Source organism: Python bivittatus, unplaced genomic scaffold, assembly GCF_059951505.1.
Source record: "Python bivittatus isolate LINGU-HERP-01145 unplaced genomic scaffold, Pbiv_v1 ctg000080_np1212, whole genome shotgun sequence".
Classification (NCBI taxonomy): Eukaryota; Metazoa; Chordata; class Lepidosauria; order Squamata; family Pythonidae; genus Python; species Python bivittatus.
In genome coordinates this window covers 9,070,111-9,130,229 of record NW_028277035.1, presented here as the reverse complement: position 1 = coordinate 9,130,229, position 60,119 = coordinate 9,070,111, and the positions used below count along the sequence as shown (strand labels likewise).

The following is a 60,119-nucleotide window of genomic DNA, read 5'->3' as shown; positions in this document are numbered from 1 at the left end:
CCTTGAACTGATTAGTAGTTGTTATTTGAATGGGTAAAGGCAGTGGCTAATGGAAACAGATATGCGTCTGTGTGATTGCATTATATGGCAAACATTGTATAAATATGTGCAAATAATATCATAGGAGGAGTCATGGTCTAGCAGTCCAAAGCTTCATTTGTCCTTGAGTGGACAACCTTTTTGGCTCGGGCTGCACTTAACAATTTGGGGAGTTCTGAGAACACCATATGGACAGCATTAGAATTTACTGATTTCTGAGTTTTAAAAAAGCAGGTGAAGTCTATTTTAGAATGCATCTTGTGTTTTTCCTATCTCAAAAAACCTTGTCACTGATTTTTGGCCAAAGGCAGCTGGAAGAGCCAGAAAAACAGATTTTGGAAAGACATATGGCCCCGAGGCCTCAGGATGCCCGGTTCTGCAATAGATGATCAACGATTCTCAGCCAGAGAATAGCTGGGGCCTCCAAAGCAGAAGCTCAAAGCAGCCTAGATATTTGTTCTCAGTATCTGCCATTTAGAGATATACTGAGTAATTGTAGATAATGGGTAATAGTGGTTGTAGAATCATTTGTCCCTGAATTCCTCCATGGGTTTTTAATTCTATTAGTGTCAATTGGTACTTTGTATGTTTCTTGTGGCAGTAAATGACAGCACAATATGTGAAAAAGCTATAGGCGTTTTAGTTTTACTGAATGTATTGATAATCAACTATGCTGGATAACCCATACTGATTGAGGTATGAAAGTGCAAGAAACACAACAGCTAAAAAACCTGCTCTGTCTCTTCGACACTCAGTACCTAAACTATGCAAAAGATCTCTAAACTTTCCTTCTTTTTTGTAATACTATTTTATTAAGATTTTAAAGATACATATTTAAAAGTTAGAAATGAAAAAGAAAATTTGAAATACAAAATATGAAAAAAAGGAAAAGAAAAAGTGAGATAAAGTAAAAGAAAAAAGATATGAAAAATAGATAACTTCCAATCTATCTCTGGTCTTAGAAATAATAAGGCTATCATAAATGCTAGTTTTTAATACATTAAATAGGAATAATTATTTGTCTAAACATATCCCATTACATTTATAATCTAATCTTCAAATCCCCATGTAAACTTCACCCCACCTGCATTTTGCAAATAGTCCATCAACGGTTTCCATTCTTTAAGGCAGTAGTTGTTTGAGTTTTCTTTTAATAAGCAAGTCAATTTATCATTTTCTGCCATATCCATCAGTTTTAACAACCATTCTTGTACTGTTGGTAGTGTCTGGGTTTTCCAAAATTGTGCATAAAGAAGTCTTTTGTGGTAATCATGTATTAAGTAATTCTAATAAGATGTTTTCCTATTTGAAAGTCCATTATCCCCAACAGGAATAGTTCTGGTTTAAATGGGATCTGTATTTGTAGTATGCTCTGCATCAACATATGTATTTGAGTCCAAAATTTCTTTGCAATTTTACATGTCCACCACATATGGTAAAACGACCCCTCTAAACTTTTCTTCTGATTTTCTCTTTATAAGCTGAGAAGCCCAAACCCCTGTGTAATATGAAGTTGTCTACTTTGTGATAGCACTTCTAAAGTGAAGGAATAATTTTCCTGCCTATAACCCTGAATACACTTAGAAAAATTATGTTCTTATCCAAAGTTATAGTTGAATGTGCATAGAATGTTGGAAGGCTAACACTTTCCTACAGAAAAAGTGGCAAAAAAATTCTGCAATTGTATCTTCTGAATGCTTTTCATTACAGCAAAAGTACAAAAGGAGGTTGACAAAGTAGTAGGTACCAACCTCACCCCAGCCGTGGAAGACTGAGTGAGGATGCCTTTCACCAATGCAGTTATCCATGAGATCAAAGATAACTGAAAGAAAGTTTTGAAAACTTTCCCTGGGCAACAACTTGTCATACAAAATTCCCATGATATCCCTAAGGTATGGTGCGAGCGTATTTTAGCAGAATATTCTGTGGAGGACAAGGACAATTTTGTAACTGTCATCCTACATATGGCCTAGATATTCCCCAATCTAAAGCAGTGTACAGAACTGTACACTGATAGACTGAAAATATTAAAATGTTCCATATTGTTAGCCAATGACTTGTTTCCCTTTAAGACAACTCATCTATCTATATACTACTAAAACTCTCATTGTGTTTGTTTGTCTGTTTGTGCCTTCAGGTTAGCCCAAATGGTGCATTATACTGCAATAATTTTTGAAGCAAGATACTGTACCTAAAATCCGCTAACTTAAGAATGTGTAAAAAATCTGGAACCTGTTACTCCTGTGGAATTGAAATCTCCACAATATTCAGGCCAGTTTTATTCACAAAGTTGTAGCTATTGTGTGGTCACGTGATCGTGATTTCCGACCCTCCCTGCCAGCTGCCCACAAACAAAGTCAAGGAGGAAGCTGGCAGGAAGTCGGAAGTTACTCCCACTCCCACTTCTTTTTTGCCTGCCTGAGGTCATTCTGTTTATCTGTTTAGGTAAGTAAATATTGACTCATTTTATTGACGTTTGTTTGCCACTACAATTATTTTTCTATTTACGATACATGCTCTTCTTAGATGATCATGGGATCATCCAGCATTGGGGTAAAAAAAATCTGGTCAACCAAAAATTTAGTGTTCATTCTGGTCACATCAGACTGCACTACCTTTCTCCCAAAGGATAACCCAGCAGGTCACAGGGTTGTCTAGTAGCCTTTAACAAAAGAAGATTGTTTCTCTAGTGTTGAGGATGTAATCAGTAATGCAACGTCTTCTTCTTCCCCTGCAACATACTACAGTCATTCCATTGCTCGCATCTGTGCCCAGGGGAAGCACTGGCACAGATGGAGCTCTTCCTTTTCTTCAGTACTCCGCTCCAGGATTTCACCTTCCAGCTGCCTGAGGAGGTTAAGGATATGGATGTAATTTCTTCATGTACTGAGTACAGATTCAGGAATCAGTGCCCACTGATACAAGGTATTAAATATTCAGTGTAAACTTGCAAACTCTAATGAACCAAAGGTGTGATGCTATGGCTCCAAATCCATTTTTAATTGATAAAGAGAGAGATTTATTCATTCAGCTGCTCTTAACTTCAGATAGGGTGTGAAAATGAGCAATCAGATTTTAAAATGACAAGGAAATGATCTTGTGAGTATATTAGTTTTTCTGTCAGTAGCTTTTAACTTTTCACGTCTGTATTACTAGATGTACAGTATCTAAGCAGGTCAACATATTTAAATTACAGGTTAATAAATTAAATTACATTTTGTTTATAACACATAATTTTGTTAAGTCATTGGTAGAATAGTCAGCTAGTACATTTGTTAAGGTTGCAAAAGAAATCCACAGTGGACTAAATCTGCACAGTTTAATCTCAACATGCCTTGCAGTAGCACTGTTGCTACTGTCTATCTTTTTCTGATGAAAAGTTTGTGAAATAATCCCTAGGAAAAAATATAATATTTTGAGGGCTATATATCAATAACAGAAGTACATTTTAAAATAACAGTGACAGTCAGCAGGAAAACTATGTTACAGAAACCTGCATCAAGAAATGAAGGTGACAAAGAACTGCTGCTGCTGCTGGAAGGTGGTACTGGGAGATTTATTTTTGACACCTAGTTGTTGACCTCTAGAGTCCCATAGGGCTCTATCTTGCCTTTGCTGTATATGAAGTGATTGGGAGAGGTTATCTGACCCCTTAGAATGCAATGCTGTTACCCTCATGATGACATCCAGCACTATTACTCCTTACCTTTTAATTCTAAGAAAGTAATCTGCACCCTTGAATGTCGATTAAAATTGGTAATGGATAAGGGAGATCAACTTGAAATTAAATCCAGATATTCAACTGGTAGGAAGAAAGTTGGACTGGGGACTGAGGTAAAGCCAGTTTAAGATGAAGCAACCCTCCCCCAGAACAGCAGGTTCACAATCTGGGAGTGATCCTTGACCCCCAACTGTCACTAAATTTTAAGTAGCACCTGTAGTATGGAGCATGTTTATGTAACCATGACTAAATACATTGTGTCCTATCCTGAGCTGGTTGGATTTATTGATCGTTATCAATTGTTTTACATCTTGCCTTGATACTGCAACAAACTTTATATGGGGCTGCCTTTGCAAAGTCTCTGGAAATTGCAATTCATGCAAAATGTACCATTGTGATCAATCTGAGGCAGAGGGATCATATAATGCCTGTATTGAAAGATTTGCACTGATTTCCAGTTACCTGCTGAGCACATTTTAAGGTGGTGATGTTGATCTTCAAATTCCTAAATGGTTTATGACCTCCTGATATGAACCTGCTCAGCCACTCAGATACTAAGTGGGGAATGTTAAATCCAAGAAAGGGTTAGTACCTCCTCCCAGCCTATCAATAGTGCTATTGCTTTTCACAGCAAATTCCTCTACATGGTATTGAAGTTCACCATTATCATCACATTTTAGGTCAATTAATGAGGAACCATGGAGAAAAATAAAAGGGAAAAGCCCTTCCTAATTGTCCCAGTGAGAAGAGCAAAAGAACTGATATGGGAATGGCTGAGACTTGGAAGAAGCATCTAGAGATAATTTTTTCCTTCTTGAGTGCTCCTTGCATGGGACCATGGAAAGGAAGAGAGATGGAGAGGAATGGTGGAAACCTCTTTCTATTTTTTCTTGAATTCCTCAAGTTAAGAGAAGAGAAAATATATTTGGGGAAAAGGGCCAAGAGTGTTTTGTGAGGACTTGAGAGGGTGAGAGGGCAGCACAGACAGGCAGGGAGGATGCAGACTTTCCTGTCCAAATGTTTATATCTTGAACCAAGCAAGGAGACTCTCTTTTTTGGGGGAAACAGGTTTTTCAAGCCCCTTCTTCAGGCTTGGGCAAAACCCCAGAGAATCCTACTTGTAACTTCCTCCAAGCACAGGAAGAAGTAGTTCCTCTCCCTCTTTCCCTTTTCCAAAGGGAAGCTTTTAAGATGTGGACAATCTGAGGATGAAAAACCTCAGAATAGAAAGGAAGAATTAACTTCTCATCTGCCTAGTCTCTGTTTTGGTTTAGACGCTCCAAAGACTGCTGCCCTTTTAAAAATTAAATATGGAAGGAAATAAAATAACATGGAAGTCTATATAACCTCTTGAATGACTTTCAGAATCTTCATCATACTATAAAAGTGACAGGGTTTTTAATAACGGTGGGTTAAATTATAACCCTGACAGCAAATGAGAGGGAGGCAGCTATGCTCTGGAAAAAGAGGAAATTTTCATACAAAATGTTAAAATACAGCATCACAATGCTTTGTTACTGATTAATATAACAATGTTGAACTTAATTTTCTGAATTAATTCACCTTTGCTCCTAAGTTGCCCCCTAAGTTGTCAGGAATCTCAACTCCTCAGCTGAGGTCACTGAATAACAGGAAGGATTGTTTCTTACTATCCCAAGACCAAAATGTGGGAAAAGCTACTCTATTATTGCTTGTGTTAAAAAGAACTTGGAAATCAGTGAATACAAATATGGTAAATAAAGTAAATTTGGATATATAATTGATAAAAAATAATTCCAGCTGATAAATACATTTGATAAAGTTTGCCAAAGAAATTGGTCTATGTGTTTATTTCACTGCAGCTAAGTCCATGTGCACAAACGGCCCCAGGACTGTATCTCTAATGAGCTCAGAATGAATATAGATTAAACATTTAAGAATTAGAAGGGGAACCATCTCCTAAAAAACTATTGTGGCCTTTCTTTCCAGCCATTTAAATGCTTGCAGGAAGAAGCAGATACAACATTTGAGAAGAGGAATCATCAGCAAATAAAAAGCAGATTATGTTGAAGAGCAGGTCATGCAGCTAAGAGTTATTCATGTTAATGATCTAACCTTAACTTATTTATCTGACTATAAATCCTATCATGATTAAATCAGCCTCCTCCATTCTGGTATCTGGTATAAATTGTGGCCACAATTAGAAATTGCGGTCCCCATGGATTGTGAGGATGTCAGGCTGGAGAAACCTGAACTAAATTGAAAGCACTCACATTTTGCTTTCTCTCTCAATATGTAAAGATATATAACATGTTCAGAAGAGCAAAGTATTCTTAGTAACTTTTGAAAATAGGTAGGTGCTTGAGGAAAGTGTTGTCCACAAAACCGTGGTTTCAGCCCAGTCCTTTAACCCAATGAAAAACTGGACTTGAGAAACTCATTTACTCATTTATTAAGGCGCTTTAGTAACTGAGGACTCCTTCCCAAGAAGAGAGCCCCAAAGATAGAAAGCTTAGGTTATTTATACTCTCCAAAAAAACAGCATCATTATCAAAGTTTACACGATTGGTTACATAGTTATCAAAGATTACATGATTGGTTAGGAGCGTCTTTATGACCTTGTGTGTCACATACAGTAGGTTATAATGATGGATGGCTGCCGGTTGACCTCTTGTTTATACAATGCTAGGAAGTCTGGTGTGGTTGACATCTTGTTATCATAAAGAGACAATATCCAGGGAAGGGTCACTAAGTTAGTTTACATTCATGTATCCCTACCATCCGGAAGGGGTATCTTCAATTCCCCTGTGTCTGGGAGGCTTCAGATATGGGTTACTATTTCCTTACCCTAAAGAAATGTCACTAAGGTTAAAAGACCCTTTATCAGTTATGGATTCTTGCTTTCCCACAGGAATTGCACATACAGTATTTATCCATTTTGTGTCCTTTAGTGGTACAGTCCAGATTACCTGATGATCCAGGATACTAAATGAAGTGAATAGAATTTTAATTCCAGTTTGCTGATATCAAAAGAAAACTCAAAGCCAGGAGAAGGACTTCAGAAATGATCATCAGGTTATCCTTCACTTTGCCCATAGGGGTGAGTAATGGATATTGATTCATTCCAAAGAGTTGTGAAGACATGGAAGATTTGCTGACCCACTGGGGTAGTGCACTCCTGGTGGAGTCTTTTTAGAAAGTTCATGTTTTTAACTAGTTGGTTTAGTGGTTTGTAAGCTGCTCAGAGCCTACAGGAACTGAGCAGCATAAAAGTCTAAGTAAGCAAATAAATACTAAAAAGCAAAAACAAAAGCAGATTCAGCAAATAAATAAATAAATAAATAAATAAATAAATAAATAAATAAATAAATAAATAAAAATATAAGAGATAGACCTAATCCTGACTCACTCTGGCATTATCTGTTTGTTTTTAAAGTTCATTGTCTGATACAAAGTGGTGATGATACCTAAACACCAGTCCTTAGCAAAGATCTTTCAATTTAGAATAGCTTTAGCAATTTGGAACAACATTTGGATTCACACTAGGAATATTTCCTCACACTTCAGGAAATGATTGTCCATTTTTATAATTGAGTAACAGAGAGGGACAGTAATTTTCATAGATAATGCAAAACCAGGTGGGATACTTAATGCTCTAGAAAAAAGAAAGAAAATTTAAAACTATTTGGTATGTTTGAGAAATGGACTAAAAATAACAGAATGAAATTTAACAGAGGAAAATGCAAGGTTCTTCACTTAGGAAAGAGAAATCAGATGCGCAAATAGAGGATGGGGGGTACCTGGCTTGGCAACAGTATTTATAAAAAGGATCCTGGAATTGTAGTTGACTGCATATGAAATATGAGATAGCAATGTGGTGTACCTACATAAATGGCAAATACAATTTTAGGTTGCATGAACAGTATAATTTTCATTTCATAGGAAGTAATTGTTAGTAATGTTAGAAAAGACTTCCTAAAAGTGCAAGCAGTTCAACTGTTGAACTAATTACACAGTTCAATGGTGGAACCAATTTTCCAGGTGATTACTCATCATTGCTGGATATATTCAAGTAGATTGGGCAACCATCTGCTAAGGTTGCTTCTGTTTTCTGCCCTGCACGGGGAGTTAGATCCCGTGGAGTAAATGGCCTCCTCTAACTATATGCTTCTACTATGGCTCCTTCCTTGATTGGTGACTTTCCTGGATACAGATTTTTTTTTTTTCCCTGTGCAAGCTGGTAGAGATAGTGCTGTCTCCGTTGTGGGGAATGTATAGTAATAAAGCTTCCACTTCAAAAAATGTCTTGAAAGAACACACTTTGCTGGGAGTTTGGTTTTTTTTATCATGTCTGGAAACTTTATTTCCTCCCTCTAACATACACATATACTGTGCACATTACAATGCATTAATCCCACAATTCTTTGCCAGAGGTTTGAGCAGCCTTTGGCTTTTGGGTTTTAATATTTTTTATGTCCAAAATGGATGTACATCCCCAGTAAATAAACCTATTGAGTCCGGTATTGGTGATGCGGAGGGACGAGTACAGTTTCAGTGGACAAAATGGTGTAGTAATAAACTGTAAGGGTGCAAGTAAATCCTCTCCCCTTCTTTGCCTCATTCACAAGTTGCACTATAGGAACATTTTTCATGCTTCTCATGTGTCTATATGAAATGATTGTGCAACAGAGGTTTACTGTCTTCTGTGACTCAAAGAATAATTTTCATAGAGGTAAGTGATCACAATTTTTTCCACTAGGATTCAACTATGAAACATGTGCAATAATAGAAATCTAGCATATGCTCTTGTTGTCAATCGTTAATTAAATGCAAACCTAACAGTCTCCTGAAGACATATTTAGTATACAGTTCATATTTGAACTGTGGGACATGAACAACATTTCCACTAGTAAGGAAACTGAGAGATGAGGATGTTGCTTTTCCCCTCCTTTTCTTCCTAGAAAACATACTATAGCTTAAACCACTTAGATACATATTTTATGGAGCCTATAAAATGGTATATAAACTAATAAACTTGTCTCCTAGAGGACTAAAAAAATTTGACAACTATGCATTATCATTTGATAACTTCCTTGTTCTGTTTAAGAATGTCATCAACATTTAAGCAGAGACATTCTTAGAAACGACAAACTTTTCCTGAAGGAAAGGTGATCATAGCCTTCCTCAAAGCTTGTCTTGCCACTTTCCCTTCCCTTACTCCATGGTTCAAAAAACAAGAAATTATATTTTAAATGATTCCTCCTTTTGAAAGCAAAAGCTATTGTGGCAATGTATTGCAAATTGAGGACTGATCAATTAATCACAGAATTAATCTGGAATTCTGGAACAAAAAAAAAAAAATCAAACCTAGAGCTTTGCAGAGATTTTAATACCAAAGCAGAATGGATTAGAAACATATAGCTCACAAAATTGGGCTGATAAGCAAAAGCTCAGTTCCATAGGGGATCATCTTATTTACACACACAGACACCCCTCAAAGTGCAAGGTCTTTTGCCCTCATGAAGCGGTTTCCCAGGAACAATGTAGCAAAAAGATTTAAAAATACCAACAACTAAAAACTAGAAACCAAAAAGCAATAACCTTAAAACTCAGAGAAAAATTGTTTGCATTTTATAAGCTTCAGGCATGGATGAATTTCTGAGAAGCCATGTCACATGTTGCTTCCAAAAATCTTGGATACAGATCCCAAATATGTTACAAAAGTTGGTCTAGAACTATACATTTTTAATGTGGCAGAAGAGAAAAAAAAACTTTAATGCTTGGGAATGATCATACTAAATATCTTTAATTTAATTCAGATATATTCTGTGGTCCCAATTTGGAGTGTACTATCTGATATATCATTCAAAAGATAAGCACATCCTCAGACTGAAAAAGACCATACTCTACTTGGCCAGAAGAACTGGAATAGTTTCACCTCATCCTTGCTCCCTGCATGGACGTAATGATATGATCTTATTATTCACCCCCCATTTACCTGAAAAGTATACAGAAAATCATTTTGGTGTTATCACCAGCCCCTACACTGGTCAACTTTGGATAAAGAAGGACTCAGAGGCCAAGAGTACTCTCCCCTTCTAATTACCAATTCTCCAAGTCTCTTCTGAGGCAGAAGTAAAAAAAAAAAAGTTAATTTGGATATCCTTTCCTTACTTGGATGAGTCAAAAGGGGCTGAAATTCTGGTACAATAGTTTTTCTTAAGTATGTTATTTGAAAAAAAAAAAAAAGTCTAATTTGGGAAAAGAGCATAAACTAGAAATTAGCATACTTCAGAAATGGCGTGTGTTCTGCAACTCAGTCAGCTTCAGTTTTGTCTGATGGAGAACAGGGATTCTCAAGACTTTATGAGACCATTCTTGCTTTCACAACTGCATCTCTCTTTCCCAAACTTGTAATTAAACTGACATGGCTCCTATTATGGTTTCATGATGAATCGAGGCATTTTCTCCCTAAGAAAGCAAGCATCTCCAAACTTTTTCAGATTTTGTTCTAATCTAAAGTTAATGGTTTTTGATTCTGCTTTTTGGGATTAGGGCTGTACTGCACTCTGGTTTGATCTTCAAAAAAGTGCTTTGGAGCACATGGGAACATAAATGTCTGCAGTACCTTAAAGCAGCTGGACCTTTCCCTTAAGAGATATCATGAGACTCCCTTCCTTCCTTCCTTCCTTCCTTCCTTCCTTCCTTCCTTCCTTCCTTCCTTCCTTCCTTCCTTCCTTCCTTCCTTCCTTCCTTCCTTCCTTCCTTCCCACATTAGGGAGGGAACTTAGTTAAAGTGACAAACAAAACTCTCAGCAAACATTGAATGGAAGTATTTAGAATTCATTTAAATATTTCTAAAAGCAAGGAAACTGAAACTATTTCTCATGCTTTATTTCTGAGACCCAGCTTATCCCAGAAAGATATAATTATCTCCTGTTATCTTGCAGTAGAGCAATCTTTTAGCAAAATGGTTGGTTAGCTGTTTCCAGCCAGACACAAATTCCTTAGTCAGGGACTAAGTTGCAAAGTTTGCTGTTGGCTGCAGAAAGGTTACATGTGCATTATTTGTACAATATATCAGAAGACTGAAAATGAGTTAGGGAAAGCCTGCGGGGCATCATTTCTGGAATTCTTTCCAACCTCTTAATGCTAGCTTGGCTCTGGATCATGTGGTTAGGTGCAAGGAAGGAGGGGTCTTAGAATGGAGCAGTAGCAAACATTCCCAGCCGCTGCACAATTGCCTTGGGGACACTTTTTTTGGGGTGGGGGGGATGCTATTTTCTCCACAGCTCCCAACCTGAACTGGTCCATTTTCAAATTCAGTCTCTTTTGCCAGCTGCTCCTCATATAACAAGTTTGATCCAGTTGTATTCTTTTCATGGAGCATTATCCTGTTGATATAATTTTTTTCTCCATCATCTTATTTGGTTGGAAAGAATAAAAAGAACTAGAGTGGGCTTGTATTAGTTAATTGCTTTATGATATTTTACATCTATAACATGGCCATTTCATATTTTAACTATTTATGATATGATTTATTGTCTACTCTGTGCTTGTTTATTTTATGAAGGGGTGACCAATCTTTTAATAATCAGGAGCCAAAAAGGGCATGGGAATGACATATTAATAACATTGGAGGGGATGGGGCAAAGTACTGTCCTTTCTTCTATGGTACTTCAGGAGGGAATAATTATCCCATACTATGAAATATATTTTTCTGGACATAGAAATATCTAATCAATGAACAATATATCTCAAACCAAGAAAAAATATTAATACTGCATTAAGACAGGATTCATTCTGGTGTGTTCCTGAAGCTGTCAAAATATTCTGAGCCATTAAGTCCTCTCAGACATAATTAAGATCAGAAGTAAGATGAAATAAAAGGAGTATCACAAGTTCATACACTTCACAGGAATTCTGGGACAGCAAACAGAAAGTGCCTGAAATAATGCCACAGAAGACTGCACCTATAGAGGGCATGACTTGACTCATTGTTATTACAAGGAAAAATAATGCTTAAAAACCTAAAGGCAAGATGGCACCTTGACCCATGATCCCAAAGCCCACATTTTGTTCCCATAATGCAACAGGGGGAGAACCTCTGCTCTGTAAGGTTCGAATAGGTTGGTCTTGTCCAGATACTGATGTGAAACTGGTTGGATAAAGGCAGACTGGAGAAAGTTCATTGCAATGCTGCAGTTGCTTTCAATCACTCAAGATCCCTCAGCTGATTTGCTCCAATCTCTCTGGCCCAAAGCTAAAAAGGGGGAAAGGGTACCACGTCAGTTGTGACTGCCTACGATAACCAGAGTGACAGGGGACCAGGCTGTTCTTTGGTTCCTATCTTCCTCTGTAGGTCCATGGAAACTTTGTACCAAGTACTGATAATTAAACTTCATAACAATGTTCATAGGTGGCATCTTAAAGATGTTTTTAAAGGGGGGAGGGGGAGGGCGAAGAGGAGGGGGGAGAAATGTTGCAGTACTGTGGCCAGTGGGGGGTAGGATGGGGGAAGCAAGGGGGCCATGCTTCATCCAGCCTGGTAGAAACTGGAAAGGTGTCCCCTGAGAGATGTAAGGAGATGTAGCAATTCAGTCTAAAAAGTTAACTCTGAAAGGATTGGCTGAATTTTTCTCGAGCATGAAGAAAACTATCGATTTTCAAGAAACCAGTCTATTCACCAGTGTCTAATGAAGAGAAAAACTTCATTGAGCTATTGGAAACATTGAAGGCATTCTTAAATTTCTTTGTGAGTGTTCCTGGAGTGGTACGTCAACTTTATGTGCTTCTTCAACCAGGGTTTTCTCTTTATTTAAGAGTAAGAGGGTTCCTCTTTGTTTAAGAGTAAGAGGGTTCAATTATGCTGAATGTTCCCTTCAACATACAAACATGGGAGACTTTTTAAAGTGGCCTTCTAAAAGAGGCGTTTGAGAGAATAACACTGCATCTCGGGTTTAAGTGACTGTTCCTGTTGCTCCTGGTTAGTTCATATGTTGCTACTAATCAGCGACTCTTTCCAGAGTTATGGAAGATACATAAAGCTTCAGTCCTGCTTCTTCTGAACTAACTACTCTAAGCTCTAACTAGTGCCCATTTCCCAGTGGTATTCATAAGTAATTGCTTTTTAAGTCTTCCATAACTGCTCAGCTTTCATTTTACTATTTCTCACAGTATCAACTGAGGAGATATAACCAAAGAGAAAAATCATAAGTAAATAAACTTGGTGTCCATAAGCTTATATTTTCTATTTATTTGGTAAGCAGAATACAGTGAAAATGTCTATATTTGGTCTTGCCTATTGTTTATTTTAAGAAAAATAGAAATAAGAGGCCACTTTATAGGGAAACCAGTTTTTCTATGCAGCTCCTGAGGCAGAGCAAGAGAGATGAACTGGCAGTGGCTAACTTTTGCTGTCACCATGTTTCAGGTATTCAGCGCTTTGCCAAATATCATGAAATTCCTTCCTGGACCGCACAATAAAGTCTTCTGTGACTGTAACAAGATCTTTAATTTCATTAGGAATAAAGTGGACTCTCACAAGAAGAACCTGGATTCACAGAACCCTGGGGACTTTATCGACTGCTTCCTTCTTAAATTAGAAAAGGTACAGTAGATTGCAAGGATATTTGGCAGACAGCTACAAAGGGGGACAGGGTTTCAGTTACGCGCCTGGGCCCCGTTTTCTGGGGGTGCCCGTGGGGGCGAGCGTTTGCACTGCTGAGACAGCAGAAAGCAAAGGGACCGATGTCTCCCCACTCTGCCACAAATACCTCAATGAAATATGCAGCCGCCTACGCCTAGTGGCCATTGTGAACAAACAAACTCACTCCTTGAGAAACGGCTGTATGATCCGCCCTACAGAGTCATTTTCAGCACCAAAAGGAGGCAGCACAGCCCATGTCTGCACCATGTCAGGATCAGTAATAGGTAAAGCGGTAGAGCAGAGGTAGGTGATCTCTTTTTGGGCTAGGAGTCCTGAAGAGAATGGGCTTTTGAAGTGCTCCCTAAAATGATTGGGGCCGAGACAAGAACTGAATGCAACTTAATTGCCTTAAAATAACCTAAATGAAGTGAATATAATTACCCATCCACTAAGTCTTTTTCACTTAAACTACAATTCAGTGGCAACTTTTGAAAAAAATGTCAGGGTCTGCATCGTGGCAGAACGGCAGGATTTGGCTGCTGTTTTCGTTTTGTTTTGTGTCAAAATTAGGTGGGAGTGGGAGCTGCTGGGAGGGTTGCAGTCTCCTATTTCAACCCTGTAATCCTCCAATCCACCTATAATCACGCTGAAAAAAATCAGCCACCAAATATCAGTAATATGATTCTGGAACATTTGCAGGGAGGTCTTTTTTAACAGGTGGAGATAGGAGCAGTGTTTCTATCAGAGGACTCCTACTGCTTCTTCTAACCTTAAACAACGGAGGAGGGGTTGAAAAATCTCCCTGTCCTTGTAAGTATGTCCCTGGGAAACTGGCTAAGGAGGTTATAGTCCCAACACAGGGAAATTACTCTGTGAAGAGTTATAGTCTTCACAGTTATAGTTAAGTTATAGTCCCAACACAGGGAAATACAGCGTGTATTAGGGTACTTGGTACCATCTGAAAGAGCACAACAGTGTGCCAGACTGCGAGAAGGTGGCCAGCAAAACATTCAGTGCAACATTAATCTGGATGCTATGGAGTCATGAGACAGTAAAGCCTTTCAGCATTAAGGGAAGCGAAGCCCCTGTGGCTATTGCTTTGCTAGAACTTAAAAGGACTCTGGAAGGGGATAGCAGAGGAGAGAGTTTGTGAATGTAACGTAATGCTTCAGAGCCAGATTTCAAAAGCTCAGTTTGTGAGATGGAGATTGGTGCTCTATTCCATGAAGAGAAGATACAGGCAAATTCTGCATTACAATGGCTGCATTACTGGCAGGATTCTGGGAGAAGTGGGTGATACAGGACAGAAAAGGAAGCTGTTTGTTTCATTTGGATCTCAGTGTTTCTCTTTCATTTAAACACAGATCTATCTGACCCAAACACCTATTAAATTCAATGGGATATTCAAAGTAATATATGGGATATATAGGACTGTACCTTGGATTATTCCTTGCCTACCCTACACCTTGGTCTAGAAGAACAATAAAGCCAAGAAGAAGTAGAATGACATGATGATGAGGCTACATAAGTTAAACTTCTTCCTCTTTATTTTATTTCTGCCTTACCTTCCAGGAACAAAATTCTTCCATTATCTGTATGGAAGACTTAGTCATGTCTGTGTTCGAGCTTTTCCTTGCTGGGACAGAGAGCACGGCCACTACCATCTCATATGGCCTCATCCTTCTGGCCAAGTTCCCGCATATCCAAGGTACGTGGAGTGATATCCTTTTTTTGGGGGGGGGGTATTTTTCTCATCAAATATGGATTCCCAGATATATTGCAAAGAAAAATTGCAAGTTGGCACTTTCCTGCCATTTTTTCCATGATGTTTCCAAATATTTGGAGTGACAACCCAATGTGTTAATGAGCATGCCTTCTGAATTAGTCTTTTAAAGAGACTTCAAGTAATAGGAATCAAATAGAAATGTTACATTCCTCTGAACATGTTTGCTTAGTGATTTGCATGTATCTGTAGATTGAAAGAAAAAAAAAAACATACAGCGAGAATCAGCCTTGTAATGAAGGGTAGAACTTAAGAACCTTCCCTATCAGGCAAGTGAAATATTGTGACTAAAATTTCTGTGATAATTTGTGAGCCAGAAGGATGCATCAATATTTTTTCACCACAGCAGGTTGTGCTGAAATTGTATATAGTTACAATAATTTTAACCATGTGTGAAAATGCATGCCATATTTCAAATACAGGTAGTCCTTGTTTAACGACCACTCATTCAGCAAGCGTTTGAAGTTATGATGGTACTGAACAAGTTGTACTTACAACCGGTCCTCAAAATTCCAAAATTCCAGCACCTTGCGGTCACATGATCACAATCTGGGTGCTTGGGAACTGGCTCACACTTATGACGGTTACAGCATCCCACAGTCACGTGATCACCATTGGCGGCCTTTTCTGCCAGCTTCCCACAAGCAAAGTCAATAGGAGAGCTAACAGGGAAGGTTGCAAGTCACTCCAGTAAGAGACTTGCAATCTCCCCTAGCTGGTAGCAGCCACGCTTGGCCCTGCCGTACTCATGTCACACCAAATGCCCACGCACCCCCCTTCCAGCAGTAGCCACTCTCAGACCAGCCCTGCTATGCTTTGCTGGCCAACAGTGCACCCTCCCCCACCAGCCAGCAGCCACTCTCACCCCCACTATGCTCACTCTGCACCTCCCTGGACTCTAGGGGCTCATCAGTCTAGGATTTGATCCATTCAGCCTCCTTACTTATGTATATGGTGCCCACTTATCATTTGCTAAGAATTTGTCCCCACAGTATAACCTCTGCCTGTTGACAGCCCATTGCTGATGTAGGCTTAAGCTGGTTCAAGGGGTTCCAGAAGGAAAATGATGTTTTTCTGGGAAAACCAAATACGTTTTCCCATTCTGACAATCCATGGTGCGTGGAGGAAGCTGGAGGTGACACAACTGAGGACAAATGTCTACTCAGCTAGCATTGTCTTGGCAGGTCACTTGTGGAAGCACCTTCATATGTCCTGTTCCCTGGGCTCAGCATCTGTTTTGCAGTGCTATTTTGACTGGGGTGCTGGGAGGTTTTGTTTTTGTTTTTACCTTTTACAAACATTTTCATTGATCCATCAGCTGATTGTAAATCTCTGGCATTAACTAGCCCATTCCTGGCTTAATGCACATATTTGGAAAGACTCTGCTCTTGTGCTTCATTAACCCATAGCATGAGGAAATTCCTTCCTAGTAGTCCCGGGTCATTGGAAAGCCCTAACTCTGTAGTTCTTCTCATGGACTGTTACTTTAAAATAGTGCATTCTATTGTGGGATGTAAACTGATTCAGATATAGCCTCAAGTTGCAACTTCCAACAGCTTAGCCAGTGGCTTCATCCAACTGTACAAATCCAGAAGACCACTACAAGAGAGGGAAAACCCTAACTCTCTGCTACCACCTGGTGGTCGATAGGGAAATAGGCCAATAATCATTTTGGAGAAATGTGGCAGCCCTGAAATTGACTAGCCTGTCCCACTGAATAGAAAGGTTAACTGAAAAGTGAGCATTTCTGCAGCCTGGGCAGAAGAGAATTCCCTTCTCAGGGCCCATCACTGCTCTTGGAGAAGCTCAAACTCCTCAGTTTCTCTCTTCATGCAACTTCTTTTGAAAAGTGAGGTGCATCATAGAATGTGAGCTGGTATAGATACAACTGCAAAAATTGCCATGTTTTTCTTCTACCCTTTTCTATGATTAGAACTGTACAGTATATATGCTGTGAATTGATGCAGCCATCGTTAGAATGGTTTCTCTTACTCCACGGTGAGTTCCTGAGTGCTGAGTTACTCCACTTAGTAACACTTACCCAGTGGCTGCATTGTGGCTGCCCCAGTCAAGGCGATCACCAGGTGGCATCAAGATATATAACAGACTGTAGCCCTTTTCTGCTGCCCACTAGTGAATCAACAGTTCAGTAATAATTTTGGGGAACTTGTGTGGGTGTAGCAGAGAGCACGTCTCTCTCAAGCACCAAAATCCCTTTTTGGAACTCTGACTCCAAGGACATCTATGCAGCAGCTGCATCTGGATCACACAAATCTGGATTACTGCTATTTTGAAGTTAAGAGGGAGATGAAGAATTTGCCTCCACCTAGTAGCCCTTCTGGGCAAATTGTCTTCTGGGGGGCAGGGCAAGAGGGTGGGCTGGGGAAATGATTGGATGGAATGCCCGAACCTTCAAAGCGCCCTCACGGCACACATTCTCCATGGGGATTGGTGGTGGCGAATCCCATATTCAAGATTCTGAGAAACTTGCTCTGAAAATGTCACCGCCCTCACAGAGTCAGGTGGAGCAGCTCTATGGATAGTGGCACAGGATGGCCCTGCTGAGGTAAGGGCACATGGTGGGACAGTGTGTTGTATGCTGATATGCTTTCTTCCCAGCTCCAGGATGGGAGGAAAGCATGGCAAAGGGCTACGTGAATGAGCCCAAAGAGCGGTGAAATTGGGAAGTAAGAAACTATGGTGCATCTTTGATGATCCACTCTATAAAGATCAGTGTGGTTCTAGTCTGGAATAGTTAAAAAAATAATATTGTTTGCTTTAACAAAATACAATTCATTGCAGCAAAAGCCCAGCAGGAAATCAATGAGGTTATGGGAGCAAACCGTGCCCCCTCCATGGAGGATATGATGAAATTATTTATTTGTTTGTTTGTTTGTGTAGTAGACTTATCCCCACCCATCTCCCCCCAATGGGGGACTCTGGGTGGTTTACATCCAATTAAAACAAATAAAAACATAATTAAAATTTATAAAAAAGAAAAACACATTTACACAAATGGAAGGAAAAGAAAAAATCCAGGAGGCCAATGGAAGCAACACCAGGCTTCTAGGGGGCTAGCCAACCCCATTTCTGATGACCTCCCTCCCCACCCCAGGCCAGATGGCAGAGCCAGGACTTCACATCCATCCAAAAGGCCGGGAGTGAGGGGGCCTGTTTCACCTCGGGGGGCAAGATGTTCCAAAGGGTGGGGGCTACAGCAGAGAAGGCCCGCCTTCTGGACCCCACTAGTCAGAGTTCTTTTGCCGAGGGAGTCCGGAGCATGCCCTCTCTGTGAGATCAGGTGGAACGGGTTGAAATTGTGGGGGTGAGGCGGTCCCTCAGGTAGCCTGGCCCCATGCCATGTAGGGCTTTAAAGGTCCAACACCTTGAATTGGACCTGGAAGCAAACTGGTACCCAATGCAGCTCATGGAGCAAAGGTGTTATATGAGTCCCTCTTCGGACCCCAAAAATAGCTCGCGCAGCTGCACTCTGGACCAGCTGAAGCTTCCAGATACTCTTCAAGGGTAGCCCCATGTAGAGCGCATTGCAGTAGTCTATATGGGAGATAACAAGGGCATGAGTGACCGTTCAAAGGGCATCCCGATCCAGGAAAGGGTGTAACTGGTGCACAACCCAAAGCTGTGCAAAAGCCCTCCTGGCCGCGGCTGCCACCTGCTCTTTGAGCAGGTGCCGTGAGTCCAGGAGGACCCCCAAATTATGCACTGGGTCTGTCTGGAGCAGTGCTACCCCATCCAGCACCAACGATGACAACGTCTCGGATACAGAGGACCCATTAACCCACAGCCACTCCGTCTTACCAGGGTTCAGCTAGAGCCTGCTGTTCCCCATCCAGACCCTCACAGCCTCCAGGCACCGCGAGAGGGTGGCCACAGCATCACTTACCTCACCAGGGATGGAGATATATAATTGAGTATCATCAGCATACTGATGATACCTCATCCCATGATGACGGATGATCTCGCCCAGCGGTTTCATGTAGATGTTGAAAAGGAGTGGAGAGAGAACCGAACCCTGCAGCACCCCACAGAGGAGGGGCCAAGGATGGGACCTCTCGCTCCCTATCAACACCGACTGGGACTGGCCCTGAAGAAAGGAGATGAACCAGCACAAAACTGTGCTGCCCACCCCTAAATCCCTGAGCCATCCCAATAGGATACCGTGGTCAATGGTATCGAAAGCCGCTGAGAGATCAAGGAGAGCAAGGATGGTCGCACTTCCACCATCCCGCTCCTGCTAGAGATCATCCATAAGTGTGACCAATGCCGTTTCCACTCCATAACTGGACCTGAAACCTGACTGATAAGGGTCCAGATAATCCGTTTCCTCCAGAACCCTTTGGAGCTGTGATGCCACCACTTTCTCAACCACCTTCCCCAAAAAGGGGAGGTGGGAGACTGGACGGAAATTGCCCAGTATGGTAGGATCAAGGGAGGGCTTCTTGAGGAGGGGGTGCACCAACGCCTCTTTAAAGGGCACTGGAAACACTCCCTCTTGCAAGGATGTATTAATTATCACCTGGATCCAACCACATGTTACCTCCCGAGCTGCTTTCACCAACCAGGAGGGACATGGGTCCAGATGACAAGTGGTGGCCCTCACAGTCTGGAGGATCCTGTCCAGTTCCTCAGGAAAAACAGGATCAAACTGTTCCCAGATAACTGGGCAAGAACGATCCCCTGGTATCTCCCCAGACCCTGCGCCATGCTCGGAGTCCAACTTGGAACAAATCTGAGCAATTTTATCCTGCAGGTGCTCTAAAAATTCCTCCATGCAGCCCTGCAAATGAATCTCCAGCTCCCCCTTACTGAGGAGGGATCTAGTGATCCCAAACAGGGCCGCTGGGCGGCACTCTGTGGACACAATAAGGGTGGAGAAGTATTGGCGCTTCGCCGCTCTTATCGCCACAGTGTAGGCCTTAATAGCGGCTCTAACATGTGTTCGATCAGATTCGGTCTGTGTCTTCCTCCAGCAGCACTCTAGACATCTCTTGACCCTCTTCAGCACCCTCAACTCCTCCATAAACCACGGGGAGTGTTGGGGCCAATGTGGCAAGAGAGGTCACATAGGTGCGATCCTGTCCAAGGCCCCAGCTGCCTCCCTGTTCCAAGTAGCAACCAAGGCCTCCACTGGACCGTGCAGCAGGTCCACGGGAATGCTCCCCAGCTCCCTCTGGAACCCTGACGGGTCCATCAGGTGCTGGGGGTGGATCAATCGCATGGGTCCTGCCTCCCTGTGGAGGGGGGTGGCATAGGAGAAATTCAGGGTCACCAGGACATGATCTGACCATGACAGTGGGGAAAGCTGTACATCTCCCCTCAGATCACTTTGCCATTGCTCAGACAAGAAAATTAAATCCGGCATGTGGCCACTATCTCGGGTTGGGTCCTGCACAATTTGAGAAAGGCCCATGGCTGCCATGGTAGCCATGAACTCCCGAGCTGCCTCTGAGGACCGTCCCAGGGATGGCAGGTTGAAGTCCCCCAGAACCATAAGCCTGGGGAACTCCACTGCCAGCCCCGAGATGGCCTCCAGCAGCTCGGGCAGGGAGGCTGCCATGCAGCAGGGAGGCTGGTACAGTAGCAGCACTCCCAACTGTTTGCGGGCACCCAACCTAAGAAACAGTGTCTCACAGCCAGAAACTTGTGGAGCAATGCCCCTGAAGGCCACTAGAGACTCTCGGATGACAACAGCCACTCCTCCTCCCCTGCCCTGGCATCTCGGCTGGTGCCACACCGTAAACTCAGCTGGGCACATTTCCGAGAGAGGCCCCCCTCCCTCAGGCCCTAGCCAGGTCTTGGTGATACATGCCAAGTCTGCCCCCTCCTCAGTGATCAAGTCACATATGACGAGGGCCTTGTTTTTAACTGACCTGGCATTAAGCAGCAGTAGCCGGAGGCCAGGGCCCCTGTGAACCTGCTGGTCAGGACCTGGCAGTGAGCAAGGAGGGCCGGAACACGCCACCGGTAGCACACACCAGGGGTGTCTTCCCTGAAGATGGCCAGCTCTCCTGCTCCCGCCATATCGTCCCCTACCCATCACCACCTTGATAATGTAGCCCACCACATCGTTCCTGGGGGTGCCAGGCCCAAGTACTTCCAACCCTAGGGCCTCAGAGTCCCCGGTCTGGGGCAAAGTTCCCTCCATCCAGTCAGACATCCACATTCAAAACCAAACACTCCCAGGTGAGGGGAGATCTCGCCCACGCACCAGCTCATGCTCTTGGCACTGGCTGGGATCCCCCCCCCCCAACCTCACACCATAATCACACTCTGCCCCCTTGCACGACCTCTCTCACTAGTCGGCAGGGCGGGCATCCCATACACTCATTCACACCTCCTGGCTCTCACCCAGCAGGTGGACCTTCACATCCCCATATGCTCCTAGACTCCCCCCAAACTCTCACTACCAGGAGGGAGTCCCAGATACACAATGGAGGGACCCCACAGCTCTGCACTGGCACTGGGTGGGATTAAACAGGGGTGGCTAGATCCTGAAGCCTCTTGAAAACAAGAGTCAATTAGGATGCCGTATGGTGCCCCCCCACTGCCCAACTGTTCCTCCAAAGCCAAGGGGTCTTCCTCCATAGTTGGACAGCCACCTTGCATCGGGGCCTGCTGGAGCTTGCCGCACCGTATGGGGCTGCCTGGGGCCTGCTTAGCCCGCTAGGCCTGGAGTCCATTGGGTCGTTGGGCCCACTGGGCCTGGGGTTGGAAATGCTATGCCGGGCCCCGCCAGAGTTCGTCACGTTGCACTGCTGGTCACTAGAGCCTGCCACGCCGCACCGCGGTTCATCTGGGCTCCCCGCAGCTCACTTGGGTCAGATAGTCTGAAAGCTCGCTGCCAGTTGCTGCCAACACCGGGGCCTGGCAGAACTCTCTGCGCTGCTCCAGAACTCAGCGGGCTTGCCACGATGCACCAGCGCTTCCCAGGGCCCACCACATCGACCCCAAGCTTGTTGCGGATCGCCGCCTGTGCCAGGGCCCGGTAGAGCTCCCCACTGCTCTAGGGAGTGATGGGGCCCGCCGCCCCACACCAAAACCGCACCAGAGTTATCCAGGTCTGTTGCTCGTCGCTTGCCAGGTGTTGCCACTGTCCGCCGCGCTCGCTCTCTGCCGTGCTCCGCTTCTCCGCTACCCAGTCCCAGGGCTTGCGCCTGGGGGACCCATCCGAGGGGAAAAAACCCTCCAAGGTCTCCCTCTGCACCCAATTCAGCCCTAGGAGGTGGAAAGAATCCTGGGGGGGGGGGAGTAATCCCACAATCTTTCCCTTTAGTGCAGCAACCGCACCCGTTGTTTGCCGCCATCTATTCTACACCAATGCAATTTTTCATGAGATCCAACGCTTTCAGCAAGCAAGTGGTGAGACCTTCTCACAACCAAGGATGTGAATTTCAGGGGTCACTTCATCCCTCAAGTGTGATAAATCAGACAAAGTCTGGGATCCTCTTCATAGAGATATGTATCTATAATTGCAGTACGATTAAGCTTCTGCAAAAATTGCCGCATTTATTTTCTGAACATTATTTAAATTTCATTGACTTCTATTAAGATTCTTAACTATAAAAGTTAATTCTTTTCTGCTGGCACCAAGGAATTGAGGAAGTTTAGAAAGGTGATTAACGTTTTGTCTCTGTTCAACTTTTATTCATAATAAAATTCTGGAAATCTTCTCCCTGAATGGAAAAAGGAAGCAAAAATATCATCAGTAAAAATGATGGATTAATGAATTTAGTAGAATTCTTGGGGTTCTCTGGGCTTAGTTGTTTTCTTGCAGACATTTCATGACCCAGCTAGGTAACATCTTCAGTGCTAGAAGGGAGTGGGGTTTGCTCTCAGTTTATATATAGAAGCTTGTCCTGTCAGTGTTGGAGGGGGGGGGGGTGTTGTTTTCTCCTTGGTAGTTCCTTGATTAGGCTGCTGTTTACTGCTTGATTTGATTTGTCTGAGTTGGTAGTTCCTTGATTAGGGTATTGTTTACTGCCTGATTGTTTGTCTGGTGTTAATCCTGGTATTAACCTCTGCTTATCTGGGTTTTGATTGCTGGAAAGGGGAACTTCTGGTCTTTTAGTTCCCTGTAGTATGATATCCTGGCACCTATTCCCATATGATGCTTTGAGATAGAACACTTAATCCAAAACTGACATGATAGATAAAACAAGCAATAACAACAACCCTCCAAGACTTCAATACAGCCATTAAATCTGGTGATAATGCCAGGTCTTGACTTCCTCCTGCTTCAGTTCCCTGCTTTCAAGCCTGCCTCCTTTTGATTCTAAAATTTGGCCTTCCTGACAGAGGAATAGTAATGTTTTGTGGGAGTACTGAATCTGTTTTTCATTTACATTTGTCTTTTATTGTTCATAAAACAATGCTTTGGAATCTCCTCTCTAAAGAGGCTTCCCTGGAGCACCGGTTGCTGTCTTTCTGGTTTCTAATTAAAATTGCGTTTCGGTATCCATACATTTTAACAAATGTTCCAACCTTCACAATGATTTGTGACTGTGGCGTGCTATCATTTTTACTGAGATTGTATAAAATGCCATATACTTAAATGGAGTTGTATTCTACCCATAGGAGGACACAGCAACAGCTCACTTCAGCAGATGCAAAGTGGAACTCTCAACATCAATTGTCAGACATGATGAAAAATTTTTAATTTCACAACATACTAACAAGTCCAGCCACAATTTCAGCTGAGAAGCTATAAACGTCTCAGATCAAGACAGGTTTCCAAATGCAACAGAACTCCTAGAATTTTGGCACTCTGAAAAATTAGCCATCAGCAGACATATAGTAATAAATCTGATTTATAAATCATTCAAAAGGAATAATCAAAGGACAGAGAATAAGGCCACAGCCTTGAGCACATTCTCCCCATCGCACACATTCTCCCCATTACACACTCAAATCAGCAGGAACAATCAAGGAAAGAAACAATCTTGCCCAATCCATGCAAGGCTGTAAACAGCAAACCAACTTTATAATGTCTGCAGGGAAAAAAAAAAAAAAGCTAAAAGGAAGCTCTCCCAGAGAACGGTGAAGGCTGAGTACGACCTTATCAGAGAGCAAATGCGATGGGCTAGGCAGCCATTGTCTCTCTTCAAGCCTTCTGTAAAAGTCTGGAATGTTTAAATCCCCCAGCCTCATTCTGCATTGTGAGAAGGCAGGGAGAAGTGAGGGCCTCAAAGGAACCATGTTTGCTAGGGGAGAGCGCTGTGCACCATGGGGCAGCCTTGGGGGGGGGGCGGCAGGAGGGAGGATGGGCAGAAGGCACACTCGCACCAGAGTGAAGAGGGACAGCAGGAGGGAGGAAAGACTGCAGGCAAGAGGCACGTTCGCACCAGAGTGAAGAGAAACGGCAGGGGGCGGCTGTCGGGTCAAGTGGGGATTGGAATGTGTATTGCGCTGATTGAGTGGAATGTCTGCGGTTTTGCGGTTAATTAGCGGCGCTCCGGGGCGGTAAAAAAGGTGAGATTGTGAGCCAAGCCCTCGTAGGAGGGGGAGGACAGATAGGGGGTATAAAAACCTGTCAGACCTTGCTTCGGGGTTCCTCCATTGCTGCGGGAGGGACCCACCTTTGCAAACGTGCCCAATAAAAACTTCTGTCTACTGGACAACCGAATCCGTGTCTGTCGTTTTCTGACAGCATGAAGAGCACTATATGGACATGTGTTAAAGCCATGAAATGAAAATGGTGCTGATGTGCCAAGGCAACACAGTATTAACACAACTAGAGGGCATTCCTAAAACAATTCAAAATAAGTTTTGTTTTTCATGAAGAAAAGGCATAAAATGTTGAATAGATAAGTTTAAAGTCCTAAACCATTTCTAATAACACCAATTTCTTATGACTAGATTTGTTTTGTTAACTTAGGCAACAGCAGTACAGCTTCAGAATTTAGGAGCTACCTTGAATGCCACTTATAATCTGAAATCTGTATATTTTAATATTGTAAATTGGGATAGATCCAGTTCACGTTGATGAAACATAGCCGAGAAAGCAGTCTTGTTACGTTCTTCATTTCAACTAATGTAATTTTCTGTGAGGTCTTTAAACATGTGAATATGTATTGGTCAAACACCATGTATGGAGAAAACTTGTAAATTGCATAAATGTTACTTTTTAGTATCTTCCAAGGAGTCTCGTTTTTGAAAGAATGAAGATCAGTCTGTTTCTTTATGGGGAAAAAAGCTCACCTTTGCTCTCTGTATCTTCTTGTCTCCATAAAGGGCACAGTTGTTCTTCCCTTGTGGGTCTTGGTGCATTTTGATCCTCTCTGCTGGGAGGATCCTGAGAAGTTTGACCCAGGTCATTTCTTGAACGAGAAGGGTGAATTCCAAAAGAAGGATGCCTTTTTGCCTTTCTCTGCAGGTAACGGAGGGGTTATAGCAGATTTAGTTATCTGGGGTCTTCAAGGTTGGTCAGTTACGTGTAAGGCTGCTGAATTCTTACCTCACCTCTACTCATGGGTGCAGTTCTTTCTGCCTGCCCTTGCTACTGTCTGTATTTGTTTCAAGTTAAGTGTCCCAGGAAGATGCATAGGTAAATGGCGAAATCACTGAGAGAATCTGATTGAATCATGAAGGAGAATGTTCAGTCTCCTGGAACCAGAAGAGACACAGTGACTTCTAATCAACTCTTCCCATAGAAGGAGGGTTGTTGTTGTTGTTTTTTGTTTTTTGTTTGTAAAAACTACAAGCAGTCATAGAAGCAAGGAGAGAACTATGGATTGTGTCAGGACCAAAGCAGTGGGGGAGATGAATGTTTTCCTCTTTACTGTTTTCCTGTTCCAATTTCCTTCTCTCTAGTTTCTGTTGCCCCATGAGCTGGAAGAGCAGGGGGGGGGGAGCTTCCACCTACCCTGAGGGTGGGGAAATTGGGGGAAGGCTTAGTGCCTCTTCCTCAGTGCTGTGGTCCAAATATGCAGCAACCACCTCCCTCTGGTGGCTGATTTTATGATCCCAGGAAGATGCAGGAGACCTGATTATGGTTTCCTGGGTCTCATATCTGGTTTGGTCTAAAGTAAAAATTCCAAAATCCAAGTTACTAAGATGCTCCAAGACATTTAAGTATCTATCATAGTGTTTCTCCCAAGCAGCAGACATCTCTTTATTTCATGATTACGGTCACTATCACTGTGAAGTTCTGAAACAGGAAGATAAAAATTGTTCCTGCTACAGTTTCTTCTCCACTTACTTGCATCGGGTTGGCATTGTCTGCTGACATAATCTTAGTTTTTTAAAAAATATATTAAATAGCAGAGTAGGTTTTGCACTCTCTATGTTATCCTTCAATAAGAGTTTCCTTCAGTCTTTCTCACTTCCAGCGATCAAAGTGATTTCAATGGCACTCCCTCAAAAACATTTCATGAAGCATATTTAATATAACTTTCATTGATATATCACTTCAGTGTAACCTAAGAGTAGATTCTTATTATTATCTAAAACAAATACACTTTTTTAACTTGAATGCTAATCCTGCTTGTTTATTTAATCAAAGGTATGAACTGTTAATTTAAGCAAAGTGAAACAGGTATGTCCTCAACCTTAGACATATAAGAAATGTCTAAAATACACCTATAATTTTTCAAAGAAAATCACATGATTTTATAGCCAGTGGCTAAAGGAAAAATTTCTTGAAAGTGATGAAGCTGAATTCATAATAAGATCATCATTTTACCCAGAAAGGTGCATAGTTCTCCCCCCATCGGAATTGATTAAATTAATAAAAAGGCAGAACGCTTGAGAGACTAATTATGAATTAATTATATGAAAAAACAATTGGAAACTTCCATCATAATAATGTCAATGGGTGCCATATTAAAATAAGGCAAATGCTGATTCTTGAAAGGATCCAGAGGCTTAAGAGATGAGTGGGGAAAAGCTGAAGCAGAAAATTAATCATAGACAAGGGGAAGCCATAAAGGTGATACTAATCTTTGATTGTTATTGGTGAGAGTCTCAAATCTGACCCATTGTTGTCTGAATGATGTCAGAGGTGACCAACTGGCATTCTAGTGACAGGTGGATTTCTGACTGATGGCTACTTTACTTGTGTCCCCTCCCCTCCACCCACAAAACATCAGTAGTATTTTGCAAATTGATACCAGTTGGGCAGAGGCTAGAGTTGAGTTTTTAAATTAGAAAACACCCCATATGACAGTGCATCTAGTGTTCTGTTCCAAATCGATCTGTTCCAAATTGATATAAGTCCATTAGGAACCAACCTGCCAGATCAAAAGTGATTGGCAATGTGTGGGAGAGAGCAGATCCCCAATTAATTGCTGGCATACTTAAAGGGAAGAAAGCAAAGCCGAGACAGAAGCCAAGGAGGAACTGCGTAAGAATATTGAGAGGCTGGTTGTGGGAAAGAAAGCAGGAAGCTAGAAAAGTGTAGGACTAAGAACTTGGAAACAAAGGACACTACGGCAGGTTCAGTATGACATGCTGTTGGGAAGTGATACTGCCTGTTTCTCAGTACCCTGATCAAAAATATGTCCGTTCAAAGGAGGAAGCCTGTCCGCATATGGCCACTACTTGCTGCCAGCCAGAATCTCCAAAGGGAAACTTCCTTGTTTAACAAATGGTACTTGTTTAAATGGTCTTTCTCCCATTTAAACGGAGGCAAGGAAGACTTTTCTGAAACTCAAATATTTCAAGGAGGTAGGGCTGAATCTTGAATCCTTGGCACAATCAAGCCATAAATTTGAGAAAATTTTGTTTTGTTTGTTTCTGGTTTGCTTTGGAAAAAGCATGAAATGAATGTGATAGAGGGAGAAAAAAATGACTCTGTTAAATATGCTTCTCCTTCTGTTTAAGAAACAGCTTCTCTGTGTTTAGAGAAAATGAGACATTTGTTTGATTTTCCACAACTTCTGCATCCAGGATTTCAGGATTTCAAAAATACCAAGATACTTTTTAATCTTGCTCAACTATCTGACATTTATACTCAGTGTTAAATTCTGAAGCTGATCGTTGTGTAATTCTCTTTACTGCTTTCTATTAATGCCTCGATGTGCTTTGTCTAGTGGAATTTACATGGTATGCTAACTAGAGAAGTTTCTACATGGGCACATTTTAGGAGGATTACGGTAGCCACTGGGTCTCCTAGGAGTTGTTTTTTTTTTTTAAAGAGTTCCACCAACAGAAGCCGGGCTGCGGCTCTTGTTAACCGTTTTGGCCTGCTGCTGCTAGGCGTAGCGTGAGAGTTAGGCAAGGGGCGATTATGTGGCTGGTTGTGTTTTACCAGTTGACCCGGTTAGTGACTTCTTTTGTGAAACAGCAATTGCTGTAATGAAGACCCAGTCTTTTGAGGAGGTTGAGCCAGATATCCTAGACTATAAGTTAGAGTATACCCCAGACCTAAGGTGTGAGAAGCAAACAGACTTGGTTCCTGTTTGCTATCGCTGCAAATCCTGCATCCTGTCCTGGAAGATTTTTTCCACCCGAGAGTGGTTTGTGCGAGCTAGCCAAGCAACTCAGAGGAAGTTCTTGGTGGGGATTGTCAACCGATTCCAAAGTCACGACCTCCTGAAATACTCATGGAACCTCCTGCAGTCTACCGATACCAAGGATTTTGCTTATTCCCGTTCCTGCATCAGCTCCACCTTCACAGCCTCTTCTACTCTGGATCGGGCAATGAATCCAGAGAAACTGGCACAATCCATGGCAGACCTTTGGAAATGGTTCTTAGATGCCTGTTTCTGGACCAAAGCAAACTACATACTACTTTTGCTACAAATGTGTGACTCACAGTTGCTGCTGATGGCTGCTACTCTGATTCGTATCCTCTTAAGTGAACATGAGAGCATCTTGTCCGAAAAGATGGGAAAAGGTAAACATTGCAATGTATAGACAGAACTGCAGGTGCTATTTCTCACAACCAGCCAGGCACTGAATTGATATTTGGGGGGGGGTAGTGGGCCAAAATTTTAGTTGTTGATATTCAACCACTGAAGTTTAATTAAAATCCAAGGGACTGTCCCAGTTTTTATCCCCCAAAGTATCTGATGATCTGGTGGTGTTCATCAGTTGGCTTGCAGTGCTGCAGAGTATGATGCTTAGAGGACAATCCTGTACCAACTATTCGGGGAAAACATACACTGAATGCAAAAGGAGTTATTCCAGGGTAAGTAGGTATAAATATAATGTGACTGCAGCATAAGGTCATAGAGTTATTAAAAAGTAAATTATACTGTGGTATAGTGATACCACTAATAATTATTTATGTTCTTAATTTTTATAACACCACACTCCCACCAGACTCCTGGTAGTATAAAGCATAAAACATAATAAAAAATAAAATTAAAATTCATTGATTGATTATGTGCCATCAAGTCGTTTTCAACTCCTAGTGACCACATAGGTAGATTTTCTCCATTATGATCTATCCCTTACCTGGTCTTTCAAGTCTCCCAATGGTGCACTGAGTCCATCCTCCTTGCTACTAGTTGCCCTCTTCTTCTCTTTCCTTCTACTTTTCCCAGCATTAGAGGCTTTATGCAGTATTGCCTCGAATTATTAAAATTACACTAATGCAGGGATATCCGATTGATAACACCTGACCCTTACAAGCTATCCTGAACTCCATTTTTACCACCTTCCTAAATATTGGGAGGGAGGGTAGAATCTGGACCTCCTGGAGAGAGGCTGTTCCAGAACGTAGGGCCTACTGGCAGCCAATGCAGAGCCTGCAGCTCCAATGTGACATGCAAGTTATACTTCTCACCCGCCAACAAGTGAATTGCTGGATTTTGCACCAACTGCGGCTTCCAAGTAGCTTTCACAAGCAGTTCCAGGTACAGTGCATTACAGTACTCTCTATAGGAGGTGACAAAGGTGTGAGTCACTGTCAATAGGGCCTTTTTCTCTACAGGTAGTAAAGGGCGTGACTGGCCCACCAGGTGTAGTTTCTAATATATAAGTTTTGATGCAGTGCGATTTCATATTCATCCATTCTTCATACAACCTCAGCTTTCAAATTAGGTGCATAAATGCTTTTGCATGTGTGCCCCACTCATACTAAATGTAATCCATTCACAATAAATTGATAGTTTATATAAGCATGAGCTGCTCACTGAGGCATAGAGGATGTCCATCATGCTTCACATGCATATTAGAGAGAATGTGTCAAATAGGAACATATAGGCCATTCTATATTGGGTCCCCAGTATGGTAATTAAGCAGTGCCAGTGTGTCCATGGTCATCTCCTGGCAGCTTTAAAAAATTAATTAAAAAGAAAAGGGAGGCTGGCATGTTGCAAAACAAAATGGACCCCACCTAAAAATAATGAGCTTGTTGATTTGTAGATGTGCCTACCTGCTCAGGAAAGGGACAGAGGTAAGAAGAGGAGGAGGAGAAAACACTCGCTGTGTACAGAAAAGCTAGAAGGGGGGGAGGGGCAGGTAGCACTCTAACCAATTGGGGCTTTGTAACTAGTTACGTCTCCCCACAGCCATGCTTAGTTAATGGGAGTACCATTACCTAGAGCAGCCATTTTCGAAGTCTGCTCACAATCGTTGAGGTGCTCACCAGTCCAGATATGTTGGGAACCCTTGATTTCTATCCAGTCACTGAGAAGGTTATATGTATCCTACTGCTAAGTCTCAAAAGTGATGTAGAAATGCAAGAACATTCATATCATTTTCACATGCAACTTCCCTCCCATATTTTGTAGGCATCTTGTATTCAAGATTCCTGCATATCTTTCTACTGTATAGAGATAAGAGATCACGCCACGTAACTCTCTGCTAGGGAAGGGAGAATGGTGATCCTAATTGTATGTATCAGAGATACTGTTATTTATTCTCTTTCCTTCTATCCAAACTACATTTTTATTGCAATATTCTGCTGCAAGCCATCAAAGAGCTTTAAAAAGCTCAAATGCCAATTAAACTAGGGCACATATCTCAGTTTCAGAAGAATTAATGCCAGTATACTGTCTTAAGTGTTTTGGTGCTGGTCTAGATCACCTGGCAACCTCCACAGCTGGATTATGCCTCCACAGTTTCTTGACATTGGTCATGCTGTATGGGGTTGAAAGTTGGGATCCAGAATATGTGAAGGGTACCTGGTTGTTTATTTCTACTTGAAAAACAAGAGGTTGGTTGCTCCTGTCTTCCCATCTAGAACCATATTTTGTGAAATTGTTCTGTTTTCACTTTCATTTTGTTCCTACTCAATTATTGTCATCTTTCAATCTGTAACAGAGGAGACCCAAGAAGAAGATGTAATGCAGAGCAAATCTGACACACGTCCTCTGGTCCCTCTGAAGTCTGCTCTTCTTTCTCCAGTGGCTGAAAACCAGCTTCCTTCAAAAGCAAGCAGTGTATTTGGTATTCTTTGATTTTTATATACAGTATATATAATATGTAATATAAGTCACTTTGAACATGCAGATTTCTTCAACACATTTATAGCCATAAGAACACTCTTATTTGCATTGAGTAAAGGAGATGGAATGGCCAGCGCAGTATGGTCCATCTATGACCACGCCTGGATTTGTTCTATTTTTCTCAGCATGAACTTTCCATAAGGAAGTAGAAATGCAGTTTTGGATTAGACAGAAGACCTGTATAGATCTTGTTCCACAGTGGCTGACTACTGCACGTGCAGAGGTGAAACCTGTGCATGGGAAATGGATTATGTAGCTTACTTCTCCCCACAAGCATTCCTCTCATGTTCCCCTATCACAGATTTCATATAGGATGATAACAAGCGGAGGCAGATGAGGTAAATCCTGTGGATTTGGACAGTGTTTTGCAGTATTTTTCAAACTTGGCAACTTCAACTCCCAGAATTCCTCAGCCAGCATTCTGGGAGCTGAAGTCCACACATCTTAGAGTTGCCAAGTTTGAAAAAACACTGTTTTATTGGCAGAGGTTTTACAGGATGATAGCTTGCTTTCCTCCCCAGCCTCTCTTCTAAGAGGTATAGACCTATGCCGCTTTCCTCTCCTGCCCCTGGTTTACTATGCGGGCTCTGGTAGTTCATCTATGAACCACTCAGGTTTTGCCTTTGGGCTCAGGTTAATGTATTATTGCCACTGCAAATTACAGCTTGTGGCTTTGTTTTGTTTTTTATCCTTACCACAGGTCATCTCCATCTACAAAAGATTTGGTCCAAACAATCAGATATGCTCTTCAAAAAAGCACTACAAGACCTGCAAAATGATAATGACTATCTTTCAATACTGACTTTGCACCCAACCATTTCTCCTGCTTTTCCTCAGCAGTCCCCCAACAAATTCAAAGACTTCATCCGGTATCTGCCCATCCACTTATCAAAATTCATTTTGAGTAAGGATCTCATATCTCCTGAACCTTTTAGAGCTTCTCTTCTTTATGTTGTAGCCCCCAGTTGTGGGATGCTTTGCTTTCTGGAGCCTATTCAATCAACCCAGCTTCCTAATTGAGGGAAACAATTCTGAAAAGTTATTGATACTCCATGTTCCTCAAAAGTTAACAGGTATGCAGGTCGATAAACAGAGCAATCAGAGGTGGCCTGAAGACGGAAAAGCAGGGAGTGAATTGTCCAATATTTCTACCAGACCCAGAGAACTAAAAGGGCTGTCCAACACAGGGTAGTGGTGAGAGGATGAGAGGGTAGAGGATGAGAGCTTGCCAAGATGAAAATAATCCAGGTTATGTGGAGGTTTAGGAATTCTTCAGTGGACATGCCCAACTATTCAGCAAAAAGCCCTAAGATACTCTAGAATCAAGTACCATCACGGCTGACTCTGAGAAATGTGGAGTCCCAGTGTGAAGACTGTTCAGACTTGCAAGACTGATGGATACCTTCACTGGTTGCATTTGTTGTTTTAAAACTGTTGATGGCAGATGGAACCAATCTTTAATTTAGAATCTGGAGCATATTGTGTTTATCTCTGATTTGTTTTTGTCCCCATTGCTCAAAAGTCTCAGAGATCCAGAGGTAGAAGTTATGATGCAGTTTGCTGTCTGTTTAATGAACTAGCTCCCTTATCGCTCATTCATAAACCTCCACATAACCTGGAGGATTCTGCTTATAATCAAACCATTTTTAATTTATTCTAAGTAGAGAACATACTGGCAATCTGAATTACCACCCCATTCTCCTGCTGGGCTGATGGAGCCTATAGCTGATGAAATGCAGTAGCGTTTTGGTCAAAATCAATATGCTTCTTTTTCGGATTTTCCAGGAATGTTGGACCTGAAAACCTTAGCACAGTGTGCTTATGTAAGTCCACATTGGAACTTTTTGGTCAAACAACTTAAGTGTGATGTAGTAGCAAATCACGCCCTCCGAAGTCAGATTTCATTTTTCCAGGTATGTATAGGAGACTCATTTCCTCTTATCCATAGCACTGAAGTAGGTGGAGAACATTCCTTCCTTGTGATTGCTTCCAAGACCCAGAGAGCTTCCTTTCTGCTTAGAGCTATTGTCCTCTTCTTCTTCCTCCTATCTGCATCTGAGAAGGCAGCTTTTTAAGCGTGACAATTGACCAGCTTAACATCTGTAACAGCCTTCCCATGGAAACATCTGCCTGACTTAATAGGTTTATACTCTAGAAAGGGTTCAATGACTTGCTGTTCATATGAACTTTCTACTCATTTACAACATTAAATACTTGCCTTGTATTCTGGGATCTTCTGATGATCCTATTATCTAGTGTGGGTGTTTCCTTCTTCCTATTAACACTGGAAACTGTGGTTGCAGGGCTGGTTTTACCATTAGGCAAAGTGAAACAATTGCCTCAGGCAACAATCAGCTCTATCCCCTCAAATTATTATGCTCCCTTCAAGTGTGGCAGAGGGTACTGTTTTATTGCCACTCATAAAATAAGAGTCAACAGCCAGCCTAGTTGACTTTTCTATTTGGGATCTGCAAGAGGAGACAGTCTAGGATAATCCCTGTGGGACCGTTTATTTACTACTTTAGAAGAGACAGATCAGTCAAAGAAGAGCAAACTTCTTGCAATTCTGGCATACCTGTACACTGATGAAAACTTGTTTGAGGAGCAAATGAAACTAACTGGGCATGCAGACTGGTTCAGTACTGTATGAATGGAGAACAGTGAAGGCGAAGTTCTTTGGTTAGGGCGAGACACGTACCTGCCTATATTTATGTCTGGTGCAAATGGAGTTACATAAACTGATATTTATCAAGATGGGATGACCCAGGACTGTGCAAAATTCCTTTGTGCTCTTGCTTTCAACCTGGGGAAGGCATTTAATTAATGTCAGTTTATAGATTAAAAGTTGCCTATAATTTCAAGATTACATGCTCGTGGAACTTTGAACTGGCATACATTTCCCAGGAATCTGCCCATCTCTCTTACAGTAAATGTGATGTGGGAAACTTTGTGAAGCCCCAACCATACCTTATTCCTCAATGGCTTATTTTCTTGCCCTAAATTTGATGGATTGTTCCAGATGATATCATTGCTGAAATGTCCCCGCACCACTAAGTACCGTATATTGAGCAAAACCATCTCTACATCTGTTCCTTACCTTCCACAAAGAGCCCTGTACTGTACTATTGCAGCATTCTGAATTTACCATTTCAGGGACAACTTCTTTATTTAAGGAACGGAATCCTGAAAAGTATTATGGTTTTGCAATTTTGCTTATCTCTTGCAGGGATCATGTCCTAAAGGAGCAATTGCCACCTATGCCAGAATAGTAAAGGTTGCTATTCCTCAAATCACAGCAAATGGTGACATCATCCCAAGCAGAACTAAGAAGCAATTCAAGGTAGATTGTGGGTGCTTTGCATTCCTGGAATTCTATGGACTGGCCGGTGGGCAATTCCAGGACTTTATGCAGTTATCATGTATAGGTGGCAGTGCCTAGTGGATTGTGCCTGGGCTTGAGAGCTAAGCTTGGATAAACATCATTTTTACTTGCATGGGAGACCACTCCAGGGAATTCTAGGGCTGCAGACTAAATCAGGAAGTCAAAAGATATCCTGGAAGATGGCAGTGGCAAATTACTTCTGTACTGTTGCCCAGAAATGAATGAGTCCGTGCACAAGTTAGTCTCAAGGCAATGTCACCATTATTTAATTATTCATCACTGCTATGTGACAGATGGAAACTTTTGAACACAGACAGGTAGAGCTTTGCTTCCCTGGAACTATACTGTTTCTCTTTCCAAAGGAAGAAAGGTCAATGTATAATTATGGGAATATGCATATTCTTTGTTCTGGTTAAACTGCTGAGGAGGAGAAGGGGAGGGGAGAGAAAGAGATCCAGCACCACTTCTATCTATCACCATTGCTGTTTGCTTTGCTTTAAGGATTTTGACTTCCAACAAAATTCAAATCAAGACCAAAACACTGAATACTTGCAGAAAGCATACCATGGCCAAGAGACAGAGGCTGTCAAGTTAGAGGAAAGGAATATCTTCTGCAGTGGCTACAATGTTCGTATTCTAATAGACAGGTATGTGTCTGTGACAGAGAACATACATACCCTCATCCAGTTCTCATTCATCTCACCAAACCCCCACAAGAACTGCCTCACAAATATAGCCCTACAGCACATGGAACCTTTTGCGTCCAAGGAACTATCCTTCCAAGGGTCTGGGATGTGGCTGATTGATAGATTGATATGTTAAATATCTCACATTTCTTCCAAGAGCTCAAGATGGCTTATATGGAGACCTTCCTTCATTTTACCCCCACAACAGCAATCCTGTAAGGTAGATTGAGCTGAGAGAATCACCCAGTCTTAGTTCAACACCTTACTAGTACACCACACTGTCTCTCACTTGTCTTTCAGGGGCCCTTCTTGCTATGGTGATTCCATGTCAATGTGCAGCAGACAATGAACATTTTTCACCTTCCCTCTTCTTTCTCCTTCCTTCCTTTAAAATAATTAAAAAATAATAATCTGGCAACATTTTTGAAAGACAAAATGAATATAAATACTATATGTTTGTCCTTGGGTAGCTCAGCCAATTCAGTAGATGTAACTGGGAAATTACTTGTCCTGGAGCATCATATTGTCTGTCTCAACTGGTATCAAGCTTCCTTAACTCCCCTCCAATATCCACGTCTCTCAACCATGTACTGTATATTTAAAGTTTGTTTTATGCATCCCATAGATAAGGCATAGTAATTCATTTCTGGGCACATTCATTCACAAATAAGCATCCTGCTGTTTTAAAATGTGTCTTAAGGTTCTAGCAAAGAAACGATTTTGTGAAACAAGGCAAAAAGATCGGAAAGATGAGAGACCAGACAGAAAATAAACAAACTAGGAAACTGGAAATACTACTTTCTTCCTCCTTCTTTCCTGGAGCCAATATATCTCCTCCTAATAAGTTTGCAAAAAACATGTTCATTTACAAAGCCTACTTAAATCTTGCCCATCCCTGATGGTTTTTGCCCATCCCACCAGTTCTAGCAGAGTGGGTGTGCTCCAGTTCTCCTTGGTGAAGCAGTGTCACCTAGTGGGTCCCAGGAAGTATATTTTCTCTGCCATGGTGCCTGCCTTATGGAACAGCCTCCTCCCGGAGATTCCGACAGCCCTGACTCTGGTGGCCTTCTGATCCTGGCTTTTCCCTCAGACATTGGGGCCAGGATGTTGACGGAGCCCTGGCGTTTGTGTACTGCTATTTTGGTAAGGAGATTTTTTTTTTATGGATTTTTTAATTGGTTTTGATTGTGTGTTATGCTTTTACCTTTGGCTCACTGCCCTGATGTCAGCCTTGTGGGGCAGACCAAATAGGAAACACAACCAGATGAGCTAATTCTACTTCATTGTAAAGCTGCATTGACAGAACCTTGCAAGTCTGAAAGTACATTTCTCCCCCCATCTCCTTTACAGCCCGAGAAACTAGGGAGGGTCTCTTCTGAGCCTCTTGCCCTACCCAGTATCCAGCTGCGGGCTATGCTGCCTCTTATCTGACCGTTCTCTTGGCAGCATCGCTTTGCCCAGCCTCCCAAGGTCAACCCCACATGCCATTACACCAGAGTTCCATTGGTTGGATAGGCAGCCATATACATTTGTTTAATAAATAAATATAAGGAAACTGAATATCTGAGGCTTTTCTGAAATAAAGACACTGTACATCAGAGCTCCCCGTGTGGGCATATTTTGGTCTGGTGGGCATATTTGAACTTTTGAAGACATGTGATAGGCACAAAATGGTCAATATGGCCAGCCACAGTACACCTGTATGTCAGAATGCAAACAAAGCATTCAAGCACAGCAGCCCAGTATTTTATTTTCCAAGATTTTCTCTGGGGTCTATAAGGTTACGCTTAAGGTTGGTGCTCTCCTCTGCAGCCTCCTGATCTCCAATTGACTATTTTTTAATTAAAAGAATTTTAAAAGCATAGCATTAGGTACGCCAGGGAGCTTGGCAAGGAAGAAATAACATGACAAATTGTTTTCCTCTGGGCACCATTTGGGGATCCAAACTGTACATGTTTAAAGCCTATTGAAAAGGGGGGTGCTGTTTTCCTCATAAGTTTAAATGGCCTCAACCAACTGTGGTTCATCCACATCAGATCCATATCTGGGGAGAGAGGCTGAAGATAATTCTTCCTCACATTCTTTTAGGCTAGAATGCCTATACCCCCAGAGCAAATGGTTATATTCTTAAGATCAAGGAAGATTAGGAGTAGGGCTACCAGATATAGGCTATGAAAATTGAGAGCACCAGCAGATGGTAGCACAGAGATAAAGTTGTCTATACATCTGTGCTGCCATCTAGTGATTATTTCAGTATTTGCAGTTCCAGAGGCTTGATCTGAATCCTACTACTTTGTTTTGTTTTGGGTTTTGGGTTTTTATTTTTTTCCCAGCAAAATATGGAAAGTCAAATCATTCCAAGTTGTGATTCTGCTGAACTGTGACCAATCTGAAAATCTTTGGTAGAACCTGTGAAACACAGTATTTATTGTTGGTGTTTGGTGCATGCCCTTAAGGGGAGGCATTTTTCTCACAAAGGTGTTGGAGGATACATTTGGAGGCCCTGCTTGGGAGCATCTTTGTCTGGGAATGATACATTTTGGTTGTTTTGGATCCCACCAGTGGAAGCAAGGCAAGGGCAATACAGAAATTAAGTCTGTTAAAACAAATCAGGTTCCTAATTCAAGTTTTGCTTTCTATTTCAGTCGGGATTCCAACAGAGTGATTCACTACAGTGGTGGAAGCATGCTGGCCATTGGTTCTCTGGATCGAAAAGTCCGCTTTCTGGATATAGAGAAGATTAAATATGTCCCTCCTGTCCTCTCTGGTCACGCTGGTAGTATTAGAGCGTTATATCTCAGTGAACAGAAAGGATTCCTCCTGAGTGGCAGCTATGATCTCAGTATCAGGTGAGTGCTTTCGTTTTAATGCTCTGAGCCTTTCTTCACAGCAGGATGGTTTAATCTCCCTTTTTCAGAAGTTAGTTTCTGCTCTTTGGGTTGAATGGTACTGCATCAGCAACACATGGCACATGAGTATGAACTCATGTTAAAGGACAACAAGGACCAGCTCATTTTATTCTAGTTGTATTCTACCTTGTTCTAGTCCTGTTTGTAAAGTTGTCTGCTTATCATTCTCTCGAACTCCTTTTTTAGAATGTGGAACATCAAAACTGGGACATGTGTGAAAATATTTATGGGCCACAAAGGGAGCATCACTTGCTTGGATGTGTACAAGAGCAGATTTGTGTCTGGATCCAAAGATTGCTCAGCAAAATGTGAGTAGCAGCTTTAATCCTCTTTGAGAAGTAGGAAAAAAATCAATGACTTTAGCTAAAATGCTAAAGTTTGTAAAATAAGATCACTAGTAGGCTCTACGATGAAATAATGCTCACCTGATAACAGACCAGCCATGACTTTTCCCAACATAAATCAGGGGCATGTACTCAGCCCAAGAGCTACACTAGGCTTGGCGTACCATGCAGAGAACCACACTCCAAAAGTCAGTGGGGCCATATTTCCCGTTGTTTAAAAATGTTGCTTTGTTCATTTTTACTTTAAAATGGTAGTTTTTCTGGAGTTTTAGGAAGCAGCTCCTTCCACCCTCATCAGCAGAGGGTGAAATTACATTCTTGTTTTTCCAATATTATAGCACCCCCAAGAGTTAAGAAGGAAACTCAACAGCTCTTCTCTTCTCTTCTCTTCTCTTCTCTTCTCTTCTCTTCTCTTCTCTTCTCTTCTCTTCTCTTCTCTTCTCTTCTCTTCTCTTCTCTTCTCTTTTCTCTTTAGCTGAACAAAGCGGAAGAGAAAAGACATGAGATTAGGTGGGACCAAAGGCTGTGTTGCTTTTCCTTGTTCTCTGAGCAGTGGGTGAGGGGTGGGGGTTTAAGGGATACTGGTACCTTAAGCTTTGAAATATAAATTACTCTGAAGGGGGGCTGGGTGGAGAAAATGTTATGGATGCTTTGTGCTTAAGGAAGTCACTTCACCCCTTAACACTTCCCCAAGGCCCCAAATGTGAAAGGAAATTGCTTGAAAGACCCACCCTCTCTAAGTGACCGCAAAAGTTTTGCTAGCCAGAGGGAGTGTTGGAAATCAAGATTATGGTTGAAACTAACATTTGGTTTTGCAGATACATCAGTTTCTCATCTAAACAGGCTTAGAGATGTATTGAGAAATTACTATATCTTCTTGTGTTTCTTACAGTGTGGGACATGAAAACTGGGCGATGTATTAAAACCTTTACACACAAAGGTTATGTTTGGGCTGCTAAAATTAATGACACTCATATTGTGAGTTCCTGTGACAAGGGCATCGTGAAAGTGTGGCATGCTGAGTCATATGTACTAATCAAGGTATGGTTCTTCCAAAACAACATTGGGCTTGGAAAATAATCTGGCCCAATTTCTCTCACATTTAAACTAAGGGAAACAACCAGCAGTGCAATTGTAGTGAACAAGCTGGCAGGAGTAGTGGAAGAAACAGAAAAATCTAAAAATATATTTCAGGGCAAACTCCCTTTTAGGCATCAGGCCATAAATTAGATATGCCAAGGACAGATTAATCTCAGCCCTGAACCAATTCTCCACTACTGATTTAAGCATCTTCAGCCATCTTTGAAGTGGTATAAAGTCTGTCCTCATTACTGTGATTTAGCACAAGTCTGGCTGGAACATGCTATAAATCACTAATTTGAAAATAATCTTGGGATCTTGTGGTTTGTAGAGGTTTTGGAGGTTCCCATGAGAATCTAGCATTAGGCCCTTCAGAACTGTATCAACAGTTTCCTCTTTATTTCTTCCAGCAAAGGAAAAGTTCTCAAACAAGCAAACAAATGAAAAAAAAAATCCCCAAATAAACAAAAACTTGATGAGCTGATTATCAAAAACAGGTTAAAGGTTTTTGTTTTTTAAGTTTCATCTTGGACAATTAACATTTTGTAAGAGCAAAAGGTTAGCTCTTAAATTTGCAAAAAAAAAAAAAAAAAATGGGGAAAGAAAAAAGAAGAAGAAATTATCATTATCATTATCAATATTATTTCATTCCTGGATCAGAGCAGCCTGAAAACAGGCCCAAAGAGAAATCAAAAGGATTTCACTACTTTCTGTACTTTTTCTCTAACAAGTTCAGTGGTTAATATGCGAAAGTTGAGGCCACCCTGCTCCATGGAGGTACCAAGGAATGGAATGCTTCACATTTTTCTGTGCCCACCCAGCCTATCCAGAGGGCTGATTGTTCTCCACCAAGACTTGTCTTCTCGGTCATAATACTTATTTCTAAGGTATAGGTCCTTAGAAATAAGCATGTGTGAGACATCTGCTGGGGATATTTTTTTATCAGCTCTGCATATGAAAGACCATCATGATGTGATTGAGTCACTTATGGCCATTTTCGTATTACTATGTATACTTTATTATTTCATTTTAAGAGTTTACTACTGGGTTATTATCTTATTATGTCTAATATTTTTTTGTTTTGTACAGGGAATGTCCAATTAAATTTAACACACAATAAATAGTAATCATTCAAACCTTAAAAATGCTTCCTATATTCTTTTCTTTGAGTAGGAAAAAGCAATACAGTGGTACCTTGGGATACGAACTTAATCCATTCCGTGACTCTGGGCGTATCCCGAGTTGGTCGTGACCCGATGCATATTTCCCCATAGGGTTCAATGTAATTACCGTTAATCTGTTCTGGCGTCCACGGACCATGCGTCAGGGGCGGGAAAACGGCTGGGCGCCGCACGGCACCGCGGAAAAATGGCGGGGCGCCGTGCGGCGGGGCGGGAAAACGGCTGGGCGCCACGCGGCACGGTGGGAAAACGGCCACGGACCACGTGTCAGGGGCGGAAAAATGGCCATGGACCACGTGTCAGGGGCGGAAAAATGGCCGTGGACCACGTGTCAGGGGCGGAAAAATGGCCGCGGATCACATGTCAGGGTGGAAAAATGACCTACCCCAAGGCAGAGTTCGCACATCGAGGTAAATTTTGCGGCCGGAGCTGGTCGTAACCCGAAAAGTTCGTTAGTAGAGGCATTCGTATCCCGAGGTACCACTGTACTATCTTTGTTATTTTCCAATCCAACAAAGAAGCTAGCTTTAGTGATATTTTTCCTTTGGGTTTAGCAGGAGAAATCCATGGAAAGCCTTTCACACTTTTAGCTTTAATATTTATTGGCAAAACAAACAATTAGCCACAATCAAAAGATGCCTGAAAGTATATCAAAAGCCCACAAAAACAAGCCTTTCTCTCCTTTTTCTCCTTCTCCTTCTCCTTCTCCTTCTTTTTTACAGGTTTTAGAAGGTCACCTAGGTCCTGTAAAATGTTTGACATATGATGAGTGGCATCTTGTGACAGGAAGCAGTGATGGATATATCTTGGCATGGAGCATGCTGGGAAAACACAAGCGATGTTTAATGGCTTTCAGACACCCCATGTAGGTATTGTTTGGTATAAAATACATTTTGTATTTTGCGTTTCACCAATCAGTCTATTAAAGAACCAGTTTGTTCTTTGAAAGCACTGGGAGTGATATTCTGCTGGCACGAGGGAAGGTATCATCCCAGTTGCACGTCTCCATCCTGGCTGAACAGGAGATGCAGTCAAGGTCGTGTCCCAGAGACTGGAGGCTGGAACCAGATGGGAAAAACAGGAAGCGGCTCCGCTGTTAATTCAGAAGCCAGCTGATTAGAGGATTATGCCAATCCTGACTCTGAATATGGTTCTGCTGTCCCTGGAAGAGGAGGCCTGCAATCTGGGAGTGTTCCTGGACTCATCGGTCTTCTCAGAAAGCAGATGGAGGTCATGGCCAGTACATACATATTACAAAATAGATATAGATAGCTTTACTAGGAAAGCTGAGAGAGAATGTACCAGTCTCTCCTTGTCTGCCACCTCACACTTAAACAGCTCACATAACGGGGATAACTAACTGGTTTCCAAACAAGAAGGAGATAAGATTTCTCTTTTAATCTGTCATCACTTGCTTCAGCCTGGGAAGGCAATAGGTTACTGACTAGGCCCCATCTAATTTCCTCTTCTCTGCATCCCACTTCCTCATTTCTCTGATTGTTCCCTTTGTGAGTGCTTAGAATAAGATGCCACTGGAACACAGGTCTGAAACCAACATAAGTCCCTAATTCAGGCAGCTCCCTATTCAGCCCATATAATGTGTAATTAATGCCTTAATGCTCAGACTTTGTTTTGGTATTTATTTTTTCACTCTAGACATTCCAATTTTTTCTTTGGAGTTACTTTCTTAGTAGTCCAATCATTTTTCTTCTTAGAATGATTTGTGAGGACAAGTGACTTTGAACATTTTTAAGTTCAAAATACTGAGTCTGGATGGTAACCGGAGGGCTGCTCACAAAGGAAGCAAGGATGAACTTGGAAGATCAGACTTGGAAGATCAGAACTGGACTCCAAGTAGACTCTGGGCAGCTCAGAGTTATAGATGGCACCTAAAGGAATGTGAATTTTAACTGTTCACATGTGTTGTGTAGAGAGTAAGGAAGATGACTTTAACAGAGATATGCAGGTTCCATTGCCTAAGCAAAAGGTACTAAAGCATTTCTCAAGTCCAGAACATCCAGATAACAGTTGGAGGTGTCTCACATAGACCCCTATCTCAGTGAATTAGAGGATTAGCACAATCAGACTTGCAAGATTCTGTTATTATGGCCAATGTCAATAAAAGTAGTTTTAGCCATCCCGTGGAGTTGATTTCATGACCTGGTCTACCTAGTGGGGCTGACATCAATCTTGCAAGTCTGATTGTGCTATATCTCCTTCTCCTTCTGCGAATTAGGGAGGTGTCTGTGCCACCTCCAAACATTATCTGAAATTTTGCATCCATTTTATCATACAGTTGTTTGTTCTGTCTCTGTGTCATGTCTAATTAGAAGTTTTTATACTCAGCTTTGGATGAAAAGTTAAATAACCTTATGCTTGCAATGTTGAGGTCCTAGATGGCGATACTTTTTCTTTACTTTTCTCTTTGTGCTTTCAATACTTTAGGCTTTTTAAAGAATAGAATGTTGATCATTTTAATTGTATTATATAAACATTACTGCATTGAAATCTGCATTGAAATGATACAGTGTATCAAGATTTATAACATTACAATAAAAGGGAAAAAAGAATAAACCTTCTCTTTTAACTACTGATCTTGTTTGTAGGGAAGTTCTATCTCTGGCGTTTCTCTATCTCAGAGTCATCAGTGGCTGCGCTGATGGGAAGATACGCATTTTTAACTTCTTATCTGGAAACTGTCTGAGGGTTATGAGAGCAAACAGCAGAGGTGATCCAGTGTTGTCCTTCCGTATTTTAGAAAACAGGTACGTTACAAGTTTTTATTTCCTAGTTCAATAATAATAATAATGGCAATGAAATGTATTTCTGAGGAGATATGTGGGAATGCTTGAGAAACAGAGTCTTCAATTCAATTAGAGATACTTAAAAGTAACTTGATGGGTCTTACTTCTGACTAAATATGTTTAAGGTCCAGATATTAATGATGCATTGAGCCTCCTTGTAATCTTTCAAACAAAATCACTAAAGAAAAGAAATCAATGTAACTTAAACTGGGGCCTCTGAAGAACCTTTTATCTGTTCTTCTTTCTGTAAAAAGTTACAGAGTTAAATTTCCTCAATGTGAAATTGAAGGAAAGTTTGGGTTTTTCTGCTTGGACAATACCTTTTGTAACATTCACGCAGTTACCGCGGGCCTCTCACGAGTGAGGGGAAAGAAGACACCAAACTGATTCTCCTTTGAGGGGGATGAGAGCGCCCAGACCGGAGTCTGGAAACCTTTTTTATTGAGTACATCAGAGGGCTGGGTTAAGCATATATACGTCACACTACCTAATACAAGCCCATAACCATATATGGTAATACATGAAACACAAGGGATCATGTGCTCCGATTGAGCACGTGACAAGCTGCGGGGGCTTGCCTCCTGAAATTTGAGGCTTTTCCCCAGGTTGTTGCTGGTACTTTCCATGCTAGCTTCCTTGTTAGCGTACAACTGATTTTACTAGTCTGCACTAACAGAAATGCCTAGCATGTGATGGGGTGTTATAATGCAACATCTCCTCTGTTTTTATTATTTTAAAGAGCAGCTTCCTCCTCATCACTGATAAAGGTGAGTTGAGGTTTGCAAAAAAGCTGTTCAGGTGCCACTGGTTCCGTGGTTGGGAGAGGCAGGTATTTATGAGTGCAGACCATGTTGACCTGTGCTTCTATGGTACCCAGTCTGTCCTGAAAAAACCTTATAAGCCTATTAAGGACACAAGGACCAACTGTACATGCTATAATCAACAATAATAACGGTCCAGCGAGAGCGCTAACCAAGGTTGTGAGCCACGGGGAGAGATTAAACCATCCCTCAAACCATCCCTCAAACCATCCTTGTCAGTCTTCACGCTCTCGCCTGCGGGCATTCAGGCCCTCTCTCAGTTTGGTCATGGATTTTCGAACAATTCCAGAATGGTCAGCATAGAAGCAGCACTCTTCCTTCAAGGCCACACACACACACTTACCCACGTCCTTCCCAACCAGGCTGCCAGGCACTAGCTAGAGGGACGGAAGCCGCCAAGTCTAACCTATTCCTCCCCTTGGCATCGAGTTAAACAGGAGATGCCACAAAATGGGGTTCACTCATCACCCACTCAGAGCATTACAGGTTTTTTTTTAGGTATTCTTGCCAATAGGTTTGCTGTCCAGTTGACATGGAAATACAATATTTCCAGAAAACAATTTTAACACATTGAAAAATTGAGGAAATTAATATAAAAACAAATAATACAAACAACAAGGTCTGAACAATTTTCCTTCCCCAGGATCCAAAGTCTGGTAACCAAGATGTGAGCCATGACCAGCTCCATCCCTCTGGATCCTGGGAAATGTGAAAGGCTAAAATTTTAAGCTTGGCTAGTTTTGTCTCAATGTAAGACTTCTGATGAGTAACAGATGTAGTTTGATCAAGACACAGCTGGGTGACCCCAATCAACACATTAACAAAAAATGTTGATGGAATCCCACCTCACAACACAAACATCAGAGGCTTTATAGACATTTAAATCTATAATCAGATAGTACATCCCCTCATACAAGGGATTTTTGGGACGGTCTGAACAAGTGAAAGGTGGTTCTTAGGAAGGTGAACTTAAATGTAACTTTTTCTTCTGGTTACCAAGGGAATGGCATACAAGATTTTTCTTATCTCTCTCTGGAATGCAGGGCCTCACAACTGTTGCGAAAAGCTTGATACAACATTGAGCTTGTACTCGGCTAATTGCTTATTCGAAGACAATCGGGCATTCAGCAAAGAGATAAGGGGGGGGGGGAGGAAGAAACCAGTGCTCTTTACAAAGCAAAAGCAAGTTAACCCTTTAGAAATAAAATAGAGTGCACTGTTACAGGTATGGTTATACATTATGTGAAGCATATATAAAATATATAAAATTGTGTATATATAGAGTATAAAATTGTGTATCAAAATAATGCCCTACAAGGTTAAAACAACAAAAACATTGAAAGGATTTGCAGCCCTGTCCTGCTCTTAATAGTAGATAGTCAATAGCTACACGGTTTTGGAGGACTAATATCAGTCACTTCTTCATTGGTTACACCTGAAAGATTCAGGGTCATTCTCCTCTAGTTTGTCCATGGTTCAGGTTCTGGAGAAGATCCAAAGTGAAAAAACATTCCCTCCCACAAGTCATTAGTGAAATTCTTTAAAACAGTAACATCTCTTAATGTCTCTAGGCTGGAGGGTATTCCAAAGAAACAGGTAGATGTGATTCCTCCCACTGCCAAAAGTCACCCTACGCAAAAGCTGAGCTGTTCATAGCTGTTTGTGCCAATTCTACAAAAAAAAAATTGTTGTTAGAACTGTGCTGCAGAGCTTCTAGGCATTGTCCCAGCAGGAGAATTTGGATGTACTGTAGATCTTCATGCTTGGATCCTGTGGATAAAATCAAAAGGGTGGGGGGACAAAAACAAACAAACAAAAAGCAAAGGAAAACAAAGAAAGGGGGGGGGAACAAAAAAAAAAGGGAATAGAAAAGAAAAATAACCTAGCCTATTTACACAGGTTACACAGGCTTAACTTGGGAACGGTGCCACCATCTGTTTGTGTCCAGGTACACTAGATGGGGTGAAATTACATCAAGGACTGTATGTGGTCCCTTCCATCGTGGTCCCAGGGCTCCTCCTGGTTTTCCTTTTTTAACTTGATCCCCTGGTTTAATGTAATTGTGGATTCTTTGGAAACAGCATCAGTTTGTTCTAAGGCTTTAGCTATATCTGTTCTTAGTTCTGCTAGGTTTTTTAAGCCATTCGGGATTCCAATTCACATATCCTCCCCTTCCAGCTTCAGTTCCTGCTGGAGCAGAAAAAAAACTGCTCTTTCTCCTTAACTTTCCCTACATCTTCCTCTTCTGATCCATGCTTTCCTCCCTGACTTCTCTATAACTGCTTCACCCGCTCCTACAAGCTTCTAGTAGGAGCCCCATCCCATCTCTCCATGTTTTCTTTCAGCTTTCGCCACACTTGCACACGCTCCTCTCCATTCCCTACTCTCTGCCCCTGATTACTCCACAAATTCCCATTCCTGCTGTCTCCCCCACTTCTTTTCCACCTATCTTTTATTATTCGCACCTCCCCCACAGTCTTTACTTTACTTTCCTCTCCAACATTTCCAACAGCTTTCCTTGCTTCTCGCAGATCTGTTTCCAAAGTGGCCAAGTCTAATGGGTATGTTACAGATGCTGCTCCCAGGTTCAGCCTATGGTCACTCAAACACACACTCACAGCCTGTTGAGGCACGCGGATCTTGTCAGCCCCCTTTGCTTTCTACCTGGATTTCCAGATAGGTGCGGCTGGAGCAGACAGACACACAGCCCTGGTCAACAGCGGGGAAATAATTGGGGAAACACACAAATCACTTCCAACCAAGCACTGGGGCACAAGAGGTTCTTTATAATACACAGAGATCCAGACAATCAGCATTTGCATTTTCATAGGCTAGTTTTAATAACAATTCATTACGAGCGTCCTCATTGTCAATCTGACACTCAATGGCTAATTGGAGACGGCTAAGAAATTCGGAATAATTTTCAGTAGATCCCTGCATGATTTTTGAAAAGGATTGTGTGGGGGTAGCTGAGGAATCATCAACTTTCCACAATGCAGATACAGCTGCTTGTGAAACCAAGGGAAATGAAGCCCTTGGAGAGTTGATTTGAGCGGCAGCAGTTGTAAAAATTCCTTGTCCCAGCAAGTGATCATTGGTTACATTTGCAGGGAAACCATCCTGCACAATAAGGGCAATTTGTTTTTGATATTCTGACCACCACACAACATACTGAGCAGGAGTTAAAATCATATTACACAGCATTTGCCAATCAAAAATCATCATGTCAGAAGAATTTGCAAGTGTTAGAAACAAGCCCATAGAATAGCGAGATTGTAAGCCATAAGTAGTTACAGCAGTTTTAATATCCTTTACAACTTTATAAGACAAAGGAGCAAACACTTGGGTAGGAGGGTTATTGGGGTTGTTGGGATCGGGAATATATGAGACAGGGAAGGCAGCACAAGATTGCATATCCTCCAAATCTAATTCCCCTCTAGCACAAGCCTCTATCATGGCGCGTACCAGGGGTCCAGCAGTTGGAGTTGCCGGAGGAGGGAAAAGTTCCTCATCCCTTTCCTTTGTTGTTAGAGGGAGAGGGGGGGGCGATGGTGAATGGCCCTCGTAAAGAGGAGGCGCCGTGATTTCAGCAGCAGCCATCCTCGGCTCCCCATTGTAAACTTCCAGAGCTTCTAAAAGAATACGGCAGGAGACAATAATTTTGCTGTGGAGCTTTTGGTGGCTCATCTAAATACTTCAAAATCTTTCTCCACAATGTGGCTTTTGTTGACCCGGTCTCAGGATAGACCGGACATTTGAGCCAGACATATTTTAGCAGTCCAGCTAGCCTTTTTTGCTTAATTGGAGGCAATGGGGTGCCTCGATTAGAAAGAATAATGTTAGAGGCCTTGAGAAGGTTTCCAAGTTCATGGAGGTGCACAATCTGGGACTTGGACAACCCACCTCCCATACTTACGAGGGGGCCGGCAGGCGGCTGGGATGCGTTGAGCCCGTTCTCGGGCGTAAGCACCAGAGGTCTCAGGCAGAGGGAGAAGGGGCCTTGAGAAGGTTTCCAAGTTCGTGGAGGTACGCAACCTGGGGCTTGGACAACCCGCCTCTGATACCTACGAGAGAGCCGGCAGGCAGCTGGGACGCATCGAGCCCTTTTCCCGGGCGTGAGTATCGGAGGTCTCAGGCGGAGGGCGATGGACGATTACCCAGTTATTGGGGATCACGTCGGGGTCACCAGTTGTAACATTCACGCAGTTACCGCGGGCCTCTCACGAGTGAGGGGAAAGAAGACACCAAACTGATTCTCCTTTGAGGGGGATGAGAGCGCCCAGACCGGAGTCTGGAAACCTTTTTTATTGAGTACATCAGAGGGCTGGGTTAAGCATATATACATCACACTACCTAATACAAGCCCATAACCATATATGGTAATACATGAAACACAAGGGATCATGTGCTCCGATTGAGCACGTGACAAGCTGCGGGGGCTTGCCTCCTGAAATTTGAGGCTTTTCCCCAGGTTGTTGCTGGTACTTTCCATGCTAGCTTCCTTGTTAGCGTACAACTGATTTTACTAGTCTGCACTAACAGAAATGCCTAGCATGTGATGGGGTGTTATAATGCAACACCTTTTACAGAATTTCAAGAGTAGCTGTTGTTCCGTTCAACAGCTTTTATTTTCAAAGCAAAAACTGAAATTTCTGAATTCTTGAATCCTCCCTTCATTGTATTGTTTTCTCAGACAGCATCAGACCCCCTTGATTGTTTTTCTTGGAAATAAAGAGAGAGAAAAATTAGATTGCATGTCAAACTAAATTAAAAATACAACTCTGCCTTTAACAAAATTGATGATGCATGTAGCTTGGATAGCCTCTGTGATGGTGCAGCAATATTACACTAATTAATATGAACGGCCTTCTGATATCATTTCTTTGTGTTTAGAGCTTACAAATACCCATGCTAAGCTTACATATTTACATTTAATGTGCATAATATTGAAAATGCAGCTCTGAGGAAAGCTACTTAGGACCAATTTAACTACAGGTCTTCAAATCTTCCTGGGTTTCAGATCTTTGGGACAGGACTTTCCATTCCACCAACAGCTGAAGTATATTTGGTGAGCAGAAGGTTATAGGCTTTCCAGGCTTTGGTGTTCGCTGATTAGGACATGAGAAGGATGCCCCCTGTCCCCACTGTTACTTATTTTAGCTCTTGAAGTATTGTATAGAGACAGAAGACAAGATGAGAGAACTGCTGGAGAGAATATTAAAATAGAAATATATTAAGGGCATTTGCTGATCATTTGGTGATAATTTTGGAAGATCCTTTGGAAGGAATAGAAATATTAATGGAAAAATTAAAGGATTTTGGTTAGCTGGATTTAAAATTAATAATGTGGAAAAGAAGATGTTAACACAAAATATGAGGATGGAAGAGCAAAAAGAACTGATGGAAAAAAACTGACTGTATTACCTAGAATGATGGTTTTGTTTCAAGCAATGCCTATTTTGAGAACTGAAGTATCATTTAAGCAATGGAAGAAAGATACAGTATATCTAGGTTCATATGGTGGGATGCAGGGGCACAGTGGCTTAATGGGACTGGAAGTTGCTGGCCAGAAATGGTTGACACTTCAGCAGTTCGAACCCAAGCTCCACACGTTGGGGTGAGCTCCTGTCTTGTGCTCTTCGATCCTGCCCACCTAGCAGCTCAAAAGCATAAGCGAGTAGATAAATAGGTACTCTCACCCGGTAGGAGGAAAAACACTGGCAGCGCCTTGCATGGGAAAATGGGAATTGGTTGCCAGTTGCTGGACGCAATGCAATGGAAGAGACTTCGATTTCCTCTGACCGCCAGCTGGTCTCTGCCCTAGGAAGGAGGCAATGGCAAACCACTTCCGAAAAAACCTTGCCAGGAAAACTGCAGGGACTCACCCAGGCAGTCTTCACAGAATCGGTCACAATTGAAAGTGGATTAAAAAAAAAAAAGTTTGTATGGTGAGAGATAAAACCAAGAGTTAAATTTAAAATGCTTCAGGATGCAAAGGAGTGGTGGTGGTGGTGGTGGTGGTGGGGGGACTGGAGGACTGGGACTGCCTGATCTGAAATTGTAGTTTGCAGCCTGATGTTTGGTTTGGATGAAAGAATGGGTGTTGCTGAGAAATAAGAGAATTTTAGAATTAGAAGAGCATGACCTGAGATTTGGATGGCATGGTTTTTTATAGTATGATAAGGTTAATGTAGATTTTAAAAATCATTATGTTAGAAGTGCCATATTGAAAATATGGAATAGATACAAACCCAGGCTGTCCCTAAAAATACCTTTGTGGATCTCAGCACAAGAAGCATTTTATAGAAAAGAAACAGCAGGCAAAGAAAAATGATTAACATAGCAAAAGTTGTTAGAACAAGAACATGGAGAATATAAAGAGCAATTGACCACAGAGAGATTTCATTTCCAATGGTTTTCACATGTACAGTTAAGAGAAAGATTTAAAGTAGATAAAAGGACATTTGGAATTGAATATAAGTCAGAATTTGAAACTGAATTATGTGCAAAAGATGAACATGTAATTGCTAAAATGTATAACCTTTTACTGAAATTTGAAACAGTAGAACAAGTTAAAGAGTGTATGATAAAATGGACTAAAAACTTTGGTTACAATATACAGATGGATCAAAGGGAAATTATGTGGTAAAGGATTGAAGTTCACATTATGTTACAATTTAAAAGAGAATTTTTTATAAAATGATGTACTGTTGGTATATGACACCAGAAAAACTTTCTAGAATGTATAAAGGTACTTCAGAATGATGTTGGAAATGTGGAAAACATGAACGGTTATTTTATCATGCCTGATGGACTTGTAAAAAAGCTAGAAAATTTTGGGTTCAAATACACATAGTGACAAAGAATTTAAAAGATTCATATTCAACTGAAACCAGAACTTTTTGTTGTTGGGACTAATGGATAGACAACTAGAAAAGACCTATGAAGATTGTTTTTGTGTATGGTAATTGCAGTAAGATTATTACATGCACGAAGATGGAAAGATTCTGAAATATCCACAATGGAGGAATGGTTGGTGAAAATTACAGAATTTGCAGAAATGGCAACACTGATTAAGGAAAAGACAATAACTATATTTGTCAGTGACTGGAAACCCTTTATGGACTTTTTGCTGAAAATGGAAAAAAAATATACTTGTGATTTTTGGGTCTGATGATTAGAAAGGGTAGAATATGGAAAGAAGGGAGCCACGATATAACTGCATAGAGGATAACATGTAAATGCACTTATAACTGGTGTAAAGAAGATCAGAGCCCACTTCTTTACATCTCCTTTTTCTTTTCTTTTCTTTTTCTTTCTTGTCTTTTTCTCTTTTCTTTCTTACTTATTCACTTATCACTTTTCTTTACTTTTTTCTTTAAATTTGTATTGTTTTTAATCTATAAAAAATTTCTTCAATAAAATTAATTTTAAAAAGGGAATAAAAATTCCCTCATTAGGGAGCCTAATTAGATGATTATCTGATAACTTTTGACACCAAAGCCTGAAGTCTACCAAGCTAATCTGTTTTATCTGTTGCTACTATTGTTTTGAGCTAGCTCATATAGCAATCTGGCTTTTATGTACTCATTTTGTAGCTGCCATACGGGACAATTTGTGGAAAAGTGAGCTGTAAATTAATTCCTAGCTAAATAATCAGAATTGCAGCAGCAGATGGAAAGATTAGCCCTTTCTTCCACTGTTTTCCTAGAAAAATCAGTCATCCAAAGCTAAATACTGCAAGGAAACTCCTGCCATTGCCAGCCTGAAATTTCCTCTCTGTGCAAAGAACAGCTTCCAGAAACATTTTTCATTCAGATTGTGACAAGGAAGGAAAGGAAGGAAAGACCCTCACTTCATTCTGCGGTGACCAGCCTCCCCTTCTAGTGGCTATTATTATTGCTGTTCTTCTGATTTTAAATAATCTGTATTGGGCCCTCATTTCAGGGAAGGGCAGTTGTGTCAGCAACCTGAAGCCATGCTATTAAGGACCATTTCCTTGAACCAATGGACAGATTTCATCATGTTTTCTCACTCGTCCAATTTCTTCCCTAGATTACTGATCAATGCAGAAGGGAGTGTTGTCTTGTTCCAGTTTGAAGAAGTAGAATGGGACCATAATCAGACTTCTGAAAGAAAAGCTAACAAAACAGACATAAGCAAATTTAATGACTTACCAACCCGAATAAAGGCTTCTCCATATTCACAATCTGAGCGGGAAAAACGAACCAGAAAGAAGAATTGGAAACTATACAGCGAACCCGATGATACGGTGCTGTCCTATTACATTTCCCAGCATTCCACAAGATTATCCAGAGGTGCTCCAGGTATGGACATGTGTGTGTGTGTTTGTGTGTTAGGAAGTGAATCTGGCAAGAGGAATCCCTTCTCCCAACAGTCTTCTCAGGATGAACAGATGGTAGTGAATGGCTCAGTCAACAGGTCGCTTTTTCTTCAGATCAGTAAGATAAATACCATCTACTAATGTGTAGTGTGTATTTTGTACACTTCACTTAGAAGGAAATGAAACAGTGATATCATTTCCCTGACTCTTCATCATCTCATGTTAAAGTGAGAAGTACACTCAAGTTCAGGACATAAACACTGAACTAGAGTGATCAAATAATCACACTGTTACTCGTGCTTTTTTTTTTTTTCCCGCTAGCCTGTGGCAATACAAATTCTTTCCAGCCTGTGAATCAGTTCTGAGTGAGTACAAGTAGGGTGCTGCAGTTGCTGGATATTTTTGGACAATTGCTGAGTCTGCAGAAATAAGCAGAATTATTCTTAAGATTTAATGTACTCTGTAAAGTCCCGTTATTTATATCAAATATTCCATTTAATTCTCATGGAGGTATTTCAGTAAGTTTTAATAGGTGACAATGGAATTGTAAGAGGGACTAGAGGTGCTGCCAGAGAGCTTCTTAGGGCTATCAGTCAAATTATTATATAGGTATTCTGTTTTGTTGTACCTTAATGTATTTTTAATGGAAAAAAACAGACATGGTGAGTTAAGATAGATTCCAAGCAAAAGATACGAAACCTATGTTTCCTCTTCCATAAAATTCTGCAGTGAAACAGAATAACTGCATGATAAAAGCCTCATCTGCAAACATTGTGAGTTATCTGTTCCCATTTCTTTCAAGATTGAAAATGTCTGATCATGCTTTTCTCCCAAGGAATTTGATATTTTTTAAAAGTTTCCATATTAAGGATCTTTATGCACACAAAGATGCCTTGGATGTGTAGTCTCATTGCTCTACAAAATTCCACTCCCCTTGTGGAATAAACCCTCTAACTTAGGGATTGCAGCCTTATGAGGCCATATTTATTTCAAATAGGTCCATGAAGTTCTGACTCATGGCACTTTGGACTGCTAACCATTTCTTTCTCTTCTAGCTCTCCTTTACGAAATGGTGAAGATCCCTTTTCCCCGGAAGAGGGAGAATATGGCAGCCGCAGAACTGCATCCATATGAAAAGCACAGACTCTCTTTACTTGCCCATCAAACCTTAAAAGAACAGCAATCTTTAACAATATTCAAAGGTCCTTCTGGTAAAGAACTTTTGCATATTATATTTGAAAGTAATGACTGCTACTGGTATCAGCTTTAGACCACTAGAGATAATTAGTATATTAAAAGAATAAATTGCAAACTCCCTAATTTATAAGGAAAACTATAAAAAGTTACAAAAATAGACAAACTTTCAAGATCTCCCAATTTCTTAACAAGGTAGGATGTTCTAAAAAAGGAATTGGGAGGAAATAAAAATGAGAAGAATGGCTTGAAGTCTGCACAGACTCACCTGATTTTCCTAAATCAAAAGAAATGAGAAAAGGTGACTATTCTCCTCCATGTATTTATAAACCATAAGTTAGGATTCCTGAGTATGCAAAGCCAAATTATTAATTATTCAGCTACTGATGGAAAATATCCTTAAACAAGCAGGGGATGTTAAGTACCCTGTCCTAACTTGCTGGTGGAAGTTGGAGGCTTTCATCAAAATGATGAAAGTACTGTTGCACCATCATGGCACATGTTCCACTCCTTTCATATATGCATGCAACAGAAATACAAAAAGGGTAGAAATTGCAAAGCAACAGTGTAATTCTGCTTGCATCTTGTCCCCTTTTTTCCATCCCTGCAGACTGCTGCTTGATTGCTACTAATTATTGTTTCATGACTGCTGCTGCTTGCCCTTTATGTATGACTGGAGCATTGCTTCCTGCTAAGTTAACTGAGGTAACTTCAGGAAAGCATATAAGGAAGCCAGTTACTAGTTTACAATGGTTTCAATTACTGTATATTCTCAGTAGAAATTAATCAACCCAGCTGCTAATGTGATGACATTGATGGGCAAGATGCAGAGCTGATTCTGCAGTAGTGCAAAAACCCTATATAGAAATGCCCTGAAATAGAAAATAGATAAATAAAACATCACCAAGCAGCAAATGAAATATATTTGAGCAAAAACAGAAAGAAGTTGCATTCTTTCTCTCCATCCCCTTCCATTTAGATTCACATTGTTCCCATTCAATGCTCAACAAACCATTCAATCCAAACAGATATTGAAGCCTTTCCTGCACCCAAGATCTTATACTGTAAATGAGAGGAAAACTTTTAGAATTATATAATTCTATACTTATATCTGTTTCAAATCTTTCTTAGTGCCTCACCTACCTTTGCAGTGATTGTGATTATAAGAAATTCAGTATTCTTTTTTACAACACTAAGGACAGAATTTGGTGCAAGAATAGCACATTGTATTTAAAAGTGACTATAGATGCACTTACAAAATTACAAAAGAAATAAAGAGCCCTGTTGAATGTCTGCCTGGCTTCCACAAGGCTTAAAGCTTTCCACCTTCACCAAAGAAGAAAACTTGACTGTTTAGACTGATCTATTATGACATACACATAATATAATTCAGGCTTAAGACAAACTGTAAACTGCCATATGGGGACTATTGTTGACCACTGCATTAAGAATCAAGCCAACTTACTTTAAACTGCTTATTGCACGGCACTTTATCTTAGGCAGATTGTGGTACTATGCTAATATCAATTAGTACTGCTTTTACAGATAGCTTTCAGAATTTGACGAACAGCCTCTTAGTTGCCTCTAGGCAAAATTGAGTGGGTAGGTAGGGAGAAGGAAAGAAAGAGGGGATTGGCAAGTTCATTCTTTACAAATGAAATGGTGGATATTCACCATGATCTAATGTGTGCTCATGTTCAACAAGCTTACTTTAAGTAAGTGCTCCTTGACTGCAACTCTGGTTTGCAAAACCCCACCCTCCAAAAAGTAGATATTTGGGGAAAATGTTAGGAGAGCAAGAGAAGTATCTACTAGTATTGGAGTGGGTGAATTTGGTGCACCATATTCCTTGCATTTCCCCCTCCATAACTATGAGAATTGTTTGCTACTAGTAGAGAATTCTGTAGCAATTCATTGCCTTGCCAAGTATCAGCCCAAATGCAGCCATTCAGTAGGCCCTGGGGCAGGGTGAATTATGATTTGTTCCCTGATATTGGATCCCTGTCTTATTGTGATTGGGTTTTATTTTTGTTCTTTTCTGACACTGTATATTATTCTTTATGATTTATTTCTGTATTTATTTTTATTATCATCATCTGATGGTTTTATATCCTCTGAGTCTCAGTGATTGAGATGGCATACAAGTTCATTGAATTAATGAATCAAACTGGGTGTCCTGGATTTCTCAATAATAAAGCTCAATAAGCTTCTGATTTTTTAAATTCTGTAGGCACCTCCCTATGTCAGTTTTTGAAGAACAGGTTGAGGGGCCCTCTGCTGAGTTGTCCCTGATTTCTGTTCTGATGATATCAGTAGCTAGTTCTTTAGGTTTTAAACTCCTCTCTCTCTCTCTCTTTTTCTTTTTAAAACAGATGATGACTTAGTATCAGAAGCTCCACCCCCTTCTTCATTTGGCCAGAATACCAAGGCTTTGTTAAATCACGTAAAGAAGAAATATCCTGTTGGTCCCATATTTAATGATCATATACTCCTCACTGTCAGTACAATGCACCATGCCTACCAACATGATAATGTTAGTGCCAATATGGCATACAACATGAAAATTACAGATGCTTGGGAACCTGTTCACCCCAAGAAAGAACAGCACAAATCATCTCTATCTCTATCTCTATCTCCTCAAAGTTCAAAGCAAAAGACAACAGATCCATCAGCTGAGATGAAACAACTAAAGGCTTCTGGTGGCACTTTAGGTATGGAAAGGATTTCCTCACCTTATGAAACCAAAATACTACAGCTCAACACAAAGAACTCTTTGCTTGGGGGTAATGTGAAATCCTTCATTCCTCCCCCCACTATCACACGTTCCAAGTCCTGCAGCAGCTTGTCAGGAAGGAAAGCTTATCGTAAGATCCCATCTCCTGCCGCTGAGAGTACCATCATTGGTCATTTTACAAGCTCAGCTGAATCCATCAAAATACCGCGGATGAAGATTGGCCAGCCTGACGCAGACACAACTTCACGGCGAAGAAAAGTCTTACATGCCCATATCCCAAATCCTTATCGGTACAATTCTGGGTTCCAACTTCTGACAACGCAACAAATGAAAGAGTATGAAGAAGCTAAGATAGCAGAGTATCAGGCAACCAAAACAAAAGTTATTGCAAACAGAGAAAAAGTGTGTAAAAATGCTTGGGTGAGGAAAATTAAAGGTCTTCCTATAGATGACTTCACTAAGGAGGGCAGAGTTGCTGCTCCTGAACTTGGAGATAATGTTTTTATTTGAGACTAACTTATCAATACAGCTGATAAACCTTGACAAACAAATACAAAGTGCTGGGCCTGGCAGATTTGGTGCGTGTGCATCTTTGCCCTATCTCCCTCTTTTGGGAGATGGTGACAAATTGCATCTAGCTATTAGACCTTCTTCATTGTCAAAAGTGGGATTCTGGGGTACTTTCCCTCCCTTCCCCAAAATAATTCCAGTTTGCAACATTTGTAGATTTAAAGTGCTCCTGTTCTGTTCAGAAAGGTTTATTAACAAGATTTATGATGATACTGTTTATAAATTTTGCTTCAGAAATGTTATGTGTGCATTCCTTGAAATGTATTACTTAGCTGATATCTTAATGTAACTGTTTCACTGTGTAGTTATAAAAGTTATCACAAGTTATATGTTTATAAAAATAATTTTAAAAGCTTGTAAGTAGTTGTATTTCTGTTTTGTACTGTACCTTCTTACAGAGTAAGTAATTTATTTTTTTTTACAGATTTTGTTCTTACCTGCAAAATAGACTACAGATCAGATCAAATACAATGGTAATTTTCTACATTTGAGATCTGAAATTATCCTGGCTGGGAGAATATTAGGAGATTTCTTTTGTTATAGTAGGGCTTAGCAATCCATCCTTTGCAACTCCCTTTTATATACAACTAGCAATAGTGAGACTGCAAGTTGAAATTAAACTGTGCAGATTTATTCCACTGTGGATTTCTTTTGCAACCTTAACAAACGTACCAGCTGACTATTCTACTCATGACTAAACAATATTATGTGTTATAATTAAAATGTAATTTAATTTATTAACTTGTATTTAAATATGTTGACATGCCTCGATACTGTACATCTAATAATACAGACATGCAAAGATAAAAGCTACTGAGAGAAAATCTAATATACCCACAAGATCATTTCCCTGTCATTAAACCATATGAAAGATAGAATAGAGAAATAGATGATTGATAGATAGATAGATAGATAGATAGATAGATAGATAGATAGATAGATAGATAGATATCTCACATTGATTTGGACAGTAGCACTTTATCTGTCTGACTCCATTTGTTCATTGACACAGATGTTTAAATAGCAGGTTTTGTTTGCTAGCTTTTTACTCATGATGTCATGAGGAGTAGATCCATAGGCATTTCTCTACATTAGAGAGAAATGCCCAGTTGATTTTATCCATTTCTATGAGTAACATGCACCTTCTTCTAACAATAGTCCAAAAGTGAAATTGATAATGTTGCAACTTAGAAACACATTGTTCTTATCAGCTCATGGAAGCCATGCTTTCCTCAAATGACCTTCATAAAAGCAGCCAGAAGGGAGAGGAAAAAACATCATTTGGGGATTTGTTATTAATAATAAGACCTTGTTTTAGACTACTGCAACGTGCACTGCATTGGGCTGCTTTTAAAGACCATTCAGAAACTGCAGTTGTTTTAAAGTGCAGTGGCCCATGTGTTAGCTGCTGTTCACTGATGGGAGCAAATTAAACCAGTTCTATGATAAAATCAACTCAGCATTCCTGCACTGGTTGCCAATAGGCTTTCAGTTGCAATTTAAAGTACTGGCACTAAACTAGCAAGCCTTCATGGCTTGGCACCCAATTATTTCCCTACATTGATTAGTTATATTTAGTTACGCTTAGATTGAGAACCGGTATGGTATAGTGGATGAAGGCATCAGGCTGGAAACCTGGAGACCATAAGTTCTAGTCCTGCCTTAGGCACAAAGCCAGCTGGGTGACTCTGGACCAGTCTCTCTCTCTCTCTCTCTCTCAGCCCTTGGAAGAAGACAATGGCAAACCCCTTTTGAAAATGCTGCCAGGAAAACTGCAAGGACTCATCCAGGCAGTTGCCAGGAGTTCAAGCTGACTCAAAGAGATAGATACATACAAAAAAATTAGATTACATGTTAAGTCTGATCACTCATATCTGTTTTAAAATCTCATTGCTCATTTTCACACCCTATCTGAAGTTAAGAGCAGCTTATACCAGTGGGCACTGATTCCTGGATCTGTAGTCAGTATATGAAGAAATTACATCCATATCCTTAACCTCCTCAGGCAGCTGGAAAGTGAAATTCTGGAGCAGAGTACTGAAGAAAAGGAAGATCTGTGTTAGTGCTTCCTGTGTGCAGGCCTGTTTTCCTGTCAAACAGGAAAAAAAGAGAGTAGATCAGCCAATAGATTGATATGTTGCCCAGGAAACTAACCAGATTATGCAGAATGGATATGAAGATCACAGATAGTTTGAAGAAAAGAAGAAAGAAAACTCTTGTAAAATTGGATATTTTTTGCCTTGGTTTTGTCTGGGAGAGTGAAACAGCTTCCACCCATCATCTTCCATAAGACTGTACCTGCTGAAAATGGCATGAAGGCATCTTTCTCCATGAACTCACCTTCTCAGTTCAGGAAATGATCTGCAGTAAATTCCATTGGATTCTCCCACTGGAGAGGTCAAAATGCACAGATGTGAGCAATGGAAAGACAGTAGTATGCTGCAGGGAAAGAAGAAGATTACTGATTACATCCTCAACACTAGA

The 60,119-nt window shown here is 41.2% G+C and overlaps 1 protein-coding gene across 1 annotated transcript; it reads left to right on the top strand.

Moving 5' to 3' along the window:
- The first annotated feature begins 28,208 nt into the window (after positions 1-28,208).
- LOC112543192 (F-box and WD repeat domain containing protein 10B-like) lies at positions 28,209-58,231 on the top strand. Its single transcript, XM_088133466.1, has 14 exons — positions 28,209-29,026; positions 31,402-31,527; positions 32,287-32,490; positions 33,372-33,499; positions 34,813-34,926; positions 35,470-35,615; positions 38,300-38,503; positions 38,750-38,871; positions 39,800-39,948; positions 41,891-42,033; positions 43,775-43,933; positions 52,849-53,120; positions 54,193-54,348; positions 56,704-58,231. Exons 1-14 carry the CDS (start codon positions 28,486-28,488, stop codon positions 57,573-57,575), a joined length of 3,336 nt encoding a protein of 1,111 aa, XP_087989592.1. The 5' UTR covers positions 28,209-28,485; the 3' UTR covers positions 57,576-58,231.
- Positions 58,232-60,119: the final 1,888 nt, after the last annotated feature.

Coding starts and splice junctions, on each gene's coding strand:
- LOC112543192 (XM_088133466.1), top strand. CDS start 28,486: ATGAAGACCCAGTCTTTTGAGGAGGTTGAGCCAGATATCCTAGACTAT. Junction 33,500..34,812: donor GTCAGATTTCATTTTTCCAG/GTATGTATAGGA, acceptor TATCTCTTGCAG/GGATCATGTCCTAAAGGAGC. Junction 39,949..41,890: donor AGTCATATGTACTAATCAAG/GTATGGTTCTTC, acceptor TCTTTTTTACAG/GTTTTAGAAGGTCACCTAGG.